The sequence below is a fragment of the Salvia miltiorrhiza genome, chromosome 7 (assembly GCF_028751815.1).
Source record: "Salvia miltiorrhiza cultivar Shanhuang (shh) chromosome 7, IMPLAD_Smil_shh, whole genome shotgun sequence".
Classification (NCBI taxonomy): Eukaryota; Viridiplantae; Streptophyta; class Magnoliopsida; order Lamiales; family Lamiaceae; genus Salvia; species Salvia miltiorrhiza.
The window spans coordinates 3037342-3106942 of record NC_080393.1 but is presented as its reverse complement, the minus strand read 5'-3'; the positions used below and the strand labels follow the sequence as shown (position 1 = coordinate 3106942).

The 69601-nt window shown below is 34.8% G+C and overlaps 10 protein-coding genes and 1 long non-coding RNA gene across 17 annotated transcripts in view; 9 read left to right on the top strand and 2 right to left on the bottom strand.

Annotated features, from left to right (window-relative positions):
* Window positions 1-3120, bottom strand: part of LOC130991637 (vesicle-associated protein 2-2) — a 4212-nt gene extending 1092 nt beyond the window's left edge. Inside the window, exons 1-6 of one of the 2 annotated variants that reach the window (XM_057915954.1) lie at window positions 2832-3120; window positions 2111-2169; window positions 1524-1594; window positions 1266-1347; window positions 742-857; window positions 251-586 (exon numbers count right to left, since the gene is read on the bottom strand). In XM_057915954.1, the coding sequence (XP_057771937.1) occupies window positions 251-586; window positions 742-857; window positions 1266-1347; window positions 1524-1594; window positions 2111-2159 (654 nt within the window). In that variant the 5' untranslated portion in view covers window positions 2160-2169; window positions 2832-3120. Of the gene's footprint in view, window positions 1-250; window positions 587-741; window positions 858-1265; window positions 1348-1523; window positions 1595-2110; window positions 2599-2831 lie in introns of both variants that reach the window. The other variant, XM_057915953.1, reaches the window with a different exon arrangement.
* Window positions 3121-7598: 4478 nt separating this feature from the next.
* LOC130991635 (uncharacterized) lies at window positions 7599-10055 on the top strand. 2 transcript variants are annotated; one of them, XR_009091174.1, is made up of 6 exons: window positions 7599-7665; window positions 7744-7777; window positions 7916-8132; window positions 8429-8476; window positions 9086-9162; window positions 9518-10055. It is a non-coding gene; the product is annotated as an uncharacterized LOC130991635 (long non-coding RNA). The 2 variants fall into 2 exon arrangements; XR_009091173.1 differs by having other exon boundaries at window positions 7637-7777.
* A 4091-nt stretch (window positions 10056-14146) lies between these two features.
* LOC130991634 (mediator of RNA polymerase II transcription subunit 31-like) lies at window positions 14147-17340 on the top strand. Of its 2 annotated transcripts, XM_057915948.1 has the most exons (5): window positions 14147-14452; window positions 14528-14625; window positions 16438-16528; window positions 16716-16794; window positions 16912-17340. In XM_057915948.1, exons 1-5 carry the CDS (start codon window positions 14409-14411, stop codon window positions 17191-17193), a joined length of 594 nt encoding a protein of 197 aa, XP_057771931.1. In that variant the 5' UTR covers window positions 14147-14408; the 3' UTR covers window positions 17194-17340. The 2 variants fall into 2 exon arrangements, with proteins under 2 accessions (XP_057771931.1, XP_057771932.1); XM_057915949.1 differs by lacking the exons at window positions 14147-14452; window positions 14528-14625; window positions 16438-16528 and adding an exon at window positions 14632-15726 and having other exon boundaries at window positions 16717-16794.
* Window positions 17341-20706: 3366 nt separating this feature from the next.
* Window positions 20707-23315, top strand: LOC130991632 (acyl carrier protein 1, chloroplastic-like). The gene is made up of 4 exons (XM_057915947.1): window positions 20707-21079; window positions 21799-21891; window positions 22025-22147; window positions 22998-23315. The coding sequence occupies exons 1-4, from the start codon at window positions 21014-21016 to the stop codon at window positions 23121-23123; spliced, it is 408 nt and encodes a 135-aa protein (XP_057771930.1). The 5' UTR covers window positions 20707-21013; the 3' UTR covers window positions 23124-23315.
* A 10011-nt stretch (window positions 23316-33326) lies between these two features.
* On the top strand, window positions 33327-36129 carry LOC130991631 (superoxide dismutase [Cu-Zn]). 3 transcript variants are annotated; one of them, XM_057915946.1, is made up of 8 exons: window positions 33327-33525; window positions 34216-34310; window positions 34398-34499; window positions 34615-34710; window positions 34947-34978; window positions 35078-35153; window positions 35505-35558; window positions 35901-36129. In XM_057915946.1, exons 2-8 carry the CDS (start codon window positions 34235-34237, stop codon window positions 35921-35923), a joined length of 459 nt encoding a protein of 152 aa, XP_057771929.1. In that variant the 5' UTR covers window positions 33327-33525; window positions 34216-34234; the 3' UTR covers window positions 35924-36129. The 3 variants fall into 3 exon arrangements, with proteins under 3 accessions (XP_057771929.1, XP_057771927.1, XP_057771928.1); XM_057915944.1 differs by having other exon boundaries at window positions 33375-33566; XM_057915945.1 differs by lacking the exon at window positions 33327-33525 and adding an exon at window positions 33562-33688.
* Window positions 36130-38906: 2777 nt separating this feature from the next.
* LOC130991629 (pentatricopeptide repeat-containing protein At2g36980, mitochondrial) lies at window positions 38907-41741 on the top strand. The gene is made up of 2 exons (XM_057915941.1): window positions 38907-41191; window positions 41387-41741. Exon 1 carries the CDS (start codon window positions 39242-39244, stop codon window positions 41117-41119), a length of 1878 nt encoding a protein of 625 aa, XP_057771924.1. The 5' UTR covers window positions 38907-39241; the 3' UTR covers window positions 41120-41191; window positions 41387-41741.
* On the bottom strand, window positions 41252-45419 carry LOC130991630 (uncharacterized). 2 transcript variants are annotated; one of them, XM_057915942.1, is made up of 8 exons: window positions 45104-45419; window positions 43736-44068; window positions 43201-43321; window positions 42732-43026; window positions 42519-42591; window positions 42210-42300; window positions 42043-42122; window positions 41252-41740 (listed from the first exon to the last, which is right to left on the bottom strand). In XM_057915942.1, the coding sequence occupies exons 1-8, from the start codon at window positions 45188-45190 to the stop codon at window positions 41606-41608; spliced, it is 1215 nt and encodes a 404-aa protein (XP_057771925.1). In that variant the 5' UTR covers window positions 45191-45419; the 3' UTR covers window positions 41252-41605. The 2 variants fall into 2 exon arrangements, with proteins under 2 accessions (XP_057771925.1, XP_057771926.1); XM_057915943.1 differs by having other exon boundaries at window positions 44232-45395.
* A 2231-nt stretch (window positions 45420-47650) lies between these two features.
* Window positions 47651-48157, top strand: LOC130993049 (glycine-rich protein DOT1-like). The gene has a single exon (XM_057917769.1). It carries the CDS (start codon window positions 47651-47653, stop codon window positions 48155-48157), a length of 507 nt encoding a protein of 168 aa, XP_057773752.1.
* Window positions 48158-50539: 2382 nt separating this feature from the next.
* On the top strand, window positions 50540-50989 carry LOC130993048 (cold and drought-regulated protein CORA-like). Its single transcript, XM_057917768.1, has one exon. The coding sequence runs from the start codon at window positions 50540-50542 to the stop codon at window positions 50987-50989; it is 450 nt and encodes a 149-aa protein (XP_057773751.1).
* A 2674-nt stretch (window positions 50990-53663) lies between these two features.
* Window positions 53664-53948, top strand: LOC130993047 (glycine-rich protein HC1-like). The gene has a single exon (XM_057917767.1). It carries the CDS (start codon window positions 53664-53666, stop codon window positions 53946-53948), a length of 285 nt encoding a protein of 94 aa, XP_057773750.1.
* Window positions 53949-61793: 7845 nt separating this feature from the next.
* Window positions 61794-63859, top strand: LOC130991628 (peroxidase 24-like). Its single transcript, XM_057915939.1, has 4 exons — window positions 61794-62273; window positions 62336-62527; window positions 62696-62861; window positions 63263-63859. The coding sequence occupies exons 1-4, from the start codon at window positions 62061-62063 to the stop codon at window positions 63664-63666; spliced, it is 975 nt and encodes a 324-aa protein (XP_057771922.1). The 5' UTR covers window positions 61794-62060; the 3' UTR covers window positions 63667-63859.
* Window positions 63860-69601: the final 5742 nt, after the last annotated feature.

Below are 69601 nucleotides of genomic sequence, written 5' to 3'. Positions count from 1 at the left end.
CAATCCGAGGGCAAAATAAATGGTGTAAACCAATTTAAGAAATGATGCTAATAGGGACATAAGACTAATGAAAGATGTGCACTAAAAAATATTAATACTAAAAGTATAAAAGCAGAATAAGTTGGGAGGATGAACAAAGTAATTAGCATACGTTTCTAATCAAATTTTTAAGGGTTGAAGAACGGAGCAAGTTTCCCGAACCCTGTGATCTATCACCCAATCATTATGAAGTGGCATTAAGATTTCTCACCAGGTCAGAAGGAAGGGAGTCCTCAAATCCATTCTGCAAAGTATCTTTCAGAATTGGAGGTTCATTATGCAGTTCTTGATTGTTAACTCCATTAACAGGCAGCAAAACAGGTGACTGGTGTTCTTGAGGAATTGGAGTCTCATAATGTGTTTCTTGCTTGATAACTCCATTAACGGGCATCAAATCAGGTGAATAGTGTTTTGACATCAAAATCTCATTAGATGGCTCTTGCTTTGAAATTACAGTAGCTGGTGGCTTTACAGGAGAACTCGGTGCACTTGTAAGAAAAACCCTGAGCTTGGTCTCTTCAATGTACTTTTGACTATCTTTAGCAAACTGCCAGAAGGAATAGAAGAATAAGAAGAAGAAGAGATATTAAAGAAAAAAACAGTGAAAAGCTTTTCATTTTTTATGTGGAGCCACTAAATATGCAAGGACAAGATAAATTATCAGCTACAAAACTAATAAATTCACTTTAGACGAGATCCTACCATGCTAGATGTAATCTCTTCTTCACTTGTGCCATATGGTACCACAGTGCTCTGAATCAGAAATTTATCTTTGCACTGCATGTCTGAGGGGACAGATTTCTGGGCTTGCATGGTAACTGTATGAAAGAAGTTACTCAAAAGCTTGTCAACAAGATATGAACCTTCAGTCAAATATTTTTTATTTTGCTAAAAAAGGTTTGATTAAAAGAAAAGAAAATCAAGGCACATATCTCTACTGAAGACAAAAATAAAAACAAAAGAAACCAAAACGGCACATATCGCAAATATGCATATCAGAGATTGACTCATAGTGCAATAAGTGTGATAAATTGGAGTACAAGATTGGATAGAGACTATCCTTGTTAGAATCATTTGGTAGAAGCTATTATAACAGTCAGAGCAAAATAGTTGTTGTATGGCATGAAAGAACATCTCAATATCACACATCATCCACCCTGGTTCAGAAAAACACATAGAACAAAAATAGATATAAGAACATAAAACAAGGAAACAAACTAAAATACCTGTGAAATCATAATTCGCCTTTGGCTTGATTATACCAATATTAGGCCTAACGCAGTACTTCTTTGGCGATGTAGTTTTCACCTGCATAATAAGTGTACAACTTTCAGCAAGGAAGACTAATACCCACATTTGTTAACTTGTAGAAATAGGAAAAAATTAAATCAGCAGGCTAATTACACAATCTAACAATAAGATATTTTTCAAAATATCAACATTCATGAGATAGTAAACAAGTACAATAGTAGAAACTACTTGACCTTGAAAGCTACATACTGATCAGTGGCATTCAGAAGGTGAACAGCACATGAGCTCTGTTTCTTCACCTCACCTAGAGAAACCAATGGGAGTGTCAGACTATGAATTTTGTGGATGAAGCAGATAAGCAACAATTTTATTAGTTAAGACAACATGATGACCTGGTTATCATGACAACTACTAAGTTGTAAGGATGATGTTGAGAAGCAAAATCTTAAAAGTAACTGTTGTCACAAGCAATTACCTTCTTTGGAGACTCACCATCATTTTCGGTCAAAAACGTGTCTCATCATATTTATAAAAATAAATTTCTTTTTCAATAGTTCCTGAGTGTCTTCAGTTCAAGTGAAACACAATACAGTATGCATGCCATAATTTCAGCAGTTGAATTTATTCAGGTAAAACATCACTTAAACCACCTAAACTGATGATACACTGGCAAAAGTGAGAACAAAAGATATGTTGGAAACAGATATTGTCTATGCCGCAACATGGGTACAATAAGGCTTGCGGTATTTCAATCAATGCCAATAGTAGGAGGGGATTAGCCATTTTAAATGTCAACACATTAAAATTATCCTAAACTTACATATGAACTTAAGTTCCCGAGGCTGAATCTCCACAAGTTGAGTATTCATATTCTCCAACCTGAAATTTAGAAGTCACCATATCAAGGAAGCACGCCTCTCAAAGTCCTAACTACGTCCCCATGACTATAAAATAAAAATGGTAAAATAGAAATAAAATAAAGACAAACCATTCATTTCTACACAGCGCCAGAGAAATTTAAGGTGCTTATCGAACTAATTAATTTTAGTTAACACAGAACTAATACAACAACTACGTGATTCCCATCCTTCTCATCCATAATCGAAATAAGAAAAAAATACATTTAGGTAGAATACACGCAGTTTAAGAAATTACAGTAGAAACTATCAGCAACACAAAAAAATTGTGATGTTCAGCTTCCACTTAATACATATAATAAACAAATTTCACGACTTCATCTGCCGTCGGCACGATCTACTCATTCAAAACACAGTGCATCCCGCCCTTGGTTTTACCTTGCCCTAGAAACTAGAAGAGATTCCATAATTACAAAATCTCACTAGATTCAAGGAATTTAGAGCCAAAAACATATCGCCATCGCAAATTAAAAATATATAGAGACTTCGCACAACATACTCAATCGCCAAACGAAATCACATTTCCGGTAACCGTTGCTCACGCCGAGAACAAACAGCCACAAACAGACACACACACACACACACGCACACACAGAGGCACAAATAGGAAAGGATCAAACTTACCGAAAATGAGATGCTTGTGAGCAGATTGGGACCTCCGCAGCAGCAATAAATCAAATTCAAAACGTAAACAGTTATGGCATTCACAAAGAACAGCTGAAGTAGGTGATCGGAAAAAACGACGGTATATGGAGTTTCAATTTTTTGAGAGAGAGAGAGAGAGAGAGAGAGATCAAAGGTTCTTTTTTATTTTCTTTTTACCGAGAGAGAAATGGAGTAGACTTTAAGTGATAAAGTTGAGGTTCCTAGCATATTATTCAGTGTGGTGGCGACCATTAAACCAAGGTACAAGCAGTGGACATTGTGGTAAATTAAATCACACTTGAGCGTTAAATATTACTCCCATCGTCCCCTCACTTTAGTCATCGTTTGAGCACGATTATTTAAAAGAGTAAAATTATAACGTAAAAATATATGAATTCATATTTATTATAGTATAAATTAATTATTCAAAAAATATATATATATAATCGAATGAAAGAATTAGGAAAAAAAATAGGTAAAGTCAAGTAAGACGTAAAGAAGTAATACTTAAATTACTAACAATTATAAATATAAAATAATGATATTCTTTACGTGTAACATTGATGATAAGTTAAATTGAATAATTATACAATTATTAATTTACAGTCATGTATATAAATGGATCATAATAAAATTAACAAATCAATCAATTATGATCAAGCGCAGAGCGAATATAATTCCGATTTCGTGTAAATTCTTAAAACTTAACCCCTTATTCGTGTTTAAAGAAAATAAAAATAAAAATAATTTTATCAAATTATATGCTAAAGTTATTAGAAGAGAACCCCTATAAATTATTTCTCGTATATAAATGGATTCTCAATAGAATTCAACCATATATTCAACGAGAATATTGTCTTTTGTGGTAAATGAGAATAATGAATAAGTCAATATAAATTTATGAATAAGTTCATTTAAAAAAAATTATGAATAAGTTGTTTGTAATGCATAAACAAGCATAGTTCAGTTAATGTGATGAAAATTTTGCCTCTTTCAAGATTCGAACACATATTTTAACAAATACGTCTATTCGTGTATTACCTTATTCATAAATTTTATTAACTTATTTGTTATAAATTATCATTCTCATTAAATCATCTCCCTCTCTAGATGTATGAGTGTATATCATTCAACAAAAAGCTCAAATCAAATTAAATTTGAGTCACAATAATATGAGAAAACTAAATAAATAATGATTGTGAGTGGAGAAATTGACACATCTTGATGGGCCACATATAATATACTTAATAGATAAATGAATTGATAAATAAAGGGCAACATATTGTTGGTATAGTAAATTGAAAATGATTATTTTTGTGAATGTACAAAAATGACAAAAATTTATTATTTTTATGGACGAATGAAGTAGTAAAAATTTAATTAACCTATAAACTACAAACCTTACATTTAACCTATAAAACAACTACACTTAGGGTGCGTTCTCTTTGGTTGTAAATTTATCATGAGAAAAGGAGGATAAACAAAACTTCACCCTTTAAATCATTCCTTTCTTTTCCCACATTTCTTATTTGACCCTTACTCATTCTTCATTTACACTACAAAGGAGGGATAATCCCTCATTTGTAGTGTAAATGAAGAATGAGTATGGGTTATCTTATTTAATATTATATATTGCCTTCTTCATTAATTTCACAATCTCATGAAAAATGGTAATCTCACTGTAACTTATTATATCTGTATATATATATATTATAACGTCAAGTTTTGTATAGTCTAAAAAAAACATCAAGTTTTTTAATGATATTCTTCAAATTTACTTGAGTGGGTTATCATTATCAAGGTCTACCACTACGAATCTACGAATTCAAACAAACATAATTAATGTCCCAATAAATTCTTCACTATTTTTCAACTTTCTTGCATCTTGAACGTTGTATTACTGTCGCTCAAACAAACATATACTAATAAATTAATATAATGTCCCAATAACTTCTTCATTATCCATGTTGGAAATGAAGATTTGCCCAAGGTACTATTGACATTAGTTATAAAAAAAAAGTTGTCATATTAATAATTTTACAATGATAATTAACTTGAATTTTGATACTAAAATTTATGTGAGCATTTTTGCAGAGGGAAATCAAAACATATAGGTACATGTTGAAATTATATGAATTGCGTTTACATTGACGTTTGAGGACTGAGGAGTTAACTCGATTTATTATTATTATTATTATTATTATTATTATTATTATTATTATTATTATACAATTCAACTTTGTAAATCACAAGTACTAATGTATATAAGTGTGAATATCAACACTTGTTAGATAAATTTACTAGTTTAATAATCACGTTGAGTGGTATTGTGAAAATATAACATACGAGGATTAAGAAAATATCTAAATTGTTATATGTTTAAAACATTAATAACATATGCAAAAAATTGGAAGCCATTATATATATTTGGGAAACGAAGATATAGACACCGTGAGTCTATACAAAATTGAATTCATAAATAATATATTGATCATAGATTTTACCGATTATTTCGACTAGACAAATAAATAGTCCATAGATTTTACCGATTATTTCAATTACTATATGAATATTGTTGTTAAATCTGAAATGCTTCTGCGGTAACCACTGACTCAGGGCATTTATGTCCGAAATGTACAACTCGTAATGCAGCGACTTAGCAATATCTAGTAATTTGTGGAGAGGAAGGAAAAGTCAGTCCAAGATTCCGCTGCGGAGCGGTTGTACCAAATCGTCGGTTGCGTTGCGGTTAGTTGAAGCACAAGCACCTGCTTTGAATCCAAGGCCGTGTTTGGGTAACTTTTTTCCAATTCCTTTTATTTTCCCTGCTTTATTTCATTTTCATGTTCAAGTGCATGTATTGTACTTTTTTCATTTAATTAATTTCCCCATTTGCAATTATATACACATATATATATTTTCTTTTATTAATTTGTCGGTGTGACAGTTTTGTGTATTTATGATAATGATAATGAAAGAATGTCAACAGATTGTCGTAATAATATTTGTGTGGGGTGACACTGTGGTCCGTGACAGTACATTTTGTTGACATATTACTTCCTATATTGTCAAATATTAAGGGGAAAATTTGGTGATGCTATTTGGATTAGTTTGATTTGGATCGAATGTATTTATTTTTTAATATAAAAAAAAATTTCTTACCTTTTATACATATTTCATTTCATAGTTTTAATATAATTATAAATTGAGAACGAAAAATTCATTAAATATTTACATGTTCAATAAGAATTTTGACTGATTTTATCTATATTTATATTTATTTATTAATTGAATAATAATACATCATTAAATTGCTTTAAAAATCATCATTAAGTGGATATTTTTATTTTTTTAAATGGTAATTTATTTTAATTAAAATATATAATTTTTCATTCATATTTTAGAAATGTGTTAAATTATTTAAATAATTTTTTTAAACTTAATTTAATATAAAAATTGATAAACTTTTAGTAGGGGTAGTTAAGGTAAAACACATTTTCATTTTTAATATTGTGATTGTTTTGTCCTCATTGGTCCGGATCACTTTGATCCTAGATTCCTAGTAGATTTATCCTTTTCTAATTTATATGTGAAAAATGCTTATTTTCATATAAAATCATGTATTATTCAAATTGATTAAATTATTTATAATATCTTAATCACAATTGTATTAAATATATCAAAATAAAGTTCTTATCGTGATATTTAATTTGATATGCATATTAAATATGTTATAATTGGTCGAATTTTATAATTTTAGAAAGAAATGAACAAAAAACTAAGAAAATAAAGAAAAATACAATTTACAAGCAAATCTTCAGTTTTATTATAAATACAAAATTGTCAGTCAAAATTGATTTCAAATCTTGACTTTTTAATATAGTATAGATGTTTTTGATATTATTTAAAATTTATTGATCTTTGAATATATTATATTATGTTGTTATACTGTTTCAAATTTTCAATACTAAAATCATACAAGAAAAAGAAAAAGAAAAAAAAAGGAAGACAACAAAACCCCCCGGAATTAGGTACATGATGTAAATGGATTTGTGGAGATTTATTTTATAGTCTAATTCCACAAATCAAAAGCAAACCAAAAAGAAAATGAAGACTATAAAAACGATCACAAAGTAGGGACATGATATAAATGGTAAAATGGACTTGTTGATTGGTCATATTTTTTGCTCCAAATATATGATGATGGAGCAATCGATGTGGGCCCTTTTTGATAAGCGTGCAAATTTGCTCACACCAAATCTATCAATTCTATAAAGCAATACATATTTCAGCCCCCATATTGTTTCTCTCTCCTACATGGCACACCCACAATGCTTTATTTTACATTCTCTGGATTTTTACTCACAATTTGAGAGATGTAACGGCTGAAGCCTAAAACCTAAAACCAATTCCCTAAACCTAAAATCAATTCCTCTTCCCCATTCTCTCACAACACAGTCCGCCGCCTTCCTTGGGGACGGTGAAATCGCCGCTCCTCCCTCTCTTTCACGCAATCCGCCCTCTCCTCCCTTCCTGCAGTTCCCGGCGAGCAACGTCTAAGACCGCCACCGCCGTCTCAACCCCCGATTCTCCCTCGCCCTTCCCCCAATCTACAGAACCCTACGGCCGCAGTGGCTCAAGACCACGGCCATGTCGTCCGCCACCGCGCCGCGCCGGCACCCTCCGCATCTCCCCCCTCCCGTCTCCACACAAGCTCTCCTTTCCCCCGACCATAGCCATGGCACAGCCGCCAATGGCTGCCCGAGCCTGTCACCACCGCCGTCAATGGGTGTCTCGCACATTTGGACTAAAGGTTTTTCGTTGGTCCTCCCGTCTTGACCCGCAACATATATTTGTCAATCTCCGTTTCATATTTTTTTGCTCATTGCAGGCGCAAATTTCTCAGTTTCCTCGAATTTCTCAAGGTGATCTCCCTCCCCCCTCTCCTCTTGTGGCATAATGAATCTCAACGATACATTTACAATTCATTCATTCTCAGAATCGTATTATGTTGAATTCCTCCTTTTCTTTTTCCGTTTTCTCAATTTTCTGTTGTGTTGTAGATAGGGGATTCAATGATTGCTTGATTCTGGAGGGAAATTAGGGTTGATAAGATAGTGAGGAAAGGGAAAAAAAAGATGGGTTATTTCAAGCAGGCGCTAAGAAGCATCGATGCGTCGCACTCCAGCCCTCACTGCCTCGCCCCGACCTGTCCCCTTCAATAAGTCGGCGCCGCCGCCCCTCAGTCCGCCGCTATCCCCAGCAGATACGTCAGCCACGGTAAGTATTCTATTAGGAAAGATTGTGTTTTTGTAAATATAGAATGATTAGTGGTCGATTTTAGAAGACATAAATTTTGGAAAGAATGAAAATATATACATTCGTATAATTTATTTACATATAATCAACCATTTTTTAGGTAAAAATTTAATAGTAATAGAAACTTTATAACCTAGACTTTCAGCTATAAATTAATTAGTTCAAATGCTAAATATTGTGTTTCTTCTTCTTCTTACTATTGAAGATTTTTTGTACTATGTTAATATTTACTTTAATTCTTCTTCTTTTTTTTGCAGGAAATCGTTTCCAGTTTTCAGTGAATCCATCTGCCCTGGCTTGCAATGGTAATCTCTCTCCCTCTCTAAGTTGCCATAATTTTCCATGATTCCATCCTTAATGTTAAAATTGGTCAAATGTGAAAAGTTTCCAGCTTTATTGAGCATGTTTATTGTGTGGATTTTGGCAATTGATGTATGCTATTGGAATGAATCATGTATAAATCTGCCATTAAAATATGCTCTGATTTCTGATTTTGGCGATTGATGTATGCTATTTGAATGAATCATGTTTAAATCTGCTATTAAAATATGTTATGAGTTATGATTTTGGCGATTGATGTATGCTATTGGTATGAATCATGTTTAAATCTGCCATTAAAATATGTTCTGAGATCTGATATTGCTTGAATCCAATTCTAAGATATATTGATTGCTCAGGAAAATATAGTGATGATGAGTGAAGAAAATTACTGAAAAGTTGTCTTTAATAGAAATAACATTGGATTTTGATATGTTTGCAAATGACAGGTGAAATTTATTGGGTTGTAGATTTGATGTCCTAACTTTTGAAAAGTATCTTAATGTAATTATATCTTTGAAAAACGGTGGCGTATGAGATTAAGTTATTAGGGTTAAACTTACTTTAATTTCACATTCATGTGGTTGTTTATGTAGACTCTGAGCGACGTGGTACGGTATTTTGAAAATAGTTGTTGCTCGCTGCCTATGGCTCATGACCAACTATTGTTGAGGTGAGCTTGCATTAGCTTTGGAGTTATTCGTTTTTCTGCAGTGTCGATGGGTTGTGCTTAATTTTCTTATTCCAAAACATACTGTCGTTTTACATCAAAATAAATTGATAACTCAGCTGGGTTGGTTCTTTGGAGTTCGTATATGATTTCAGTTCTTGGTGAAATGAAGTATGGGATGAAAATGCAAGTCTCTCATTCTGTACAAACTTTTTCCATATTCTTATTAATTTATTATGGGTGCATGCCCTATTAAATTGGATTTCAATATTTTCTTCATGTATAATTCTGTTACATGTATTTCAGTTTAGAGTTTCCATCGCATAAGCTGTTATAAGACGTGCTTTTCCTTAAACAGATATGAGTTACAGGAAGATCATTCCTTATTAGGGGAAGATGAATTCGAGTATGACCCTGATCTGGTCAAGGTTCAAATTAAGTCATGTCTCGAGTTTTGGCTGGGCAATAGAGAAGCCAGTTACCCTCCTATGGAGGAGCTCTGGAAATGCAAGTTCTGCAAGTTTGCCTCTGTATGTCCAATTAACTTAGACCTAGATGATTCTCCAAGCAAAACGAAAAGTGAAGACATTCCTTCGCCTGATCCGACTCCTAAGTAAGCCATTCTTCATACTCGGCTTCTCCTCAAAGAAAAGGAGCAGTTGGATTTATTGAATCTACTTGATTCTTGCTGGGGTTGTTGCTGTTAATCTCTCCCATTTGGAGGATTTACTACGTGGTTTAATTTGTTGGTCAGTTTAATATTGTTGTATAGTTCATTATTGTTGTTGATTGTTATAACATTAGGATTAAATGTCAAATAGGAAATTGCGAAATTGTATTGCATTTACTGCTGCATCGTAAAGTTCAACCCATAACTTATTTATGTATTATTTGAATTTTGAAGTGTCCGATAATTGAAATTCGACGATGATTCTCTATCCTACATATTGGAGAGCCCACGATGATTCTCTATCCTACATGGCGCTCTAAAAAATCTCCATTTCGTGCTCTTTGAAAATCTCCATTTCGTGCTCTTTGAAATCTTCTGCTTCACGCCTATTATCTCCTAATCTCTTAGTAATCTACCGTTTAGTTATCTATTTAATTATTTAAGGCAATCTTAATCATTAATTAAGATTTTCATATCAGCGTTAATCACTCAAACGTTGGAGTATATTTTCTGTGATTTTCTGTTTTTTATCTACGAGGGGAAGGTTTTCAGTCTTTTGTTTTAACTTGGAGTATATTTTTATGGCTATTTTTACATTTCACTCATATTATATCTTCTTTTTCGTTAATTATAAAGCTGTGTAGTCTTAGAGTTTTCGATTAAAAATACATCATATGTGGGTGATTGGTTGATTATAAGGAAAATAGATTATTGTAGTGCAATTAATTAAAGGAATGTGACTAAATGCTATTTTTTTTGGATCGGGCAAAGTCAAGTTAGATGTTAGTAATAGAAATATATGGATGGAAATTACATTGAAACGTAAGTATTCATATTTATTGGTAAGTATTCATATTTATTGGAAAATACTATCCATGATTCATGAATATGCTTCTTTTAAACTGGTCGAATTTAACTAAATGCTAAATAAGTTTTGTAATTTAAAAATCGCCGTTCAAATTCAAATAGAAATATATGAATGGAAATTACATTGAAACGTAATTAATCATCATGGTTAATTTCTCAATATTCATATTTATTGGAAAGTACTATCCATGATTCATGATTATGCTTTTTTTAAACTGGTCGAATTTAAATTTTAACTTATAGAGTACCACTATAATTTAAAATCTGGGATCATAACATACACATAGAAAAAAAATCCTAACGGACTCTATTTTTTTAAGCCGAAATAAATTTAGTATTTTGCACAGATGAAAATGACGTTACTGCTAAAATAACATAAATACAATAAATTCCTATTCAGTAATTAAGAAATAACACTGTTGATCTTTACAAAATCAAATAACACTGCTGATAAATAAAAATACTCATATATATATTTCAAGACTTCCTGTTTCTTAAATTTTAACTGCATTTTTTTAAATAACAAATTCCTATTCAGTAATTAAGAAATAACACGTCTGATAAATAAATAAAAATTGCAAGACTGTTATCTATTAGACGAGATGATTCTCAGAACTTAGTTAACTCCAAACGAGATGATTTTAATATGGTCTTTCAAATTTCAAACAAGATGATGCTCATTAGCCAGTTTTATTTTTTCAAACTCCAAACGAAATGATGCTTGAAACTCAGTTATGGTATTTTCAGCTTAATATGAGATGATGCACAAAAGCATGTTATAGTTTTTCAAGCTCCATACAAAATGATGATTAGAAGTTAGTTATAATCTCACAATCTTCAGATCGTGTAATCTCACAAGTCAGCCTTGGTCTTTCAAGCTCCTAATGAAAATACTAATTAAAGCATTAGATAGTGACATTCAAACGATTGACGCATTAAATCATGTATAATATTTTAGGGTCCAGACGAGATAATGCTAAAAAGTTTCGCGTTCAAAAGTCAAATATTGTTTTTTAAGTTCTTGATGATCATATGTTCTTACAAACTTGAGATGAGATGATGCTTAGATTACAAATGAGATCTTATATTAATTCTTATCCGTCAATACAGAAAAATTGTACTCCCTCCGTCCCAACCCAATAGGCTCAGTTGCTTTAGGCACGAAGATTAAGAAACTTGCTTTTTGATAGATAAGTAGTGTGGTCCATTAAAGATTAAGCTTTTAAGTATTCCCTTATTTTTCCTTAATCATTTTTTCTTCCTTATCTCATTTATACCTTCTTCATTAAATTTAAGTGAATTAAAATAAAATGGGAATTGAAATATGCGGTTGAATCAAACACTTCAATCTGAAAATTTTAAAAAGGCGGCTAATTCATTAAATTTTCACCCAAAATTGGCGACTGTTTACACCAAAAAAAAGGCGCCATATTTTTAGTGAACCGATCTACAATCCTCTGGAATCAGTAGGGCAGAGGCTCCGCCTTTTCCTCCAACTCAGGCGCCACCACTTCATCTTCTACAGCCACCACCGCATCAGGTGGCTCGGACTCCGGGACGAAGGTCTCCGATAGATCCACAGGAACCGCCTTCCTCTTAGCATGTCGAACCGCGCGCCTTCCTCCTAGCCTGTCGATCCGCCTTCCTTCTACCCTCTCGAGGAAGACATGGGAAGTAGCCACCAAGATTTATACGAGAGTCACAACCATCAAAAAATTGCGAGTCGGAGACGTGACCACCGCTCAGAGACTCGGAATCGACGAATTCAACCAAGGATTGGTTGAATTCTGGACAAATCGAAGGGGGTTTTGGAGTACACATCACGGCGGGAGATCGAAGAGGTGGGTTGCGGTTGATCGGTGGAGGAGCAGCGGCGGAGGTTGAAGAAGGGGCGGCGCCTTTTCGATTCTAGGGTTTGAGTAGAAAGAGAAATGATAGAAAGAGCTTGTGAATAAGTTCAGTGAATGGGCTGAGTGTGTAATGAGCATTTTTAATTAGGAGTATATCTCCCTTAATTAATCCTCATACTTACACTTACACAAGCCCTAATTATTTCTATAATAAGATTGGGCCTATTGGAGTGGGACGTCCCAGAAATGAAACTGAGCCTATTGGACTGGGACAGAGGGAGTACAAAATTTATATAAAAAGTATTTTTATTATTCTAGCAAAAAGTTATCATTTAATTGATGAATATAGTTGAGATTAGTGCAATGTAAATTCTATTACGTCAATTTAAATTAATTAAAAATTAATTATATTATACAAAAATAATATAAATACTACTATAAATAATTTAAAGTCCCGTCGAATTTCGACGGGTTATACACTAGTCATCTTATATATAGACAAAGTGGTCAAAATTAGAATAAAATCATACTATTAATCTCGAAACAACGTATAGCAACGTATAATCCAGATGATTAAGAGCACTTTAAAAGTATATGATCATATTATATATTTATATAGTGATATAAAAGTGATATACTCGTATGAGACGGAAGGAAATAAAAAATGTGATACATTCTTACGGGACGAAGGGAGTATTTATATATGTATACTATCTCCGTTCATGATATCGTTTTCACTTTGTGGACGTCAAGAATTTTAAAAAAATGATGAATAGTAGTTGATGTAGTGGGTGTTATTGTAAATAGAATTTTGATTCTCACTATTAATTATGAGTAGAGTTTGTAAGCTTTACTTTTATAAATAAAATTGTAAATCATATTATAGACGACTAAAATGAGACAGAGCTAGAGACCATAAGTTAATGCTCTACCAAATGAAATATACTATATGATTAGTCAAAAAGTGTTACTATTTGAGTTACCTTTTTCACAATCATTCATGGAGTAGCATAAAGGAACAATTTTGTTTGCACTTTTTCCTTTTAATTGTTATTGTTGGCAAAAAGAAAATTATTAACGAAGTACTCCCTCCATCTCATAATAAGTGTCATAGTTTGTTTCGACATGAAAGTTTAAGTGAATATGATCAAAAGGTAAAAAATAAAAAGTGATAAAGTTCACTTTTATTTTGTGAGAGTAATAAAATTAAAGTAAAGATGATTAAAGATAAAAAGGTAAGAAAAATTTGAGAAAAAAAAAAGTAAAAGCTGATGGAGCTTATTTTCTTATTTTAAAATTAGGACATTTGTTATCGGACAATTTAAAAAAAGAAATTAAAACACTTGTTATGTTACGGAGGGAGTATTAAACCTCATATGATCTGCAGAGTTGTATAATTATAATGATGCAATTATTGAAATGAGTTTTTTATATTATTAAAATAAAAAATTATATTAAAAATTAACAATTAAAAATTAATGAAATAATTCAGAATTAGTATATTCGACATGTCAGTCCATTTAAAATTAAACAGGTCAACAAAAAGCCCAAAAAAAACCCAACAAAATTAGCGCAATGTTACCCAGCCGTGTGGGCCGCCTCACACTTGTTCTTCTCTTCTCTGCAACTTCCTCCATAGCCAGCTGTTCTTCAACATTCTTCTTCTTCTCCTTTTTTTTTTTTTTTTTTTTTTTTTTTTTTTTTTATAATTCCGCTGGTGCTTCACACGCGAAGAACCTTTCTCCACTCCGTGCCCGGCACCAACGGCCGTGTCCAGCACGAGTCCGTGCGGCACGCCAGCGCGCGGCCCTCCTTCTTCGTCGGCTCGGTCCGGCATTAACAGATCCACTAGAAGTTCATCCATGGCGTACGATCCTATGGAATTAGTAACAAATCCTCCGTCGCCGTAAGCCTCCAAAGTTATTTTTGCTCCGAATTTCCACTGACTGCTAATATTTGATGAAAATTTGCTCGATTACAGGCCCAAAACTGTGTACAAGGATCCAGATGATGACCGCCAGCGCTTTTTGCTTGAGCTCGAATTTGTCCAGTGCCTTTCTAATCCGACCTATATACATTGTAAGTAATTCCTTCGCTCTTGCCCTATATAGTAGGAACTAATTAATTAGGTTACTTGTGAAGTAGTTGAATCTCTTTATGTGTTGAAAGGCTGCAGAAATGCTCTGTTCCCTATGAAATTCGAGGGCTGTAACAAAATTATAAAAGAGTGATGTATGATTTTGGGTAGTGTGAGCTGTAATGGCGGTAATTTGATTTGCTGGATTCAGGTTGAAGAAAATCAGTAATTTCTTAAGTTTGAAGATCTGATGGTAGGTGGTGGACTTTCTGTATAAAAATTCTAAGTTGTAAAATACTAACAGGGGGGGATTGATTGTGGTAAGATTGAAAGGTCGTTGATTGAAAGCTAGAATTGTGATAATTTGATGGCTTTAGGTTGATGATTTGGTTGGACTTCGAACTTTGGTTGTAGAATTTAGTACTCTGTCTGCTAAAAACATGCGTAATTTTCCATTTGGGTACGTCCCTTTCTATTTTTGGACACTACATTTCTTAAAAACGCGTGCTACCAAAAGGGCCACATGGTATTTCTAATATGTTTGTCTAAGTTTATGTGCACTAGTGTACATTATAACTTCTTGTTGAGTGGAGAGATTAGATAACTGGGAGAAAAAGATTGACAATAGGGTTTGTTGGAGGAATTTGACCTGTTGAGGACCTTTGTTATTCGATTCTTCTTGGTACACAAAAGATTTCCTTGCCCTTAGTATTGGAATATATTTTCCAGCAATATCTCAAGTATATGATCTTATCCCTAATCTCTATATTGTGTAGTGATCTACACATTTCTCTCAAATTTAGGACTGCTTTAATGTTAATGGTGTAGATTTTATGAGGTAACAGGTGGTATTCAGAGTTTGAGAACCCTATTATTGCAATTTGAAGTGTGAAAAGGACTTTTATTACAACCAATCTAAGGATTGTTTTTTAAGTAAATGCGATATGCTTCTCTGATTACTTATGCTACATATCTTGGTTCTCTCTCTCCATTACAACTTTGCTACACTAACATCGAATTCCAGTGGGCAATGGTTACAGAAGCTGGTGGATGAAAAGCTATGCTTAACGTACAGGGATGGTCAGTCGACATATTCACTGAGGGAAGGCTCAAATGGGCATACGTTTTTGAGGCTTGGTCAGGTTGTGCATCGTAGGATAATGGATGGTTATATTGTCTTCATTAATAGACCACCAACCACGCACAAACATTCTCTACAAGCTTTATCAGTTTACATTCACGATGATCATACAGTCAAGATTAATCCTCTTATTTGCGGTCCCCTTAGTGCTGATTTTGATGGGGATTGTATCCATTTGTTTTATCCACAATCTCTTGAAGCTAAAGCAGAGGTGGTGGAGCTCTTCTCAGTAGAGAAACAGCTACTTAGCTCCCACACTGGGAATTAACTTCAATTTGCAGCTGGCAACTGACTCATTGCTATCGCTAAAATTACTGTTTAGAAAGCACTTTTTGGTATGAGCAGCAGCACAGCAGTTGGCCATGTTTGGTACGAGCAGCAGCACAGCAGCACATGCCTTCCCTCAAAATCTTTGACTATCTTCTCGTAGTATAATTTTGTGTGTGTGTGTGTGTGGGCGTTCACAGTTTTTGAAACCCAGTGATCGCTAGGAGCTGTCCCAACGCTCAATTAACTCCAACGAGCGCTGGGATGGTAGATTTCAAATTTGTAAAAATCACATCAAAATCTGTACAGATTCTGTTTAGAATTCCAAAATACATGAAGAATCTGTGTGAAATCTGTAGATTTTTAAAATCTCTACAGAATTCCTGAACGAATACACCCCCCTTAGCTCAAAACAGGTACTTTGAAGATGGGGCGTTTATCGGATACCTGAAATATCTTCAATATTTGCAAAGGCTTGAGTACTTAAAGTTTATTATGTGAGTATATGTTTTCCAAGTTCAAGTCACCACTTACTTATCTTGGTCCCACTTTTGTATGCATAAAGGTATTCTTGTTTTTGTTATAAGCATTAAGAAAACATAACATGCTTCTTACTTGTCAGCTTCGTTCTTTAATCCGTATGCACTTATTAATTTTAGATACTTCTGTTTGCTCCTTTTTCAGGTATCCTCATTGCCTCTTTTTTCTCGAGCTTTTGCAGAATGTAAACTTCAGAAACGCAATGGCACATCCTGCAAACAAGGTTTTACTTTATGAACTTACGAATTTTCCTTTCATTTCAACTCTTGTGAAATCTCAAATATATAGAGGCGGCCTCTTCGGTTCTAATCACCGTCATGTGATCTGTGATTGCTCGTAGGAGTTGGCGCATAGGCAACAGTTTTACTTCTGGAAGAATTACAGAAACAACCGGTTGAAGCACATTCTCCCGAAGCCACTTCCAGAGTCTTCCGTTGGTGCAAACCCAGCTTCTGCAGCCCCTCCGGCACTGCCACCGACTACCATCCCAGCTGCTGCTTCCGGCATCCCTCCTGCTCCGCCTCAGGCTCCGTCGCCAATGCAGTATGGGATGTGCGCTGGGTCTACTTTTGTCAAAAACGACCAAAAAAGTAGCGGGGTCGAAAGAAGGAAAAGGAGGTAACCTCTTCTATTTGGGGCATATCAATAGTTAGGTCATGAACTTGAATATTGTGTATGTTGATATGTCTTTTGACAAGAATCTTTTATTGAACTCAAAAGGTGTATTTATCAGCAGTGGTTGTATTATTATATTTTTTTTCATTGATCACCATTTGTTTTCTGTTTATGATAAATACTCAATCCGTTTCACTTCACTTTAATATGCGACATTTACTTATTTGGATGTTTCATTTCAATACATCGTTTCCAAATTAAAGTCAACACCACTTGGATGTCTATTTGAAAATAATTGCAGTTGCTTTAATTAAAAAACCCATTGTCCAAATAAAGGATCAATATATACTTATTCAACAAATTCATTGTACACGTGTGTAGGGGTATGAATCTAGAGGAAACTTCCAACCAAAATACAAAATATAAATACAAAATTCGATCAATCTCTTACAAACTCTTCGTTCTATTTCAATTCACCCTAGTCGACAACATGAGACACACTTACGTGTATTCTCCCTCGCCATGGGCTCATAATAACTATCACTTTTATTCATTACTATTAGTTTTATTCAAAACAACCGTCATTTTCATTAATACTTCCTTCATCCCGCGAATTGAGTAGTATTTCTTTTTGGGTTATCCCGCGAAGTTTGATTTTGAATAGTGTGAGCTATAATGACGGTAATTTGATTTGCTACATATTGACGTGTGCAATAAAAATTAAAATTGTAGATTTCATCCTCTACATAATACGTCTCACACTCGGCTTTTGCTTCAAGCCCCCTATCAGGCTTGTCGACTTGGCAATGGGGCGGGGCTCGAGCCCGCAAACGAACCCCATGCTCTAATTGTAGGGTCACACTAATCTAATCTATTTTAAGGTAGGTATTAATCAATCTTTCAATGACATAGCCTAATCTAAGACAAGTACTCTAATTATTTTTATAATCACACTAATCTAACTTATTCTTAGGTAAGTAATTTTTATAAGGCAGATTTTATTTTTTTTGAGGGATGAAATATTAAATATTACTAATAGGTTATTTGTACTAAATGAATGGTACAAACCTTTTTGCCTAATCTAAGTACTCTAATTATTTTTATAATCACACTAATCTAACTTATTAGGTAAGTAATTTTTATAAGGCAGATTTTTTTTTTTTTGAGGGATGAAATATTAAATATTACTAATAGGTTATTTGTACTAAATGAATGGTACAAACCTTTTTTTTTGTAATATGTGGTATGATTTGAAGTTGAAAGTTGAAAATTGGAAGATTTCCCCAATTCCTCTTAATCTCAATACAATGTCAGCTATTGTGAGATAAAATCGAATAAATTATTATTTTGGAGGGGTTTATATTCAAAATTAATTTTTTTTAATAAATACTTATCTAAATACGATTTTGCATTTTTATTAAAATTTTAAAATGGTAGCAAAAGGTTTACTCAATAAATGGCAACAAAAGGAATGCGCAAAATAAACAACCTCTAGAGAAGCCAATGAGGTCGAGCTCAAGTGGCAAAGCTGAGGCACCCAAACACTATTATTTGTGAGAGGTCTTGGATTCAATCCCGCTTGAATGTCCCGCTTGCGTACAAGTTACTTATTTGATTATATATATTATATATCTGTTGTAATTTTTTTTTTTAAAAGGAAGAAGAAATAGTCAAATTGGCCAAAAATAATGGTAGTATACTATCATTTTCGTCAATCAACATCTTCCATAAATTTTAAGATATATATGGGGTATTGATAGACATATGTTTATCATGCGTTATCTTCATGTGATGCCAGTTGTTAAGTAGTCGTATCAGCACCGTTATTTTTCTATTACACATAATAAATTCAAGACGAATAGGATCGATTTTATTAAGTGAATCAAAAGAGTAGGTTGACTCGACCACAAAAAGAATAAATAAATAATTTTTCAAAGACTTAGATTTCGACATTTAATTATTTTTATGTAATATTTTGAAGAAAAAAAAATCATAACATACAAATTTTGTAGCTTGGTGTAGGAAAAATGATAGTTTAAGATTTCTAATTTCTTTTTTGCTACAATGCCATGTTTTCTTTTTCCAATTTATACGTTTTTACAAAATTATTTAATATATTGATGATGAAAATTGGTCAAATTGTGTGTTTTCAACTTTTCATTGAATTTAGTTGGATATTCGCTATAGAAAAAACATTTTGTTTCGTACTTGAAACTTCATCCAAAGATCATAAATATTTACAAATATTTTAAATATTGAACCATTCCTGAAATTAGACCTAAATATAGGTAGGAAACGTCTGGGAAAAAATATGTGTTGTTTATTTATAACACAAAATCTCCTATGCAATCCTTCGTATAAGCGTGAGTGGTTCTCACTATGGGAACGTCATGCATGAAAACGAAAACTCCTCTATATTTATAATACTATCAATTAATTATCGTTAATTACGATGAATTTTATATTCTTGAGATATTTTAAATAAATAGATATTATAGGCCAGGTCATATAGATATTATATTAAAATATTTAGTTAATTATAAAATCTATTCGGAACTTTACCCCTTTTTATTGATTCTATCCACATTAAAAATTTATTGAATATCTCAATCTTTTCAATTTGTCTCAATTTTATCGTCAGAGCTATTCTTCGATGATTGAATTATGACATGATGCGTTAAAGGGTGACATGTTATTTTGCGACATGCGAAACAATATGCCATCCTCTGACGCCCACGCCCCACATCACGATTCAATGGCCGGAGACGAGCTCTAATGATACAATTGATATAAATAAAAAATAAAATAAAATAAAATATACATTTAAAAATTTAAAGATTGAAATACAAATGATAAAATGCATACAGATTGTGATAAATTTCATAATTAACCCTAATAGATATTAGAAAGTTTTAAATTCTTACTCATACTTATAAAGTTTGGGAGGCGCCGACTCCTCATAAGGCAAGGGTGACTGCATGGAGAAGCTTGAGAAACAGGTTGGCGACGTGCGATAATCTGTTGAAAAGGAATGTTCTGATTGAAATTAAAGAGAGATGGTGCAATGCTTGCGTGGCTTGTGAAGAGACAGCTGAGCATATTTTTCTACATTGCCCGAAAGTTGAGCTTGTGTGGGATCAAATTCAGCAGTGGTTAAATATCAAAATGGCAAGACCTCGTCGCTTGCTTGATCATTTCATGTCCTTTATTTACGGTGGCAGAGTAAAGAAGAACAGGAAATTCCTTCAAGCGCTTTGGGTGGGGACTATTTGGATTGTGTGGAAAGGGAGGAATGACAGCAGGTTTGAAAGGAAAGGTTTGGGATACTAAAAAACTTGTGTTGGAAATTAAGGGTAGATTGTGGAGCTGGAATAAGATTTTCCAAATTGTGGAGTCGAGTGTATCCTTTTCAACGTGGTACTCTCGTGAGAACACGCTACCTTTCATGTACTAATTTTGGTACCACTGGTACCGGGGCTACCTTTATTTATTTATTTTATTGATAAAAAAAAATTAGGTGAAACAAAAATATTATTTTCCCATAGTCTACAGATGCTAAATCCAACCTATAACCCAACAACCAAAACAAAGCCCACTATCCCCGCAACCAAACAACTCCCATTTCGATACCTTCAAAGAAGATTCAAATACAAAACCAGCTGCTATAAAATAACAGCTCAACACTCTTCTCGTACTTCACATTTGTATATTATTAATCACTATATATATACATTTATAATCTCACACTTCACACACTTCGTGCTCTCCGCCACCCCCCCTTTTTTCTTCTCTAATTTTCAGATCCGCTCTCTTTGATCCCATAAAAAATGGCCTCTGTTACTGCTTCCAGTGTTAAGTTCTCATCTGTTTCTTGCTTAATCAAGCAAAATCAGGTTACTTTCTCATCGATTCTGTTGGCTTATATGAATTTTTGTTATGCTTATTTGTTTGGGTTGATTTTGTTGTTGCTATTTTTGTGTGTTTTTGTTGGTGTGTTTTCTGTGCATCTTGTTAGCTCTGATTATTTGTTATTTGTGATATTTAGTAGGAATTTATGTGATTTTGCTGAGACAAAATCTGATCTTGAGTTATTGTGAAGAATATAATGGGATCGTTGAGCTTTCTAGTGAAATATTGAAAATTTAAAATGGGTGGTTTGTTATTGAGCTACTAGAGCGATCACCTTTTCTTTTGCCTTTACTATCTATTGATTTACCGATCGGAAATAAATATTTTTAGAGAAGGGTTTTAGGCTTCTTGAGCTTGGTTTTCAGTCTTCAGATCTACTTTTTAGCTTGAAGATGTGCAAAATTGATTATTTGTATCAGCCCCTAATTATCTTCTAATTGTCCTATTTTTTTGTAGGGTTTTGACTTAGATGTCTGAGGTTTTAGCATGTGTGTTTTGGATTTGCTGCTTCGTTAAACATTCTAGAATGTTCTGTTACTTGTAATTTTTTTGAGCACATTGTGAATGAGCTTTTACAAAGAATTATGAACGAAATATCTTGCGTAAAAGAATTTGGAATTCAATAACATCATTCAATTAGTTTGTTTATCCATATATGAGCTTTGAATCTTGATCTCTACTGATGCTATTGCGTTTTCTGCAGGTTTCAAATCTGAAGAAGGCTTCACTGTCATTCACCGGGAATGGCTTCCAATCTCGGCGATTGCCTGTTCTTCGCTTCCGTGTTGCCTGTGCAGTAAGTATTTTTATTGTCGATCTATTGTTTCTACAAATATCTGTTTTCGAGTCAAGCCTCCAGTTGTTGAGACTTGGTCTCTTCATTGGACTTGATGATATTATGAATAATACCCCATGGTTCTATGGAGCAGGCCAAACCAGAGACAGTAAAGAAAGTGGTCGACATAGTGAGGAAACAACTGGCTCTTCCTGATGATCGTGATGTCAATGGAGAGTCAAAATTTTCTCTACTCGGTGCTGACTCTCTCGACACGGTAAAGTCTTTTATGTCAACTATGGGTGTTATAAAGCGTTTATTGCTGCGTGTCTAATCTCTTGGGATTATTTCACCTTTTTATCAACCTTTTTGTACATGGATAATGGAAACAAACCCCATTTTCTGAAAAAAAAAGAACTTAATTTTACCTATTGTTAAGCATTTCACCTGCATTCCTTTGATCCCATAGGTGGTGGGGCATTTGACAAGTTTTAGTAATTGTTTATAGAAATTGTGTGCTGAGGTGCTGGTTGTTAGATGTAGATATCCTTTACTTTAATTACTTCTTCAGTTGAGTGTCATTCTTGAAAATGGTATATGAACAGCATTTGTGGTTAAATTCATGGTGGTTGTGCAAAATACAAGAGTTGTTGCATCAATTTTTTATCATTTAACAATAATGATGGGCATTTTCTTACTTACAATGAAAGATGTTTGTCGGAATAGAGATGTTAGTCACGCCCTTATAAATTTGTTATTCAAATTACATATTCTTCTTTTGGCTTGAGCAATAGTAGTGATATGAATATACTTTTTACATTTTTTCTTTGTTTGTAACGCTTTGTGATACACTCAGTTTTCGACTATATGTCAATTATCCTTTACTATATATACTGCAAAATTAAACTACATGAAAGAGTAATGCAATTATGTTACCAAAAAATACAAAGTGTTCTTTATCAAATTTCTTGCATCTTGAACTATTTGTCACATAACATTTCATTTCTGCTTAATTCACCAGGACAAATACTGGTTATCTATTTTTACTCTTTACCCTCATAAAACATGAAATATTTTATGGTCATTGTTTCATTGCAATACTGAATGCGACTGTTCTTGATGGTCAGGTTGAGATTGTCATGGGACTTGAAGAGGAGTTTGGAATCTGTGTGGAGGAAGAGAGCGCCCAGAGCATCAGCACCGTTCAAGAAGCAGCTGATCTCATCGAGGCGCTCTTGGAGAAGAAGTGCTGAACCAATAGGTTTTCCTAGGAAAGTTCTGTAGCAAGAAATTATATATTTCAATCAATGTTTGTTGCTGTCTCATGAGAAACCCTCACCTCGAGTTCATGGTGTTGGTTTTTTTGTTTATGTTTGAAGGCTAGCTCGTTTTCTTTGTCTTTCTTGTTTGGATTCTATTAATTATATTTGAACTTCTCTTTTCTATTTCTATTGTTTTCACATTGTCATTAGTCAAGGAATTGGTAACTGAGTGTAAGTCATGTATGAGTCCAGAATTTCTCTTTGAAGCTATAAATTGAGCCTCAAATAAGAAGTTTTTGAGCATTTCATTTTTCTATTGCTATGGATTTAGTTTGATGGTGGTTTAGCTTTATTGATGTGTTGATTTGATTTGGAGGAACGTGTTACATTTATTGAATTAAAATTCTGATTTCATTTATGTTAAAGTTGAGGTTTTACCTTGGATAAATGGAATTTTTTAAGTTTTGTGATAGAAATCTTACTTGAGACTTTTGGTCTTGTGCAGTAATTACTTTATTATTAGACTAATGCAAGATGATAGTTTTAACATATATGAAGCTAAGTAGCACTCGATGTCTAGATGTTAACAAATAAAATATGGAGACTAAAATATGTAAAGGATCAAATCGTAAAACAAGCATTATTATACTCCCTCTGTTCACAATATACTCCCTCCGTTCATAATATGCTCCATCCGTTCACAATAAATTTATCACAATTTTTATTTTGGTCCGTTCACAAAAAAATTGACACTTCCATTTATGATAGTAGGGTCCATACATCTTCACTCACATTTAAAGTGAGATCCTCACTTCACTAACAACTTTCCTCATATTTTATTAAAACTCACATCATTCAAAATGTGGCAAATATATTGTGGACATAGGAAATAATAATATTGACTATCCTCCTCCCTTATTATATATGTATACAATTGAAATTAATAGAAGAATTTGAAAAGGTAACTAATTATATAATCTCTCTATCACTTTGAGTCGTGGACCATTTTTTTGCCAAATAAAATACTTCCTCCGTCTCTTTACAAATGTTTCACTTTTCATAATGAGGTATTCTATTTTTTTTTTGATAATATATTATTTCTTTATACCTAATATTTAAATAATTTCCACAAATCCAATTTATCTGCTTTCAATACATTTCTCAATATTCGTGCCCAAAAGTAATGAGACATTTGTAATGAGACGGAGGGAGTAGTCATTACTTCCATTTACATTTACTAAACATAAAATACTCCCTCCCCCGTCTCAATTATATAGGTTTGTTAAAATATTTCAAATATATAATCCAATTTCCATAAAACATACCTCCTCTGTCCCATTATAAATGTCTCACTTTTTATAATGAGATGTCCCATTACAAATGTCTCATTCTTTTTCGGCAATATATTATCTCTCTATACCTAATATTTAAACAATTTCCACCAACTCATTTTATTTACTTTCTACACATTTATTAATCTCCGTGCCCAAAAGTAATGAGACATTTGTAATGTAACGGAAGGAGTAATAATACATTTTTAACTCATTTACTAATATATTTTTATTTAATTCTCACCCCATCTACAATTATAAATGCCCCATTTGTGCTGCTTAAATTCACACTATAATAGAATTCCAACAGGTCAAGTTTTTAATAATTCCAGCATCAATAATTGAGTTACGAGTGTATTTCAAAATTTCAATAATCTTGATAAAGACTTCTCAAAAAAAAAAAAAAAAATCTTGATAAAGAAATGGGTGGCTTGGTCGGTACAGGGCGGGACATTTTGACGTGTAATTTTTACTCTTTTGAATTTGGTTTCTAGATTATTTACTCTTTAAAAAAAAATGGTTTCTAGACTTTTCGTTTCATAAATATAAGTTCTGATATAAATGATTTATATATTTTTTCCCGTGTTATGTAATTAAAGATTATGCATTTTAGGTTGATTCAGTTGATTTTGGATTTACACTTTTGAATGCTACTAAACTTGAGTACGGTTCATTTGCTTAACCAATTCACCAAATAAATTCAAACAAATTAAATTTGCTAATAATTTTTTATCATGGACGAAGTTTTGAACGAGGTTGATCCCAAATGCTTTGGAATAATTCAATGAAACAAAAAATTTGAACAAAACCAAACTTCAAATAAATAGACAATTAATTCTCACATAAAATAGGTACGGCATCATAACACGTAATTAAAAATTAACAAAAAACTAAAATAGTAAAGAGTATGAGAACTTGAGAAGATTTTTTGGAACATTTATATTGTCCGGATATACAAAATCAGTGGAAAACTATTTTAAAAATTATTAGAATAGTTAATTTTCATATCACGAAAAAAAGTAAATCGATTTGAAGATGTTTCATATTTTAAAATAATTTTAACTCATCATTCTCGTATTCTGTATGTATTAATATTTTTTTTTGAAAAAATTAATATTTTAATATATAATTGAAGGCTTCTTTGAGTTCTAATTTAATTTATTTTCTAAAAAAAACTTTGCAATTTACAAATTCTTTTGTGCTATAATACTCTCTCTGTCACACTAATAATATCTCAATTACTACATTGAGACGTCCCATTAATAATTTCACATCATTTTAAGTTAAAAATTAATCATTTAAAAATATTACATTAACAATGGGCTCTCCCACTAACTCATTTTATATATTAATTATATTTTTAAATTTTCGTGTCTAAAAATAACGGGACATTATTACTTTAATTGCATCTTTTTAAAAAAAAAATTAATAATATTAAATAATCATCTTTTGAATCATCTAGAATCCTAAGAAATGTTTGAGCGGCGCGGTCAAAGATCATGATGATGGGTAGGTCCAACAGTCAAAAGTGGGAGAGATTAGCCTAATTACTTATATCTACCTATAATATTTCACTTTCGATCACACATAAATTTATATGTACAATCATAAATGCGGCAAAAATTCGAATAAAAATAAACACAAGATTAAAGCATAATATAAAAAGATAAGATGCACTGAGCAACAGCACTGATCATATCTGCTACAAACATGTGCACTTTGATCTATGTCTATGCTTAAACTAAAATTTCATCTGCCACTATGTATAAACAATATATTATCGATCAACCATTAAATAAAAACAATTTTATTATATAGTACTATTATTCAAAAGTCGCGACAAATTCACTTACCTGGAAAGCGTAACACCCTTTTCTCTACTTTTTATTAAAGAAACTTTGAAAAAACCAACTTTCCGCAGAGAAAAACTTTACTTAACACTACAGCGAAGATTCCCACAGAAAACAATTCAACTGTGTAGTTTTATAAAGCACGCTCTTCAATTATTGCAAATTTTTTAGTCAAATTTTATTTCCTTAATTCATATATATCTATGTAAATTAAATTATATCGCTCAAATTACAAATAATAATGTAAATAATATATGTTCATTTCCAACAACAATATAACGACATAACAAACATCGTTTTATTGATATATACTTCAAGAATCAAAAACGAAAAAAAAATTGAAAAAAAAAAAAGTTGGCAAAAAGGCAAAAACAAGCAAAAGAATATTCATCAAAAAAACAAACTCCTCATATCATTAACACCACTAACCAAAAGCAACCGAAAAAGAATCCACTTCCACACACATTGATCGGAATCTTAACTGCGGAGGATTCCGGGAGCGAGCCCGACGGCGCGACGGCGGTATCCGGGCCGACCGGGTCGAGCATGTCCGGGTTCGGGCTGCGGGTGGAGGGGATCGTCGGCATGGACGATCCCGGGGTGCCGGCGGCGCCGCCGGGGGACGGCAGGAGGGGGGTGATGTCCGGCGACAGCGGCGTGTACGGAGGGAGCGGAGGGTCCGGCAGAACCGCCGGCGCGGCGGAGATTGTGGGAATCTCTAGAGATGATGTTTGGTGTGTTGCGATTGTTATTGATAGTGTGAGGGATAGGATTAGTGTAGTGATGAAGAGGTTGGGATAAGCCATTGGTAATGATTAGTGGGAGGAGGGGAGGGATTAGGAGGGATTAGTGTTGGGAGTGATTGATGATATAATGAAATGGGAATGATTGAGAGGGATCAATATGGGGTGAAGTGCCAAAAAGTTTTGGTTGTGATAATTGGGTAGTGATGAATGTGTAATGGGAATGCATGTGGGCATGTGAGGGATATGAGACAAAGGTTTGTTTGCCAGTGGGTGGGTATGTTTGTTTATGTATTTATATAACTGTGAATAGGGGAATCTACCCACTTTTATAATATGTCTTACAAAACTACCCACCCAAACCCAAAGTCAAAAAGTCAAAGCCTGACATGCTTGGTTTTTTGTAATGCGTCCAACTCACGTCACTTTCACAATGGATTTAGTTAAATATGACTCTAAATCTGAGGACACGTTAAAATAATAGCAATTGTTGGATAAAAAATTTATAAAATCATATATTATGAATCAAGAAAACATAATAGAGCTTAAAAATTCACTATTATGTATATTATGCAATAAAAAAATATTATGAAACAAATGGCGTAATTAGCCGCCACAAATTCATAGCCGTGAACAGTAGCCGCGCATATTTGGTACCGACGGCTACTGTTCACGGCTATGAATTTGTGGCGGCTAATTACGCCATTTGCAACGGCTACTGTTCACGGCTATGAATTTGTGGCGGCTAATTACGCCATTTGTTTCATAATATTTTTTTGTTGCAAATGGCGTAATTAGCCGCCACAAATTCATAGCTGTGAACAGTAGCCGCCGGTACCAAATATGCGCGGCTACTGTTCACGGCTATGAATTTGTGGCGGCTAATTACGCCATTTGTTTCATAATATTTTTTTGTTGCATAATATACATAATAGTGAATTTTTAAGCTCTATTATGTTTTCTTGATTCATAATATATGATTTTATAAATTTTTTATCCAACAATTGCTATTATTTTAACGTGTCCTCAGATTTAGAGTCATATTTAACTAAATCCATTGTGAAAGTGACGTGAGTTGGACGTATTACAAAAAACCAAGCATGTCAGGCTTTGACTTTTTGACTTTGGGTTTGGGTGGGTAGTTTTGTAAGACATATTATAAAAGTGGGTACTTTAAATTCTGTCCCTTTATATAATATATGTATAGTGATGGGCTGCACTTAGTGTGTGAAATATATGCTTGAATTAATGGTTTTTTAAACCTAGATACCACAAACTTTACAAGTGGTTCAATTATTGTTTATGTGGTGGGTTCATTACATAGCTGTATAATTTTCGATTTTTTCACATCTTAAGTAAAGTAAAAAGAATTCACTTATTAGTAAGATGTTTTTTCTATCATTAATAGGAGGATGAGAGTTCAAGTCACCTAAAAAGATATGGATATTTGCATAATTTTGTATTTGCTTGAACACAAAAACTTCTGTGGAGACCACCTGTTCCTTTAAAACATCTTACGTAAAGTGAAAAAACATTCATTAATATAAGGAAATCAATGTAACTATCTTAGATTCGAATTCCAACCTCAGTAGGTCGTATTTTGAATTTTTTTACAATTTATCAGATATTTACATATCAAAGAGGGAAATGTACTAGTCAGGTATTTAATTAAATTAATTCAAACTAATGACAAATATATATAACATAATTATTCAATTTGGGCTAATTTTTTTATATTCTTTTTTACTCTCGACAGCAATGTTAATTAGAAATTCAAACAGAGCTACTAAGAACAAATTAATTAATTAATAATTAATTTGAAGGCGATTAAATAATAATTATGAAAGAGCACAAGTAGCATTTTCCCCCACTATCACATTCATAGGAATAACATTTTCGCATTCTCAAGAGACATTCAAACGATGCGAATTTCTATCCTCCCTATTATCACATTCATAACTCAAAAGAATAGGATTTTCGCATCTCCAAGGGGACATCCGAACGTGCAAACTCTTATATGTGAATAACGGGATTTAGGGTTCAAACCCCACCGCTCTCCCATCCCAATATATATATATATATATAGGGGGCCGCTCCAATGAGACCCCCTAATTTTAGTGAGATCTAGGGCACGATCTGGTGCGTTTATTTTATCAATCCTATGACTGATATTGTATCTGGAGGGTGATTTTTTTCGCAGGGTTCGAATCCTGTAGGGAGCATAATATTTTAAATTTTGTTATTCATCAGTATATACTGCATTGTTCATCAGTATATACGGCCCTGTTCATCAGTATATATGTCTTGTTCATTACAAATTTTTTAAATTTTATTTTTCATCAGTATATACATCTTGTTCATTAGATATACGTTTTGTTCATTAGTATTATATGTCTTATTCATTGTACTCATGTTACACGAAAAATAGGGGGTCTCACTGGAGCGCGCCCCTATATATATATATTTTCGCCAACTTAGTTTTATGCTAACAAATCAGCACTATCAACTCCCCCCCAAAAAAAAGGAAAAAAAGAAACAGCCCAATATTCTCTTAAATATTACTCCCTTCGTGTCCAAAAGTAATGTGATATTTGTAATGAGACGGGAAAGTAAATTTCTTGCTTCTGCAGGATTAAAGTTGGAAACCTTTCTCAAATAGAAAGTATGAGCAGAATATTTTGTTTCCAAGTCCTATTATCTAATACTCCCTCTGTCCACGAAAAAGTGCCCTACTTACCCCTTTTTTTTTGTCCACGAAAAACTGCCCTGTTTACCTTTTTGGACATTCATACCCTTTACTTTTCAATTTATTTACAACTTATGTCATTAATAAATCCACACTTTTATTTAATCTATGCAATTAACCCACACAATTAATCCCATTTATTTATTTATTTTCTTAATTTTCAGTTTATTTATTTATTTTCTTAATTTTCAGTTTATTTATTTAATTATATTCTGAATTTCAAGTTTATTTATTTATTTATTTTTGAATTTTTAGTTTATTTATTTCCAGTTTATTTATTTATTTATTTATTTATTTCCAGTTTATTTATTTATTTTCTGAATTTTCAGTTTATTTATTTATTTCCAGTTTATTTATTTTCCATTTTATTTATATATTTATTTTCTAAATTTTCAGTTTATTTATTTTCTGAATTTCAAGTTTATTTATTTATTTTTGAATTTTCGGTTTATTTATTTTCCAGTTTATTTACTTATTTATTTATTTATTTCCAGTTTATTTATTTATTTTCTCAATTTTCAGTTTATTTATTTATTTATTTTCGAATTTTTTGTTTATTTATTTCCATTTTATTTATTTATTTATTTCCATTTTATTTATTTATTTATTTATTTCCAGTTTATTTATTTATTTTCTGAATTTTCAGTTTATTTATTTATTTATTTATTTCCAGTTTATTTATTTTCCATTTTATTTATATATTTATTTTCTGAATTTTCAGTTTATTTATTTATTTATTTTCTGAATTTCAAGTTTATTTATTTATTTATTTTTGAATTTTTAGTTTATTTATTTTCCAGTTTATTTACTTATTTATTTATTTATTTCCAGTTTATTTATTTATTTTCTCAATTTTCAGTTTATTTATTTATTTATTTTCGAATTTTTAGTTTATTTATTTCCATTTTATTTATTTATTTATTTATTTATTTCCAGTTTATTTATTTATTTTCTGAATTTTCAGTTTATTTATTTATTTATTTATTTCCAGTTTATTTATTTTCCATTTTATTTATATATTTATTTTCTGAATTTTCAGTTTATTTATTTATTTATTTTCTGAATTTCAAGTTTATTTATTTATTTATTTTTGAATTTTCAGTTTATTTATTTTCCAGTTTATTTACTTATTTATTTATTTATTTCCAGTTTATTTATTTATTTTCTCAATTTTCAGTTTATTTATTTATTTATTTTCGAATTTTTAGTTTATTTATTTCTATTTTATTTATTTATTTCCAGTTTATTTATTTATTTTCTAAATTTTCAGTTTATTTATTTATTTCCAGTTTATTTATTTTCCATTTTTTTATATATTTATTTTCTGAATTTTCAGTTTATTTATTTTCCATTTTATTTATATATTTATTTTCTGAATTTTCACCTAATAAAATAATGCCAAATAGTTAGTGCAAGATTAGTAAAAGTAACCACAATACATTAACACTACCCTTTTAGTCTTTTACACCACCTTTACACCACCTTTTTCAGCTTTCTTAAAACCCGTGCCAGCACCCAAATGGGGCACTTTTTCGTGGACGGAGGGAGTAGGAAAGATATGGTATCAAGTTCTTCCAAAAACAAAATTAGTTCTACCAAAGATATCTTATTTAGTTCAGCTTTTGTGAATCGTGACTATACATTTGGCAATTAATTATACAGGAGGTTTTGGGCTTATTTTAGAGATTTTTTGCCAAACAAAGCCCAGTAGAATCGGGCCCAATAATACTGTGATCCATTCCACGCCTTCAATCAAAATTAAATTCAACAAAAGTATTCGCCGGTCACCAATGGCAAGCTCGCTGCAATTTTTTCTTTGAGTCAGATGACTCAGATCCCCCAAGACCACGCGCACCTAATTTCTACTCTCTTAATTATAATCTTTAAGAAATTTAGCAAAACACATTTATAAATCCTTGTATTTTCTTGTACAATTTTTTCCTTATTATTCACCTGAATCCCAAATTCTCATGCTACCATGAGTCTATGACCTTTATAAATAAGATATCTTACTATTTTTGGTTGGATATGATTGATTTTATTTCAAAAATGAATGAAATGTTGAAGTATTAAAACAGTATATGATTTATTACGTATGCCTGAAAATAATAGTGATTTCATTTGAAATGAAACACAAATATTAACAATGTCTAACCTACCACGTGCTCTTAATTTGTACTTAAAAAAAATTATTATTATTAAGCCAACTCCATCTTTGTGCTATCTTTAGCTCCAAAAGTTGTTGCAATTTAAAACAGCTCCAAGCCTCCAATCTCGCCATATTTGTGTGACATTGCATGTAGTAAAAATAACAAATATTCAGTATATATTAATATAGTATAGACCATTTTAGCAACTTGAGTTAACCCTTTTGACAATACGAAAATAAATGTAAATAATTGTTAGGGAAGCTCATTGTGCAGCTCTAGCTACTATGAGTAGCACGTTTGCTAACTTGGTGTGCTTCCCTTTTTTTTCCGATTAACTATTGCAAGCAGGGGCGGAGCCAGGATTTTTTTTGGGGGGGGGCTGAACTGTTACGGGGGTTCGGGGGCGGTAGCCCCCGGAATTTTTTTTTGGGGGCATTCAATACATTTTAGACATTTTTTACTAAAATACAAATATAATCATAATAATAACAACATTTTTATAGATAATATAGTTCAAAACATTTACTAAATTTTTTTTTTGGAGCATTCAATACATTTTAGACATTTTTTACTAAAATACAAATATAATAATAATAATAACAACATTTTCATTTATAATATAGTTCAAAACATTTACTAAATTTTTTTTGGGGGCATTCAATACATTTTAGACATTTTTTACTAAAATACAAATATAATAATAATAATAATAATAATAATAATAATAACAACATTTTCATAGATAATATAGTTCAAAACATTTACTAAAAATTTTTTTGGGGGCATTCAATACATTTAGACATTTTTTACTAAAATACAAATATAATAATAATAATAATAACAACATTTTCATTGATAATATAGTTCAACATTTACTAAAAAATTTTTGGGGGCATTCAATACATTTTAGACATTTTTTTACTAAAATACAAATATAATAATAATAACAACATTTTTAGACATATTATAATTTTTTTTTTTTTTCAAAATTTGGGGGGGGCTCTAGCCCCCCTGATTGCAAGTAGCACACTTGTGGACTTGTTGTGCGCTCTTCTCCTTTTTTTTTTTTTTTCTTCGGCGGTTAATATTTACTTATATAGATTTTTAGTATTATGTTATTTTTTGGTTATGGAAGGCGCATGTATTATATTCATCGAAGTAAAAACGCTAGTCGGCAATACAATTATAGTGCAAAATAGAAATAAATGTGATAATAATTACTTTCTTAAAAAAAATGTGATAATTACTATTCCTATAGATAGATAGGGTAAAAAATCAAGCTGAGCCTTCACACTCAACAAAGAGCGTGGCGCTGGCGCTGGCGCGTGTATTAAGGTGGGGATACAAATAGGATCGGCGCTATATTCAATGACCACACATTGGTCATTTATTGACTTACATATAAAATAAAGGACAGTATTAAAAATGAAAATAAATTGAAAATTATGGCCTTGACCTACCCTCTCTTTCATGTACACTGAATTTTAACTAGAATCTTCCATTTCAGTATTTCACTCTCGCTCTCTCTCTCCCTCTCCCTCAGCTCTATTACTTCAATCAGGGGTGCTCTGAGGTAAAAATATTCGATACAAAAATTAGAGAAAGAATCTGCAGGTGTTTCAGTAGCTTTAAATCCTGTTTTATCGATTCATTGTTCGGATTGTTTGAATCAAAATGCGAATTTGACTTGATCTGTTGATTCATTTCTGCTTATTTTTCAAGCTATTTTTGATCTGGTTTGAATCCGACTATGCTATTTCATTAGTTCTCCTTTTGTTAATCGTTTGTTGTAGATTGATTTAGTTTCAAGTTCGTTCGTCTATTTTGTGTGATTCAATCTGTCTTTAGAAGAGTTGAATAGAATTTGGATGCTGGAATAATTTGGATCCTTCATGTTATGTTCGAGTATATATCTCTACGGATTTGGTTTGACAGTATTGTGCTTAATTGCGGTCGATTCTTTTCTATTTAATTGAATTTGGCAATAGTAAACAAATTTTCATGCTGTAAGAAATGAAAGTTCTTATGAAAGATGGTGTGTAATTTTAAGTGATGGATTTTTCGTCTTTCATAGCATGAGTTGATCGTTTCTGAGGCATTTTGTAGCATATTGATGCTAGATTACCAATTTAATCCCGATCTTTTGTACTATTTGCAATATTAAGTGATATGTTTCTGTTAACCATTTCATTGGATCCTTGCTTTTGTGATGGTATTTTCTTTTGCACAAGATTATTGAGGTGTTTCCTTTTCAATTTTGTAGATCACATAAGTAGATAACAATGGTGAAGGCTGTCGTAGTTCTTAACAGCAGCGAGGGTGTGAGTGGCACCGTCAGCTTCACTCAGGAGGGAGATGGTATTTATCATTATCAATAAATCAGTTTTTGTATCACTATATGTTCGGGTAATGGATGCTTAGTGTTTTGCTATTGTTTTTCATCAGGTCCAACAACCGTGACTGGAAACGTTTCTGGTCTTAAGCCTGGACTCCATGGCTTTCACGTGCATGCCCTTGGTGACACCACCAATGGTTGCATGTCAACTGGTAACTTCCTTGCAATACTTGTTGGTGGCTCTGTTATATCTGTATTGGCTGCATTGACTTTCTTGTTTTTTTATTTTTTGTTTGATTGAAATTGTTCGTGGTATCTCAATCTCAGGACCTCACTTCAATCCTGCTGGCAAAGAGCATGGTGCTCCTGAAGATGATAATCGCCATGCTGGTGACCTTGGGAACATCACAGTTGGAGAAGATGGTAAGAGTTCAAGTTCCTAGTCTTCACATTTATTGGCAGTTATTTATCATGGATTATAGCATATTTTCTTGATGAGGAAAACTTGAAGGCCATGTTCTATTTTACCTTTCTTGATATGCTTGTGCATTATGCTCTCTTTGATGCTTGTGATTTTTCGTGAAGCACGACATTTTTGTTATCTTAACAGCATTCTGACTCTAACATATATCTATTGGTCTTCTGATTTCTTGTTTCAGGCAAAGCATCTTTCACCATTGTTGACAAGCAGGTGTGTTTCTTGGTCACAATACCTTATAAAAATCTAATGTTATTTTCTTGCTCAAGTGACAAGTGTATAAGTATCCTTTTATTTTTTTCTTTTTGTCAGATCCCACTGAGTGGACCACATTCCATCATTGGAAGAGCTGTTGTTGTTCATGGTGATCCTGATGATCTTGGAAAAGGTGCGTGTCCCTTCCATTTTCCATGCTTACTAATTTACTCGTATAAACTCAGCATGTCCTAAAAAAGAAAACATGAAAGATACCCTTAACCCCTCCTTCATCCTCTCAAACTCCTGGAGAGGATTGACTCAACTACGAAAACCATTTGTTAATATTGTTCTGTTTTGGTTATCATTGTAAGCTCTAACTAGTTACCTACTTCAAATTTGCAAGCATTATCATAAAGTTAATTTGAATATATTATTCCTTCATTAGCACCACAGTATAAACCTGTTTTTTCTGTGGTTACTTTTTTGCTCCCTAATCTCCTTTATTTTTCAATATTTCACTAACTTCTCTCCGTTACCTCAGGTGGACATGAATTGAGCAAGAGCACTGGCAATGCTGGCGGTAGAATTGCTTGTGGTAAGAAATAAATTTCTCATCTTTTTGTACTATTGAACCATGAGACGCGACGACATTCAATTGTGATATGTATATCTGGGTAAAAGACTAAACACATCCATATGCCAAAGAATACAATAATCAACCATATGTGCAGCAAAGTATACATATTCAGAGAATCGTTGAATTGTCATCATTCTGATAATTATTGTATTTCATTCATATCATGACCCCAACAAACAGATACAGGTTCAATTTTTACATCACCTTTGCTGCAATCTGTGTACGAAAACAATGACAAACAAATGGATGCTGAAAAAGCAGAAGACATCAGCTAACTTTGTCGTTGCATTTGTTGTGCAGGTATCATTGGCCTTCAGGGTTGAACTGAGCAAACTTGGTGGTGCACTCTACTTACTCATGGCTTGCGCGCTTTCCTGCAGTTACTTGTGAGAAATACACTCTATGTCAACTTTTGAATAAATGTTTCTTGTTAGGTTGGATTGAATTTCATCTATGATGTTTTGTACTTCAATTTGATCAAGAAATGCTGTGGTATTGAGTGGCCTATAAAAATTTGATCTTCGTTGCATTTTGTGGATTAGCTCATGTCAATGTGTTTCTTCAAAATATTTACATGCGTCTCCTAGTAGTAGAATTACTGAAGTCTGTTCGACACCTTCGTTGAATATAGCACAAATATTTAGCAAATGCTAGTCAAATGTTTTGTGATGATGCTCGACCACCTCCACTCAAACCCGTCCTAAGAGTATCCGCATTGGTGCCTACTTGATAGCCTACTTGATAGCTTACTTGATAAGAGGGGATAATATTGAGTAAGGAGGCCTTATTGAGATTACTTGATAGCCTACTTGATTTTTTTAGTTTTGATTTTTCTATTTTGTCATTTAAGTTTGCATAAATTTAAATACACAATTTACTAATAATTAAAATTGTATTAAAATAAAAATCCTAAAAATTGACCGGAAAAAAAAAAAGAAAACAAAATTGAATTCTGCCAAAAGCCACCGATTTCAAATTTTGAATTTAATTTTTTTTAATAAGGGCGCGTGTAGAACATGCGCCATTATTTAAGGGGCATCAGGTATACTCGAACAAACGAGTAGCCCTCGAGTAGGCAAGCCCTGCATTGGACTACTCGAGTAAGGGGCGTCGAGTAACCCAATGCAGATGCTCTAATTATCGAACCGATCAATTTATGTCGCAATTTCTACTTTACTTCGATAATATATACTGTACTAATGTAGTATACTATAAAATTAACATTAAATTAAGGATACTATGATTATATCAAATTTGTTATATTCTATTTATCTTTATAAATAGTAAATGATAGTATAATAAATTGGAAGGACTTTGTTCCTAGTATATTCGACGCTTTAATTAATTAGAGCATCCGCAATGGGGTTACATGATAGCTTACATGATAGCCTACTTTATGAGGGAGGGACCACATGGTGTAAAGATGCTGCATTGGGGTTGCATGATAGCATTAGTTTTGATTTTTTCATTTTTCATTTAAGTTTAATTTCATAAATTTAAATTACACAATTTACTTTAAATTTAAATTGCATTAATTTTGAAATCCTAAAAATTACATAAAATTTAATAAAATAAAAACAAATCCTACAAATAACTATTCCGGCCCTAGAGGTCCGAAACGTGCCCAAACATGCTCCATCAAATCATATTGGAGCGCGGCGTGCAACTGCCTATCTCGTAGAAGGGCATCTCTTTGGACATATTCCTCGAATGAAACTGGGGTTGCTCGACCACTCTCCGTCGAGTCACTGCTAGACGCTCCATGTCCCGCATCGTCATCTCTCCAGTTGGTTGCTCCTTCACCTTCGTGCTCCACAATCATGTTGTGGAGAATTATGCAACACAACATGATGTCTTGGAGGTGCTCCAAGTACCAATTCCGCGCGGGGCTGTGAATGATTCTCCACCGTGCTTGAAGGACTCCAAAGGCACGTTCGACATCATTTCGTGCCGATTCCTGCATCTTCTTGAACCTCGCCTCCTTCTGATTTGTCGCCATCGGTGGACTCTTGACGAAGCAACGCCACTCCGGATATATGCCATCGCACAAGTAGTAGCCCATCTGGTAGTAGCGATGGTTCGCCTGAAAGAGCACAGGCGGGGCAGTTCCATCCAACACGTCGGCGAAGAGAGGCGACTGGTTGAGAACGTTGATGCCGTACGTCGGATTGTCGTTGAAGTAGTCTTGCATAAGACGTAGATGGGCTTCCTCTCTATCACGGTGGACGTAAGACCGGAGACGTTTCACACGTCCCGCCTCCGGTGCTGGCTGGGCATAGATGTGAGCAAGCAGTTGTTTCTGCAACTCTATCTCCTCCATGATCGCATGAGCTACACCGTCGAATGAATCAGACGAAGAACCGTGGTCGGATTCCGCCATTGTCGAAAGAAAGAATATGAAAGCGCTTGAAGGAGGAAGAAGAAGGAATGAAAGTGAAAGAAGAAGGAGAATTGTGGAGTGAAAGTGAGGAAGAAGGAGGAAGATGGATTTATAAAGAGAAGAAAAAATTAAAAAAAATTCAAACGGTCAAATTTTGGCACGGAAACCGAGGAGTCAAAGCTGCCAATTTCATTCAAAATTCGAATTTTTGATTTTTTTTTATATAGGCGCGTGTAACCTCCGCCCGCAACGCTTACACGATAGCAGACTTACACGAGTAAACTGCTATCGTGTAGGTGTTGCCAATGCTCTTATGCCCCATGAATACATACAAAACAACAAACACGCTACTAGTACCACAACACAATACCGGGACAATGAGATTTTGCTTGGTGTTGTAACTGCAAATAATAAAAAGTAGGTATTATTGCAGTTTTCTTACAAAATCACTAAATTATGGCAATTAAACTTTTAAATTATATGTGAAGTTTGGGGAAATCGTAGAAATTTATTCTATTTTAACCATCGAATACTCACATATGCTAATAATACCACGTTATCTAGTTTAGAATTCTATGGAGGACTGGGACTAAATCATGTGACAAGTTTTGAGTACAAAACAAATTGAGATTGGAATCAAGTTTTAAGTGACATGAATACACGATAGAAAAATAATACTTCGTTATGTGTTGACATGATAAAAGGTCACACAAATTTATTTATTACCGAGTTTTATTAACAAACACTTCTTAATTAGTTAATTTGTGTATAAATAATCAATTCGTCATGTGTTGACGATGAAGCCCAATCTGTTAATAAGACGTTTCTCTTTCAACTAATAAGTCAGGGCTTCAAATCACTATGAACTAGAATGTGGGTGTATTTTTCCTCTCTTTAATTGTAACAAATCTCAAAAAAAATAAATCAATTCGTTATGCGCGAATTGCGATACAGAGGGATTAGAATTTGAGTGTTGGAAATGTCGAATAATTCTTCTTTTCTTGTTTTTTTGTGGGCAGAGAATAATTCTTCTTTTTCAAAATAAAAATAAAAATTAAGAATAGTTCTTCAGAAATTATTACAAAACAAATCACTAGTTCATGTCCGATTAATGCCTTTCAGTAAATATTAATTTCTGAATAAAATAACATCTGTTTCAGACTTTCAGTAATGAATTTCGATAATTCAAGAACTACAGCCCCAAGATTTCGCGGAATATTCTGATGGATTTCATCAAACCGAGCTCTGAAATACAGCTCCAATGCGTTCACACCTGGTGCAGATCACTTCCAAGATTACAGCCTTCGCAAAATCAGGCAGCATATCGCTTGCTCGCAAACTGTTCGACGAATTGCCCCACAGAGACACCATCGCATGGAACGCAATGGTGAGCGGATATTTGCATCTGTCCCTCTATCAAGAAGCTCGATCGTTGTTTAATCTCATGAGATCGAACAACGTCAAGCCCGATCACTTCACGTGCACTGCGGCATTGAGCACGTGCGCTGCGTTGAAAGATGACAAATCCGGCCAAATGCTTCACGCTCTTGCTGTTGTTTCAGGCTGCAATCTGTTCATGCCTGTGAACAATGCGCTCATCGATATGTACGGGAAATGCCTGAGAGCTCAAGAGGCGAATGCAGTGTTTTCAGAAATGGGGTGTAGGAACGAGGTCTCATGGTGCTCGTTGCTCTTTGCTTACACGAATGCCGGCCTTCTTGATGTATCGTGTCGTGTTTTTTATGACATGCCGGTGAAAGTGGTTGTAGCGTGGAATACTATCATTGCTGGTTATGCAAAGTGGGGAGAAGTCGAGTGGTGTCTGTGGGTTTTCAAGAAGATGTTGGAGGAATCTTGCAGCCCTGATCAGTGGACGTTGAGTGCAGTTATGAATGCTTGTGGTGAGACGAGCGAGCCGTGTTATGTCCGTATGCTGCATTGTTTTGTCATCAAAAGTGGCTGGAGTTCTGCGGTGGAGGTTAACAATTCGGCTCTTAGTTTCTATGCCAACTTTGGTGAAAAGCATGAGGTTCTTGAAGCTGTCCGGGCTGTTGGGATGTGTAGTGATGTCTCGTGGAATGCAATCATCGATGCTTATATGAAGATAGGTGATCTTCAAGAAGCCCTTCTTGCGTTTCAGCGTATGCCTGAGAAGAATCTTATTTCGTGGACATCAATGATCTCTGGATACATGAGAAACGGGCGTGGAGAGTGCGCTTTGGCCCTTTTTGTTGATCTGATGAGAAGTGGAATTAGGCCGGATGATGTTGCGCTGGGTGCTACTTTACATGCTTGCTCGAACTTGGCAACGCTAGGCCATGGTAGGATGGTTCATGGCTGTGTGATTCAATATGGTTTCCATGCTCACGCCTACGTTGGCAATGGCTTGGTGAACATGTATGGCAAATGTGGGGACATTTGCAGCTCATATGTAGCTTTTACTGATATAGCTAAAAAGGATTTGATCTCGTGGAACACAATGTTGTTTGCATTTGGATTACACGGGCACTCGATCCAAGCTCTACGCGTTTTTGAAGAAATGGTGGCTTCTGGGATGAAGCCAGACAATGTGACTTTCATAGGTCTACTGATGACTTGTAACCACTTGGGCCTGATCAATGAGGGGCTCTTCTTTTTCGAGTCAATGGCTTCGTGCTATGATGTTTCTCCTGAAATTGAGCACGTGGCCTGCGTGGTGGATATGCTAGGAAGGGCCGGGGAGCTGGAGAGAGCAAAAGAAATAGCAGATAAATATGCAGAGTCGAGTGTTGGCTCGTTGGAGGCTCTTTTTGGGTCATACTTGTCTCAGGGTTATGTTAAGATGGGTGCGGGGATAGCAGAACGGCTGCATCTGCTGAAGCCCGGTGACGAGATGAGCTACGTGATGCTGTCGAACATGTATTCAGCTGGCGGGCAGTGGAGACAGGTGGAGGCTCTGAGGAAGGCAATGGCTGACCGTGGCATCAAGAAAATGCCCGGCTGCAGCTGGGTTGAAGTGAGGAATCGGGTTGTGGCTTTCGTTGCTGGGAGCAGCAACTCTTGCTTGTGCAAGGAAGATGTGCATATGATGCTATCTATTCTTGGATGTGATATGAGATTTCCCATGTCTTTTCCTTCTTGCTGGGATGGGATTACATAGCATTTCTTGCCACAAAAAGATTGTTGAAATTCAGTTTTCTTCATCCTTGCAGAAAATCCAGCAGATTTGAAAGTAAGTTTATGCCAGTTTATGGATTGCCTCTGATTGTTTTTCATTTTACACACACATCACTTTCTAATTTCCTATTTATAATTGATGAAGTGTTTTGGAAGTACATAGTAGAGTACATGATGCTTATAAAAGGAACAAAAATGTATATCATATCTTAACAATAGCAGATAATATATCTTGAATCTGTTTACACAGCACCACCAAAATGCAAATTTTCACAACCTTGCAGACTCCTTGATAGAGCCTCGACAGGGAGGCGTGGGCCGACGTGCTTCTCAATATGCACGTGAGCTTCTGCAGTGGTCCTCAGATGGGTTCGTTCTTTTACTGCTGAGGCGACGTTCCTGCCACATCATGCAGCACTACAAGGACATAGACAGTGTGTTTCTCCGACTTCATTTCTCTTGGATGTTGTCACACTGGCTCGGAGGGCTGGGTGTCTCGAGACCGCCAGCAGCAAAACCGTGTGTATATAGTGTTGAGGAGCACAGCCGTTCCAAGCCCTAAGAACGACGCAATCAGGATGGCGTAAATTGCTGAAAAGTGAAGCTGCCAGATCAAGATCAATGTGGTTAGATTGAAAGATGATTAGAAGATGAGAAACTTTACATGAATTGCTGAAACATGCCATCATGTACTAATTTTTTCTTGGAAATAAATACTTTTTATATAGGGTTTAATTGGTTTTGCAGCAGACTTTCAGATCTTATTCTCGAATGGACTTTACATTGTTTCAAATATTCTCATAAGTTTAAAGATTCATATAGTATGAAACAATTGCTTGAATAATACTGTAACAAGAATCATAAATTATAGAAGTAGAAAAAGTAAAACTTTTGAATGCTTCTCACCAAAGAATAGAAAATGTGGAGAACCAAGGCCACAAGAGCGAATTCAAGCGCTGCGTAAGTCCATGCATACTCTTTCAGTGCTGCATCAGAAATAAACTATGTTAGGATCAATATTCTCCCACACATAATAGATCATTTTGAACTTTGTGGCGTCGTCACATACATACCAACAACAATAGCAAAAATCGACGAAGTGAGACCCAAAGTGAAAGCAAATGGTGCAGAAATCATAAGTGCTTCGGTTTTCATATCCTCGGTCTGCAGATAAATAAACATTCATTAATAAAATCACATATTGAGGGGACGTTTACACGCATATTGTGGGTGATAGATTAGATCGACAGTCATAGGATTGAGTATTTGAAGGATTACATGACTAAATGAGCTAAAAATCGTTCAGTCCATCAAATCAAAAGTATGAAGTAATCAGGAACTGTAAACATTTGAAACTACCATCTTATCGTCTAATATCTCACCAGTAGCTGCTCGAAGAAGAAGAAGTAGCATATCGTGGTAATCAACACGAGCACCACAAAATCTTGCCAGGCACTGAGTAAATACACCAGAAAATTTATTGTAAGGTTCACTTATAATTCAACCATGTGGAGAAAAAAATAAACAAATTCAAGAAATATGTAGAATGAAACATCAATATCTAGTGAAACTCATTGTTTAGTTTAAACTAACACCTTATGGATTGCTGTGTGCTCAATTCTCCGGTGTCTCTTTGAGCAGGTGGCGCTACTCGAAGCAAAGTGACGGGTAGATTTGCGACTTCGTTACCACAGACGTCGCAGTTTCTGTTGCCTCTTATGCGAAACCATTTGATTGCACATTCTCGGTGAACAAGTTTGAGTGCTCCTTTACAAAGGCACTCCATCTTCAGTGTATTTCTTTCTTCACAGGTGTCGAAACAGATCCTGCACACAGCTTCCTCTTCGGGAATCTCTTGATCGTCGTGGACAGAAGCAGGACTTAATTGATCTATCTTGCAACAAGCAAAAGTAAACATCATAAATTACTTGGATCAACACCACTTATTCGAGGCTTAATTATAACATGAGTATTGCATATGCCTAACTAAAAATAATCTTTGAAAAACTATAGAGTTAATACGAGAGCATAAAAGAGTAAAACAAGACGAAGGACACAACATACCGCTATTACTATTTGAAGCTTGGTTTTCGCAGGAGTTTAACGATAAAGATCTCACGATGAAGTAACTCCTCCTCCCTGGCACAGAGAGTGACCTCGAAACAGCAACTCTAGCCGCAGCTTCCTGTGATAAGTCGAAGATGATGACATTTAGAAAAGAAAAAATGCAAAGTTAGTGCTTGACTCATTGTTTTTGAGTAGTATGAGGTGACAGTTTCCTAATACTCGTCTCTTAAATAATGTAAATGAGGAGTGGAGATGAAGCCAAATCTGAGTGCAAGTGAAGACCAAGCAACAAGGTAAGATAATGGATATTCATTCATTTTAATGCAACAAAGGGAGTTGAAGAGAAACACAGAGTCAAAGGCCTTGAAAATCGAGGCCTTCAATACACATGGCTCCACCAATTTTTTAACACCCAACGCTAGCAGCCTTCAATGAGCTTTTCACATTAGTCCAAGGAGGAAAATACTTGATAATTACGACACGAGGTATCCACAAAATTTAGAAAGTATAAAGAGTTGAGATGCAAAAGTACATGTGTTCTTTGCCTTTCACTGAGTGTCCTAGGGGACAAGTACGAGGCAGGCGTTACTGGAACGGAGGCGCACTTTGGCCAAGGCGAGATATCTGAAAAGGTGGGGCTTCCTGGGGGAGGTGCCTTAGAATCTGAACTGAGAAGAGAGCTTCTTTCACCCTCCGAAACAGCTTTCATCTTTTTAAAGCTGATCGACTGAAGGAAGCCCTTGCCACTGCGACTTTTTGAGAAATTCCCCGGCCTTGGGGGTATTTGAAGAGTTAGATCTGTAGGCAGTGTACTTGGCTCTGGATTAGCAGCCGTATTTGTGGACATTCTACCAACAGATTCAGCCTACGTGCAGAGGCAATTGCATTGTCAGGACAAGGTTCGCAAGGAAGATAAAATCTAATTGAAAAGGCAGCTAAACAAGCAGACCAAATCGAGGAAGACTCGTTCATATTAAGGGATTACTAACAAACTTATGGAAGGACTAGATTAAGTCATCAAAATTTACATCAAAAATTGTCATTGAAGAGTTGAGAAAATTGGGAATTCAGAAATGATTCCCAAAAACTGGAGATCTAACACGTCTTCCACATGCCATTCGTTTTGATAAGGAAGCCTTCGACTCCAGTTGAATCATACTCTATTAACATTTTTGTCTTCCACATGGCCATGGCCCATGGCAAAATGGCCATTACCAAATTACTCAAATAAGAGCATTCTTGTCTAGCTAAGAATGGGATATGAAAAATCTGAATAATTGAGCAGAAGATTTTCTAAATTACTCAAACATTTAACAAATTGTTGCTAGATTCACAAGACATAGTCCATGTACTAAAAAGTGGCTAGAAACACAAGATTGCATTATATGATATAAAAGATAGGCTGCATTTTCAATGGCCTAAACTCAGAAGAGGAAAAGCTACTATCAACAATTAACAAGATATTAAACTATTTCTGTTTTTGTTGTCTTTTGAGATGAATATGCATATAAATTGAATACAACATAGTTAAATAGTGAAGGGTTTAGGGGATCTATACTGATATAGTATCAAATATCCCAATTATCTACCACCATTATAATTATAATACAAGCATAATTTGACCACTAAAATAAGATAAGAAGCCTATTCAGCATCACACAATTAGTTCTCCTTTTCTTCTTTCTATTCTAGCTTTAGAGAGCAAAGCAGTCACTAACTCACACACATAGAGAAAGGTTCTAAATTCTCTCTACTTTTACTGAACACCATAGTTTTTAACAAGCATATTACAGCCAAGGGAAAACTACAGACTCCAGCACCAGAAAAAGAAAATAAATAAATAAACAAAGACACCCAAAATTCAACAGCCCATCAACCAGATCAAATCAAACACTTCAACCTCTGATTCTAATCTTGAACGGCTCTGCGTTACATGATAATCAGCTGCTTCTTTATTCACCTCACCACCAGCTCCTGAATTTTCCATACTTGAACGGAAAAATGTAGACTTTCACCGAAAAAGATCCAATTTTTCTCCCAAGAATCAACCTTTTATTTTTTCCTGGAAAATTTTGTAGGATCAAGAATTTCTTTAGAGGAGAATGAATACAAGGTGTATGTGGTGACGTGAGTTGGGTGGGCCCACGTCACAGTCCATGGGTTTTCGTCTTCGAACAGGTTTTGGAATTTACGGGATTTATTCAATAATATTATTTGGATAAAATATATTCGAATACATTAAAGATGATTAAATATTTAAAAAATTACTTTAATAAAAAAAATTGACATAAAATAAAAAAATTAATTAATTATATTATTTACTTTATATTGTACTTTTTTTTATAATTTTAACTATAATTTTCAATTATTATTATTTTTTAAGTACAAAAATTACAAAATATAATAAAAATTACAAAAATTACAATGTGGAAAAACAATAAAATTAACTAAATATTTTTTAAATTTGAATAAATTTTATAATAAATTATTTTTTAAAAAATATTTAGTATTTTGTTCAAATAGCATTGTTCTTTTTTATTTATTTTTCTTTGCCCTTTTTAAAATGATTTTGGAAAAGAAAAAAAAAGTTACAAAATCATCTGTCGGTCTGTCCTATTATGGAATTTATGGCTCTGCGTTACATGATTTTTTAAAAAGAAAAAGTTGCAAAATCATCTGTCTCTCTCTTCTGTTTTTTTTTTTTTTTCTCAAACCATAAATTATATTTTCTGGGTGTTTTATGGCATTTAGAGATGATTTTTCTGGAAAATAATTCACGGCATTGTATGGTTGGTCGCATGCACGTAGTGGTTGCCTCGTGATCCTTTATCTCATTTTTGGTATTTTAATTTTTATCTCACTATTACTTTTTAATAATTTTTAATTATTATTACTCCTATTTAAATTTTTTATATTTAGTATGAGTTTAAGACAACTAACTAAGGTTCAGTAATTTAATCAAAGCTTATAATTATTTTTTATATAATCTTCTAAGATTTTAATTTTTATTAATAAATTATTAGATTTGTTATATAATATTTTTTTTGATTTTTTCAATAAGTTTGGATTGCTCTGGCTTCAAGCAAACGCGTCACGAAAAATAGGCCGACAGATTTCCTTGTTGATTAGTACATGTCACTAAATTTTTTTTAAAAAAAATCTTTTTTTATTTTTTTCTATAAAAAACAACCTTAATTAGTGAATGGTTAATCTAGTGGAGCTCTCAAAATATCTTCCGTCTTCTTCAAGTCACCTGCGCTTGGAAAATAGAATAACTTTTTTTGGTTGAAGGGAAATAGACGAATTTTAATACTAATACATAATATGAGTTAAATGAGGGGTATTTTCATCATTCTAATTGAACGCATCATATATATTGTAAATGAGTCAACATCAAAAAAAAAATTATAATAAGAATAGGAGGGAGTATATATGATTTATAGAGGTTTGAAATATAATGTAAGGATCGGGGTTGTGTGCTAGCAATGATGCTGCCTAAATTTATCTTGGGTGTATTGATTGGGCTCGTTTAGCCCGTCTTGGGCTGGGCTAAGCATTTTTCGGCCCAAATTAATATCGGCCGAGTCTACAACTAGTCTATACATTTGGTTTGGGTGCGCTGGTCATTGCCGAACCTGTTTTAATTTATAATAAATATATGTTGTTATATTAAGTAATTATTTGTTATAATAATAAATTTATATTATGAAGTAAATATTTATATTAAGTGGATTAAATAAAAAATATTAAAAAATAGAGAAAATTCCATGTATGTATATTGATTAATGTTAGAACCAATTTATAATTTATGTACTCGTTCGATAAATCAAATGGCTATACTCATTTATATATATGTGGGAAATATTCATGATTTACAGAAAGAAAACTTTCCTTTTAGCTATAGATGCGGGCAAGAGAAAATTCTTGATAGCGGTTTGATCGGGGATGAGGCGTGACGCATGGAAAGAGATGTTGCTTAGCTTTGATATGGCGGGGTGGCCGATGGAGAGGAGATCGCCGACGATGGCGAGGTCGAGGAAGTCCGGCAGCGCGGCTCTGTAGAAAACGTAGGTATCACAGGGGAGAGAGGATAATACGGGGAGGTGAGATTTGTGAAGAGATTTTGTATTTATCATAGGACACGAAAAATCCTCCAAAATCAATGATATATTAGAATTCATGAAAGTTTCAATATCACCAAATTTAGATGAATATTTAAAAGTCATAATTGAATATCGACATAATTTTGAGATTTTTTTAAAATCTAAATTGAATACCAATAAATATTTGAAATACAAAAAAATCTTATAGATTCTGGATTGAATACAAAAATAATCAATATAAATACAACTTATTAGGGAAGTAACATGCATATATATAAGTTAATTGGATATGTTCCTCGCATTAAGAAAAATCTCATATTAATATATAGCATATGTAAGATATCATGGCATTTAAACTCTATTTAATTGAAGCAGGTTTGAAAATCAAGGCCTTCGTCGTCAAGCTAAAGCGTCATTGGGGAAGGAGACGAAATGATCGAGGCGGTGGCCGTCGCGGAGGCGGAGGTGGCCGTCGCGGTGGCAGAGAAGATGGAGGTGGAGGTGGAGATGGTGGTGTAGATGCAGGTGGAGATGGTGGTGGAGATATTGATGACAACAGTAGAGGACATCACCAAGGTGGTCATGGTGGCCACAACCGCGAAGGACATCACGACGGTGGCGGGCATCATGGCGGCGGAGGGCATCATTACGGCGGGTATCACGGCGGCGGAGGGCATCATTACGGCGGGCATCACGGCGGCGGAGGGCATAATGATGGCGGAGGGCATCATTATGGTGGCGATCACGGCGGCGGAGGGCATCATTACGGCGGGCATTATGGCGGTGATCACGGCGGCGGCGGAGGGCATTATGGCGGAGATCACGGCAGTGGCGATGGCGATGGATTTTGATGGGAGTTTAGATAATCAAGTGGAGGAAATCGATAGTCGTGGATATTAATATCTATTATAAAAGTGTCTTATTTATATAAATTAATTTATATAATGTACCGGTGGTGTATAGTTTTGTAGATATATATAATCCTTGGTGTATAGTTAAATCCAAGATATAATATTATCCCTCCTTGAAGTGAAAATAAGGAAGGAAACTGGCGTTTGTGTAAAATGTGGGATAAGAAAACAAACATTTAGAGGTATAAATTTTTGTTATCCCTTCATTTAGAGGGATAAAAAGCAAACACACCCTTAATGTAAACATGTAATACCTCATACTATAATAACATAAAATTATTAATAATTTGTTATGTATGATTTATACTTGTCTTTTTTATAGTTATATTTTAAGCCTTGTGTCTATGATTTATACTTAACGTTTTTATGTTTATTTATTAAGCTATTCGTACTATTTGACTTGGTTTGTTTTCTTTTCCAATCATTACTTTATAGAAACTTGATTTATTTTCTTTTTGAATAATTACTTTACGTTTATTAAAATCCTTATATAAATTCCAATGACCTTATATATATAGTCAAGACAAATTAAGGGAGTAATATTATAATGGGTTAATAATATTTATGTCCCGAGCTTATGTTTTCTTTTAAACAAATCCCGAATTTTCAGCATTTTATATAAATTTATCAATTTGGTGATGCATGATTCACAATTTGCTTGCAATCAGTTTGAGAATAGTCATCTTTCTATCATTGAATTTTGTAGGAGCAAAAAAATTAATGAAAAATGTTGAAAGTTTAAAATTAAAAAAAATAAAATAAAAAATACTAAAAATTCAAAATATAAAGCACTATTATGCCTATTAATTCTTTTATAAACGAGTCAACATAAAAAATGAACTATACGAAGAATGAGAGGAGTATATGAAATATAACTATAAGATGTGGGTTGGGTGTGTGGATTGGGCTGGTTTAGGCCCGTCTCAAGTTGGGCTAAGCATTTCGCAGCCCAAATTGATATCAGTCTGGGGGAGTCGCCCGACCCGCTAATTTTATAATTCCATCTTTTATAAAAAAAAAATATGTGTTTGAGTTCGAGATTTCTATATTAAGAGATAATTATTATTAAGAATAAAAAATAAAAGACTAAGTCAGTACTGAAAAGATTAGAGGGAAGATTGGAGAAAAATATGAAATAAAATTTTATTATATTTTGCGTACAAAAAATAAATAAATAAAAATTGTTGTGAGTCAATGAGTACAAGATAATGTTTTGCAAATAATGAATCATCATAGATTTTTCCTGACTATATATATCCGCGTGAACAAATAATCCAAGAATATTTACCATTGACTTTTCCAAAACAAGTCCGAGTCAAACTCCGCGTCTATTTTAATTTCCATCTCCTTAGTATTATGAATCATGCAACTAGTAAGTCTAGAATGAAAGCTTTACAAAATGGTTATGTATCAAATTCATTTTGTACGATTACGATGGGTTTGGAGGTGTAAAGAAGGTTTACGCTTTATTTATTATTTTATAGTATTCCGTTTGTTTTGATATAATAAAAAAAATTGAGTAAGGGATGACGCTATAATTTTATACAAACTTATAAAGAGTAGATAAATATATTATCAATATAAAAAAATATAAAAAATGTGATCCGTTTTAATTAATAAATTTATATCTCATTATATTATCCCTATATTTAGAGGAATAAAAAGTAAACACACCTTATGTTTTAGAGTATATAATGTAATATAAATATTACACATATATAATTGATTTTTTCAATTATTTTCTTATATAGAGTTTTTAAATTTATCCAAAATTTATGCAAATTATTATACAAAAATCCCCGTCAATTAATCAACAAATTGCTTAAAAATATACTATTATTGTTTTTTTATTGGAAAATACTATAGTCGCCAAGAAAAAAGCAACTTTATTCCAATAACAACGTGCAATACCTTGTTTTTTTTTCAATTTTTTCGACCAATTATGTGCAAAGTTCATATAAATATATGTATTTTAGCATGATCAATAACACTATTTGGATTAAAGTCTAAATTCAATATTATTACAACTTAATACTAATTCAGATTTGGTAAATATATTTATTTAATCTTATATATATGCATGTAGAGAGACACGAAAAAACTCCAAACCCGAAAGAATGAAAAGTCGAAGAAAGGGATAATAAGTAGCTGCGGAGAACTTACGAAATGAAGACATTTCAGCTTGTATTGTTAGTGGTCAACACAAGTAATCAATACAAATACAAACTTATTAAGGAAGTAACATGTATATATATATATAAGTTAATTGGATGTTCCTTGCATTCAAAAAATTGTCATATCAATAGCATATGTTGAGATATCATGGCATTTGATCATTTAACTGACGCGGGTTTGAAAATTAAGGCCGTCGCCGTCCGGCTAAAGCGTGCTTGGACAAAGAGACGAAAAGATCGAGGCGATGGTGGTGACGGTGGCGGTGGAGAAGATGGAGGTGGAGGTGCAGATATTGATGGCAACAGCGGAGGGGGATTAGAAGCCGGTGGTCATGGTGACCACAACGGCGGAGGACATCACGACGGTGGCGGGTATCACGGCGGCGGAGGGTATCATCACGGCGGCGATCACGGCGGTGGAGGACATCATCACGGCGGCGGAGGGCACCATCACGGCGGCGATCACGGCGGCGGAGGGCATCATCACGGCGGCGATCACGGCGGTGGAGGACATCATCACGGCGGCGATCACGGCGGTGGCGGAGGGCATTACGGCGGCGACGGTGGTGGTGGTGGTGGTGGTGGATTTGCATTTTGATGGGAGTTTGGATAATCAAGTGGAGGAAATCGACATACGTGGATACTAATATCTATTATTATAAAAGTGCCTTATTTATAAAATTTTATTTGTCTAATATATCGCTGGTGTATAAATTTTTTAGATATAATCCCTGGTGTATAGTTAAATCAAGGGGAATAATGTAAATATGCACTATATACCTTATATTGTAATAACATAAAATTATTAATGATTTGTTATGTATGATATATACTTAACATTTTTTTTTTCTGAATAATTACGTCATAGTCATACCAATTTGTTTTTTTTTTTAAGTAATTACTTTGTGCTATATTAAATATGAGGTGGCAAACATTTATACTACAATCTTACTATTCTAAATAACCGATGAAAAGAAAATAAATTAAATATTATATTTATAAAAATAGAACAAACAGAAAGGGTTGGATATCAAAATCTCTCTCTTGCTCTCTTAGCCGTGAGATTGCCACTCCAGAAACAATAATAAGAAATCAGTCCATGTGGCGTAGCCTTTAAATTTCTTTATTTAATATTGTTAATTTATTACAAAAAAATATAAGAAATCAGTTAAATTTTAAAGTCGTTTGAATTCCAGAAGCTATAAAGACGCCGCTTGGATTTTATAATAGAAGCAATAAGAAATTAACAACTCCCTTTATTTTAAGAGGTACAGTTAATTCATTCTCATTCTCATTCAACAAATGCATGATCATGATCGTGAGAAATCTAAAATGGTAGAGAGGCTGTTCAACAAATTGCTCTTTCTTGTTATTTAAAGGCCTCGCATCAAAAAAAAAAAAAAAAAGCCTCAAAGGCCCATCTCTCGAGTAAATGGGCCAAATAATAATAAATCTTGGGCCGTCATGAGTCTAATAGTGTAATGTTTAAATTTATAAGTCCATTTTTCACATGCATGTTTCTTAATTTTTGTAAAAAGAGAAGTGAGATTATTTTTACGAGATGGATGGATTAAATTTCTTATTAATATAAACAATTATAGTAAATTATTGTCTATATGTACGAAAATTGAGAGAACAAATAAATACATGTAAATAATTTTAAGATTTAAACTATATACTATACTAATGTTAGATATAATATATAGTACTAGACAAGTTTCCTTCGAAAATCTAAGTTGTCAAAAAAACATGAATAAATTATACTAATAAACTGGCGAATTACGCAGAATTATAAAAGTTCTTAAAAACAAGAAAGCTATAAAAAAAAAAGGTTAGGAAAATGGTGCAATTGACTCTGTCAAACTGATTGATTTTTACTGGTTTCCATTTCACCGGCTTTAATATATCAAGTTGGGATATATTATTTTCTCTGTCTGTTTCTGGTCCAAATTAATCAGACAAACAAATTTCTAGGTCTGCTTCAAAATTTTAACTAAGAAAAATATTGTTTACTTACAGTGCACACTTCGAAGCAGCAATGTTCAACTTAATTTCTTCAAAATCAACTTGATCCAAGCTAGGGAAGCAGGTACGATTGTCAATGAAAATCTAATTTAACAAACATTATTTAATAAAATCATAATTATATTAAAAAAACGCGTAAACTGCGGCCATATATATATATATATATATATATATATATATATATATATATATATATATATATATATATATATAGGGGGCCGCTCCAATGAGACCCCCTAATTTTAGTGAGATCTAGGGCACGATCTGGTGCGTTTATTTTATCAATCCTATGGCTGATATTGTATCTGGAGGGTGATTTTTTTTCGCAGGGTTCGAATCCTGAAGGGAGCAGAATATTTTAAATTTTGTTATTCATCAGTATATACTGCATTGTTCATCAGTATATACGGCTCTGTTCATCAGTATATATGTCTTATTCATTACGAATTTTTTAAATTTTATTTTTCATCAGTATGTACATCTTGTTCATTAGATATACGTTTTGTTCATTAGTATTATATGTCTTATTCATTGTACTCATGTTACACGAAAAATAGGGGGTGTCACTGGAGCGCGCCCCTATATATATATATATATATGTGAGGCAATAGTCCAGCGTTGTTAATTAATAGGACTACTACTTAATTAAATTGAAGAAAAGGATTAAAGAAATCACCGAATTTTAGTAATTAAGATATGAGCTGACTTTGACAATATTGGTGTTCCAGACATAAGTATTTGTAAATAAATAATTAATTGAGTCACTAAGCTACTTCCGTCAAATATTTTTTTTGTACGTTTGAGCTACTTCAAATCTCTAGCTATTTAATGACTTTTTAATTATGAGCTCGTTATTTCTTACATCCATTGATCTAGGGCTCGGTACGTTTTCATGAAAGAAGTGATAATATCTTGGGATGAAGAAGATGAGGGAGTAGTTGGAGGTATAGTATTTTGAGAAGAGGGAAAAATTGAAAAAACTCCAAACATGAAAGAACGAAAAGATGAAGAAATTGGATAAGTAGCTGCGAAGAAATTACGAAATGAAGATATTTCAACATGTGTTGTTAGTGAACGCAAATAATCAACATACCTACCAATTCTTATTAGGGAAGTAACATTTATATATATAAGTTAATTGGATGCTCCTCTCGCATTAAAAAAAATCTCTTTAACAAAGGCGCGTAGGAAAATCAAGGCCAAGCTAAAGCGTGCTTGGGCAAGGATACTAAAAGATGATCACGGCGATGGCGATGGCGATGGCGGTGGCGGGGGTGGCGGTGGCGGTGATGGCTCGTAGGAAAATAAAAAAAAAGCTAAAGCGTGCTCGGGCAAGGATACAAAAAGATGATGGCGATGGCGGTGGCGGTGGTGGCGGTGACGGAGATAATATACCTGGAGATGGCAACGACGATGGTGGATACGGTGATCATGGTGGCGATAACGGCGGAGGTGGAGGGCATCATCACGGCGGAGGGCATCATCACGGCGGTGGAGGGCATCATCACGGAGGAGGGCATCTGTTGGAATAATAAATAATTAAACTTGATTTATGTAGAATATTCTAGAATTAATAAGAAACTAAAAGAAAGTAATAGAGAATTCTAGAAATAGATAAAGAAATCTAAAGTATGAGATTTGGTTAATTAAGTCAAAGGCGGTGTATTGAAATCACCGACAACCAACAATATATATATGTACTTGATGAGTTGCATAGAAGAAGTGAAAGAAAGCATAATAGTGTTTAATTTGTTTTACTTTCCTATCACTTACACACACACGTCCTCTCACACACTACACACCCCACTTTACACATTTTCAAAAAGCAAATCCTCCATCATTGTAAATCCTCCCACATATATATAATATCTATATTTCCAACAAAGTGGTATCAGAGCCACAAGATTCTACTTGTGGTATGGCGAATTTACAATCGTTTCAAGTCCCCATGCTCAACAAGAGCAACTTCGATAATTGGAGCATCAAGATGAAGGCGTTATTGGGAGCCCACGACGTTTGGGAGATCGTGGAGAACGGCTACGAAGAGCCGCAGGACGAGGCCGCACTATCCCAACAACAAAAGGATAGGTTGCGAGACGCGAGAAAGAGAGACAAGAAGGCTCTCTGTCTCATTTATCAAGCGCTAGGGGACGACGATTTCGAGAAAATCTCAAACGCGAGCACCGCCAAAGAAGCGTGGGAGAAGCTCCAGAACGCGTGCAAAGGAGCGGAGCAAGTAAAAAAGGTACGACTTCAAACTTTAAGAGGAGAGTTTGAGTCTTTACATATGAAAGAGTCTGAATCGATTTCGGATTATTTTTCAAGAGTCTTGGCGGTGTCTAATCAAATGAAAAGAAATGGTGAAAAATTGGAGGATGTAAGAATTATGGAGAAAATATTGCGGTCACTAACCCCAAAGTTTGAGCACATTGTGGTGACGATCGAAGAAACTAAAAATTTGGAGGAGATGACGATCGATCTCTTGTTGGGGTCGCTGCAAGCATATGAGGAGAAGCAAAAGAAGAAGCAAGAAATTTCAGAGCAACTTTTAAAGTTGCAAGTAAGCCCGAAAGAAAAAGAAGAAGGTTCGAGCAATGGCCATGGACAATTCGGGAGAGGACGTGGTCAAGGTCAAGATCGAGGAAGAGGTCGTGGACGTGGACGAGGACGAGGAGGCTTCGTCAACAGTAGTGAAAGAAAGGAGTTTACAAATGGTCGGGGGAGGAGCAACCCGCAGTCGAGGTACGATAAATCTTCGATAAAGTGTTATAATTGCCATAAATTTGGGCACTATGCTTCCGAGTGCAGAAGTGAAAAAGTAAGGATTGAAGAGAAGGCCAATTACGCCGAAAGTACAAATCAAGATATTGGTAGTGTGCTTCTAGCATATAAAGGAGAAGCTGGAAGACAAGATGACACGTGGTACCTCGACACTGGTGCTAGCAATCATATATGCGGGAAGAGAAACATGTTCGTGGAGCTCGATGAGTCGGTAAGTGGCAACGTCTCCTTTGGTGATGAATCCAAAGTCCCAGTTAAAGGAAAAGGAAAAATTTTAATTCGCTTGAAGAATGGAAATCATGAATTTATTTCCAACGTTTACTACGTGCCCAATATGAAAAATAATATCTTGAGTTTGGGACAACTCTTAGAGAAAGGTTATGATATTCACATGAGAGATTATAACCTTTCAATAAGAGATGGCAAAAATAATCTTATTGCCAAGGTGCCAATATCTAAAAATAGAATGTTCTTATTGAATATTCGAAATGACGTGGCAAAATGTCTGAAAGCGTGTTACCAAGATAAGTCTTGGTTGTGGCATCTTCGGTTTGGGCACTTGAATTTTGGTGGTTTGGAGTTATTGTCCAAAAAAGAGATGGTGAGAGGTCTACCATCCATCAAGCATCCCGATCAACTCTGCGAAGGTTGTCTACTCGGGAAGCAGTTCAGAAAGCCATTTCCAAAGGAGTCAAGCTCAAAAGCCACTGGAGTTGATTCATGCTGACGTGTGTGGGCCAATAAATCCAAGCTCACTCGGTAAAAATAATTATTTTCTGCTCTTCATTGATGATTTTTCTAGAAAAACGTGGGTATATTTCTTGAAGCAGAAGTCAGAAGTATTTGATGCATTCAAGAAATTCAAAGCTGCCGTCGAGAAGGAGAACGGACGACAAATCAAGGCCCTGAGGTCCGATCGAGGCGGAGAATTCACGTCAAGGGAATTTCTAGAATTTTGCGAAGCAAATGGAATTCGACGGCCCCTGACAGTTCCGAGATCCCCCCAACAAAATGGAGTGGCGGAAAGAAAAAACAGAACAATCATGGAGATGGCGAGGAGCATGCTAAAGACGAAGAATCTGCCTAAAGAGTTTTGGGCCGAAGCAGTGGCGTGCGCGGTGTACCTATCCAACCGATCGCCGACAAGGAGCGTGTGGGGAATGACTCCACAAGAAGCCTGGAGCGGGAGAAAGCCAGGAATTTCCCACCTAAAGGTATTTGGAAGCAAAGCCTACGTGCATGTACCAGATGAGAGAAGGAAAAAGCTCGACGATAAAAGCGAAGCATTCATCTTTATCGGGTACGACTCTAACTCTAAAGGCTATAAGTTATATAATCCAAATACCAAGAAAACAGTGATAAGTCGAGACGTCGAGTTCGACGAAGAAGGAGTATGGGATTTCAACTCCAACGGTGACTCCACCTACATCCCACAGTTAGAAGAACAAAGTGCAGAAGAGCAAATTGGAGAAGTCCAACAAGAGCCAGTGACTCCACCAGCTTCACCAGTGCCAGTCACTGAAGACTCGCCACCATCTTTCTTAAATGAAAGAGCTACACCACGAGCAAGGAGTTTGGGCGAGATATATGAGGATACTGAAAGGTTAGAAGATCTTACCTTATTTTGCCTATTTGCTGATTGTGAGCCTGTTAGCTTTGAAGAAGCAGCAGATAGTGAAAATTGGCGAGTCGCGATGGATGAAGAGATCAAAGCCATAAAGAAGAATGATACGTGGGAGCTCGTGACACTACCAAAAGGGCACAAGGCTATTGGAGTCAAGTGGGTGTATAAAGTTAAGAAGAATTCCAAGGGTGAAGTTGAAAGATATAAAGCGAGGCTCGTCGCAAAAGGATATAGCCAAAGAGCTGGAATTGATTATGATGAGGTATTTGCTCCCGTTGCTCGCTTAGAAACTATCAGACTAATACTCTCTCTTGCAGCCCAAAATAGATGGAAGATTTATCAAATGGATGTCAAGTCAGCCTTCTTGAATGGGTATATAGACAAAGAAGTCTATATCAAGCAGCCAATGGGCTACGAGGTGAAAGGGCAAGAAGATAAAGTCTTGAAGTTAAAGAAGGCCCTATACGGATTAAAGCAAGCACCAAGGGCATGGAATAGCAGGATCGATAAGTACTTGGAGGAGAATGGCTTCACCAAATGCCCTCACGAGCATGCCCTCTACGTTAAAGTCAATGGAGAGGATATATTAATTGTGTGCTTGTATGTAGATGATTTGATCTTCACAGGAAATAATCCAAAGATGATTGAGGAGTTCAAGAAGGCCATGTCAAAGGAGTTCGAGATGACAGACATTGGGCTGATGGCGTACAACCTTGGCGTGGAAGTCAAGCAACTCGAAGATGGGATCTTCATCACACAAGAAGGATATGCCAAGGAAATTCTCAAGAAGTTCAAGATGGAGGACTGCAAAGCAATCAACACGCCAGTGGAATGCGGGATAAAATTATCCAAGAACGATGGAGGAGAAAATGTGGACCCGACATTGTTCAAGAGCTTGGTTGGAAGTTTACGGTACTTAACTTGCACAAGGCCAGATATTCTTTATGCGACAGGACTCGTGAGTCGCTATATGGAGAATCCAACCAATACGCATTTTAAGGCGGCAAAGAGAATTCTTCGCTACCTTAAAGGTACGCTCAACTATGGCCTGTTCTATTCAAGTACTGATGATTATAAGCTTGTTGGGTATAGTGATAGCGATTGGGCCGGAGACAATGACGATCGCAAGAGTACAAGCGGTTTCGTATTCTTCATGGGAGACACCGCTTTCACCTGGATGTCGAAGAAGCAACCCATAGTCACGCTATCAACATGTGAAGCTGAATATGTGGCTGCCACATCCAGTGTTTGTCATGCAGTTTGGCTACGAAGTTTACTGGAAGAGCTTGGATGGCCACAAAAGGAGCCAACAACTATTTGTGTGGATAACAAGTCGGCAATCGCGCTCTCAAAGAATCCGGTGTTTCATAATCGAAGCAAGCATATTGACACCCGCTTCCACTACATCAGAGAATGCATCGCAAAGAAGGAGGTCCAAGTGGAGTATGTGAAATCACAAGATCAAGTTGCCGACATCTTCACAAAGCCGCTCAAATACGAAGACTTTATCAAGTTCAGAAGTTTGCTGGGAATGACAAATCAAGTTTAAGGGGGAGTGTTGGAATAATAAATAATTAAACTTGATTTATGTAGAATATTCTAGAATTAATAAGAAACTAAAAGAAAGTAATAGAGAATTCTAGAAATAGATAAAAAAATCTAAAGTATGAGATTTGGTTAATTAAGTCAAAGGCGGTGTATTGAAATCACCGACAACCAACAATATATATATGTACTTGATGAGTTGCATAGAAGAAGTGAAAGAAAGCATAATAGTGTTTAATTTGTTTTACTTTCCTATCACTTACACACACACGTCCTCTCACACACTACACACCCCACTTTACACATTTTCAAAAAGCAAATCCTCCATCATTGTAAATCCTCCCACATATATATAATATCTATATTTCCAACAGCATCATCATGGTGGCGGAGGGCATCATGGCGGCGGAGGGCATCATCATGGTGGCGGAGGGCATCACGGCGGCGGAGGGCATCATGGCGGCGGAGGGTATCACGGCGGTGGAGGGCATCACGGCGGCTATCACGGTGGTGGCGGTGGATTTTGACAGGGGTTTAGATAATCAAGTGGAGGAAATAGACAAATACGGATATTTGTATCTATTATAAAAGTGTCTTATTTTTATGTATGATTTATACTTAAGTACTTTTTGATATTTATTTTATTAAACCTCTTGGGCTTATTTTATTTTTAAATAATTATTTTTTCCTTTATTAAAAATGAGCTCATACATATTTATATTATAATCTTATTCTCTTAAATAAAGAAAATAATAGATCAAATATTATATTAAGATATTCGTAAAAATAGAACAAACCAAAGGATTGAATATGATCTCTTTCTTGCTCTCCTAGCGCAAGATATGAGATTGACAATGCAGAAGCAATAACAAGAAATCAATTAAATTTTAAAATCGTTTGAATTCCATAAGCAATAAAGACTCCCTCTGATTCCAAAACTCCCTTTATTTTAAGAGGTACAGTTGTAGTTCATTCTCATTCAAAAATGAATAAGGGCACCTCCGGCAGGATGCAAGCGCAAGGCTCGAGCAGTCCCACGTTGCACCCTGCCGCATTGGTGGGCTGCTTGGCTCGAATGGAGCATCCAATTTTAGCACTCGGCTTGAAGGGGGAGGATACGGCACGCGCTTTCAATGAAAAAAAAAATCTAAATTAAATTTTAAATTCTCTAAAATATTTTTGATATATATATATTTTTTAAATTAGGCCGTTGGCATGAAGCCCCGTTGGCATGCAACGGCTTCTTCACACTTTTTTTTAATTATTTTTTATTTCATTTATCTATGTATAGATATTCCCACTTCCTACACTCTTTTTACATCAAATTTCTCTCCATTCTGTCATCTTCTTTCATCTTATTCACGTTCTTCTTCCCAAAATTTTCACCAGGTTTTTCATTGAAAAATGGACCGCGAGTTGAACGAGTATATGAAAAAGCAAACTCGGTCCTAATTAACTAGTATAAAAAAATAGGGTTAATTATCGCAAATAACACATATTTACTATATTTTGCAAGTCTCACACTATTATTAAAACGTCGCGTTACGAATCACTTGCAAATTTTCTAAAATTTTGCAACATTTGTTCCCAATTTTTTCGTCCAAGTTCGTGCGACGTATATTGGTTTTTTTTTTTTTGACTTGGGGAAGTTGGGGAAGGGGAGCAGTGAGGTTTGAACCTGGGACCTCACTGTTCACACATAGGAGGTCGCACCGCTTGGTGTCCCCGTAGGGACACGACGTATATTGCTAGAACGTGGAAAGTCGGAAATATTCTAATTGCAATAAAAAAAAATTAAAGAGATTAGCCGGAGGGTTATGAAATAAAATTTCATTAAATTTTGTGTACAAAAAAAAGAAAAATCGACGTGAGTACAAGATAATGATTTGCAAATAATGAATCTTCATGGACTTTTCCTGACTCTATATATCCGCGTGAACATAAAATCCAAGAATATTGACTTTTCCAAAACAAGTCCGAGTCTATACTATGAATCAACTAGTAAGTCTAGTATGAAAGCTTTACAAAATCAATTATGAAATTCATTTTGTACAATTAGGTATAGTGGGAGACACGAAAAAACTCCAAAAATGAAAGAATGAAAAGATAAAGAAAGGGATAAGTAGCTGCGAAGAAGTTACGAAATGAAGACATTACAGCGTGTATTGTTAGTGGTCAACGCAAATAATCAATATAAATACCAACTTATTAGGGAAGTAACATGTATTTATATAAGTTAATTGGATGTTCATCTCGCATTAAAAAAAAATCACATATTAATAGCATTGTAAGATATCATGGCAGTTGAACTCTACTTAACTGAGGCGCGTTGGGAAATCAAGGCCGCCGTCGTCAAGATAAAGCGTGCTTGGGCAAGAATACTAAAAGGCAATGGCGGTGGCGGATGGAGAGAATATAGCTGGAGATGGCAACTGTGGCGATAACGGCGGAGGTGGAGGGCATCACGACATCGGAGGTCATCATGATGGTGGTGGAGGGCATCACGGCGGCGGGGATCACGGTGGTGGCGGTGGATTTTGACGGGGTTTAGATAATCAAGTGGAGTAAATGGACAGACATGGATATTTATATTTGTTATAAAAGTTGCCTTGTTTTATAAGTAAAATTTAATTTGCCCAATAATCCCAATAAATATTAGTCTGTTGTTAGAATTGAGAATGCATGTGAACACACATATAAATCAACAACTTTTACGAATAATTCAATGTACGTGAATAGGCATTTTCTTTTGGGTTCGAATCATGGAGAGTGAGATTTCTATTTCCCGTGAGAAATGAGTATAACGAATAAATCAATAAATTATGCGAATAAATAAGTATAACTCACGAATAGCCGAATCTAGTTAATATGGAAATTTCGCCCTTTCTAGGATTCAAATCCGGACAAAAATGTCAATCATGCCTTACATTGATTTTTTCGTAAAAATTATAGACTTATTCGCGCATATTCACACACGTTCTTAATTCTCAACACTAGCATTCTCAATAGAACTTTTCTCTCAATATATTTATATAGAATTCTTGATTTTGCACAAGATTGGATACAACCTAAATGATCGAGGCCTTGAAGAAAAGAATACTAAATTGTTTTCTTATAGACATCATCATCTGAGCCTCGATTCTTTTTAAAATATTTATTTATTTCTAGTAAAGAATACTCAATTGTTTTCATATACACATCATCACGTAATACCGTGAGTAACATGGTGTATTAACTTAGAAACGGTTGATAGAAATCGATTCGTAACTTTCATTTCACCAACTAATTAATTAAGGCATCGACTATAACATGCATTAATTTTTTTGGGTAGTTAATTAATGGTATGGAGATAAAGCGGTTATTGGACAAGCTTTACTCATAAATTAAATAATATATATAAGGAAAGATACCTAGAAATCGGTTGGCTGGCTTAGGTGTATGCAAAACCATATTTTATGATCGTTCGTTGAGAACTTGGTGTAAACGCAATATAATCATTTGATCGCTACTCTTTTATTGATCACAAAGAAATATGGTTTGGTTTTTAAGGTTCAATTGTTTGTATCTAGGATTAGAAAATCCATTTCTTAATTACAACTTTGGAATTGGTTCTTGCCTACAATTTTTTTTATATAAACGGCCTAGCTCTTGATTAAAAAAATGTGTACCCACGTACAAAAATACTACTACAAAAATGGAAAATTTCAAAATTTCATACACAGCGTTCTTGTTTTGTTTTTTGACATTGGAGTTATGCAATTGTGGGGATTTAAGGAAGAACTTTTATCGTACGAGCTGTCCTCAGGCAGAGAAAATCGTGCGAAACATAACTTGGGAAAATGCAGCAAGCAATGCTGCATTGCCTTCTAAAATCCTTAGGATGCATTTCCATGACTGCTTTGTTAGGGTGAGACTTTCTAGAGATTTTCCTTGATTGATTTATATATATAAGGGTTTTTTTTTCAATAGGGCTGTGATGCCTCGATTTTGATAGACTCGACTACGAATAACACAGCAGAAAAAGATGCAATCCCGAATAGATCGTTGGCGGGATTTGAAGTTATTGACGAAATCAAGACTCAGCTGGAGCAAATTTGCCCCGGGAAAGTATCGTGCGCTGATATTGTAACTCTAGCTGCTCGAGATTCGGTTTCTTTTCAAGTAAGTTTGCATACACTTGAGACATTTTGAATATTTTTTTTTACAATTGGGACTGAATTTTCTTGTATGGTTAACAAAGTAATAAGTTTTATTCTCAAACTCTTTAAATTTAGAGCTCCAAATACTATATATTTACACTATCTCATTAATTACTACTTGTGATCACAGTTCAATAAATCGATGTGGGAAGTGCTAACGGGGAGACGAGACGGCACCGTTTCGCTTGCTTCCGAGGCTTTGGCCGACATCCCTTCACCGTTTTTAAACTTCACTACTCTCAAGCAATCTTTCGCCACCAAAAACCTCACGGTAAAAGATCTTGTCGTTCTCTCAGGTAAATTTTCTCATCCTTACCAAAAATTATTTCTATTACTATATATTGATACTCTTATTAATTTTATTTTACATATTATATTTTTTTTCTTATTTTAAACTTTAGTATACCCTTATTTATTTTAATTTTTAAGAATATTTTAGTAGTAATTTATTATATACAATTAGATTTTATTTTAGTAATATTTTAGATTTTATTTTATTTATGCTATGATTAATAAAACTTGTGACTTTTTCATGCACTGCACATGCTATTTAATTATTATAATAAAAATAGGGTTAATCATCGCAAATAACACATATTTACTTGATTTTGCAAGTCACACACGATTATTAAAACGTCACGTTACAAATCATCACTTCCAAAATTTTGAAAATAACTCAATAAACTCGTATAAATAGGCGCGCACACGATTGGCGTGGCGCACTGCAACCTATTCAGCAACAGGCTGTACAATTTCACCGGAAAAGGCGACGCGGATCCGTCGTTGAACGCCACTTACGCCGCCACACTGCGGTCGCAATGCCGGAGTTTGTCGGATAACACGACGACGGTGGAAATGGATCCCGGCAGCTCGTTGGCGTTCGACAACGGTTATTTTTCGACGCTGTTACAAAACCAGGGGCTTTTCCAGTCCGACGCCGCGCTTCTGACTAGCAATCTCGCAAACGGGATTGTGAATGAGATGTTGATTTCTGGAAAGTTCTTAACGGAGTTTAGCCAATCTATGAAGAGGATGGGCGCTGTGGGCGTGCTTACTGGGAATGAGGGAGAAATTAGGAAGAAATGCAGTGTGGTTAATTAATTAGTTCTTGCATTATATTATTTTGAAGCCTTCTTGAAATATGTATGAAATAGGCAATATTTGATATGGTTGTGTTGTCTGAATATTGCAGATTCCAGAAAATTTCAGCAGAAATACATTTTCTTTGTTTGTAATTTTATTTGTAACATTAATGGAGTTGTGGAAGTTGATGATGAAACGTTGGATGCGGCTAGCATGATTGTGGAACTTAAATTCGAAGTACTATATATAACGTTGTATACTTTTTTATTAGAGGAAAAATATATTACACTTATTCTTTCAATTCATCAATTACTGTTGGGTATCTTCGCCTTGCCGGGATTACTCCTCTTGTTTCCCGAACCTCCAGTCCTTCTCACTCGACACTCTAGTGCCAAGATCCACTTCACGTTCCTTCTTCTTCGTCGTCTTCACTCCTCTTGTACCTGTACCTGTAGAACACCAATAAACCAACAAGTAAACTGATACAAAGTGAAGAAAAGCAAAATGAGACAGAAGAGCAGGAAAGTGCAGAAATGATTGAAGTGGGAAAATGTGTCCTCGGGACACTTTGGCTCAGATTTTCCCACGGTAGGCAGAGCTTCTTCCGGCAGCGTTAATGATCACAGCACAAAGGAATGGTGAGAGCAGATCGGCGCTCAAATCTCAGATGGTCAGTCACCAACAGCAGGAATCCTAAGGGCAGGAATTCCGATGACAACACAATCAACCAGAGTATCACCAATCAGGAATCCGGTGGGCAGGAATCCGGTGATAACTCTCACAGCAACAAGGAAGGCCTCGTTCACACACAGGAGAGAAATCTTAGAAGGAGTAGCAGAGCCTTCTTGAGAAATTGCCTGAAGACCTTCTCCTTGCTGTGAAGAATTAGGGCCAGATTTAAAAGGATGGGAGGCATCGGGAAGGGGGTGGAGAATTGAAGACGGAAGGAGAACCGAGGAGTCGGGAGGTGGAGGGAACTGGAAGGGCGCAGATGGGAGAGAGAGATCAGCGGCGCACGGGAGTGAAGAAATGGGGGGGCTGATTTGGACTTAGGGTATAAAGGGGATGGGCTTGGGCTTGGGCTTGGGGGTTAATGAAATTGGGCCAACACTCCACATTCCACCTTTGGCACAATGATCATTAAGTCACCAGGGAAGAGCCAGCCTTTGATTCGAGCTTTATCATCACAGCCATTTTTACTATCATCCTATCACAAAGACAAGACAATAGAGGGTGAGAAAAATATTATGCATATTTAACTCAATCTCAACAACAGAGACCAACCCAAGGGAGATCACCATTTCTCAAACCCAAAGGGTTATCATTGAAGACACAACAGACACACACACATGCACTCAAGCAACATCACACAATACACACACAGAAGGGACAAACAGACCAGAGCAGACAACAAAGAAAAAACAAAGCATAACAAGGCAGTCACACACACACAGGACAAGGAGACATAAACGGAAAAACTCACACTGGACAGCAGTAGGTACACAGACCAGAACACAGCATGCAGCTCAAGGACAACAAACATCATGCAGAAAAAGAAGTAACACAGACAAAGAAGAGACAAGCAGCCACAGAGGCTGAACTTGTCACACAAAGACACAAAAGAAAAGTTAACCAGGACCAATATTCAAAGTTTCCAAGCAAGATTCCAGCTTTGCAACTGGAAGGCACTTGGTGCCCATATCTGCTGGATTGAATTCAGAGGGAATCTTATCAAGTAAAACATCTCCTTTTTCAACTACATCCCTAATGAAGTGATATTTAACAGCAATATGCTTAGTTCTATCATGGAACACAGGGTTTTTGCATAGTTGAATGGCAGATTGACTATTAGAGAAAACAATGGGTTTATCATCAATGTATCTAATTTCAGACAGCAATCCATCAAGCCAAAGAGCTTCTTTCACAGCCTCAGTTGCAGCAATATACTCAGATTCAGTAGTAGACAAGGCAACAACGTTTTGCAATTGAGATTTCCAACTAATGCAGGCATTACACAAAGTGAATACATAAGAAGTAGATGACTTCCTACTATCTATATCATTTGCATAGTTAGAATCAACATATCCAACACATTTAATGCCATCTTGAGCCTTAGCAAAATTCAGACCATAATGCATAGTAGACTTCAAGTATCTGAGCAACCATTTCAAAGCTTCCCAATGAGAAGCACCAGGATTTGCCATATATCTACTTAAACAAGAAACAGCATACGCAATATCTGGCCTAGTACTAATCATCAAGTACATGACAGAGCCTATAGCATTAGCATATGGAATGTTTCTCATTTCTTCAAGTTCAAGGTCAGTTTTAGGACATTGCTTTTTACTAAGTTCAAAATGAGAACCAAGAGGCACAGTTACAGATCTGCAATTTTCCATATTGAATTTCAAAAGAACTTGTTTCACATAATCACTTTGATGCAACAGCAAGGTGGATTTCTCCCTATCTCTTTCTATGCTCATGCCCAAAATCTTCTTGGCATCACCAAGATTTTTCATGTCAAAGTTTTCACACAACTTTTTCTGCACATTTTCAATGGTTTGCAGACAAGGGCCAAGTAAAAGCATGTCATCCACATATAATAATAGAAACACAGGAGGTTCAGAATTTGAGTAATACAAGCAATGATCATATTGACTTCTAGAAAAGTTCAAGTTCTGCATGCATTGGTCAAATTTGAGATTCCATTGTCTTGGAGACTGTTTAAGACCATATAGGGACTTTTTCAGCAAACACACATGATCAGGAAACTCATCACTCACAAATCCCTCAGGTTGTTTCATATAAATGTCATTCTCAAGGTCACCATGAAGAAAAGCAGTAGTAACATCCATTTGCTTCAATTCCCAATCAAAGTGAGCACACAAGGCAAGCATAATGCGCACAGTGGTGAACTTAACAACAGGAGCAAATATTTCATTATAGTCAATGCCTTCTTTTTGAGTAAATCCTTTAGCTACAAGCCTAGCCTTGTATCTAATGTTATCAGTTTCATGCTTGACCTTAAACAACCATTTGCATTCAACAACAGAACAATCATCAGGTTTCTTGACTAAAATCCAAGTTTCATTATCATGCAGAGACTTCATTTCAGAATTCATAGCAGTCAGCCACTTATCAGAATCAGCAGAATTAACAGCATCAGAATAAGTGCAGGGTTCAGAGTAATCCACATTGTTGAACACATTGAATGCATACATAGACAAGTTATAATCATCAAACCGAGCAGGAGGTCTGATGTTCCTCCTTTCTCTGTCCCTAGCAAGTTGATAGTCATTCAAAGGAGTATTATCAGGAGGTGCTGAGTTGGTGGGATCAATGTTGAGTTCCGGGTTGGGAGTGGGGTTAGTTTCAGTATGCTCAGTCATGGTAGGAGGATCATAAGGCAGAGGATCCACCTCAGGAGGATCCATGGGTGGGGTGAACATAAACTCATACCTGTTGAAGTCATAGACATGCATTTTCTCCACCTCACTTGGAGTAGCAGAGTGTGAGGGTTCAAGTAGACAAGGGAAGTTAAACTCATTAAAGGACACATCTCTGCTCACACAAGTTTTGAATCCAGGAATTGACCTATCCCACAACCTATAGCCTTTTACCCCTTCTGGATAACCAAGGAATATGCATTTCTTAGCCCTAGGTTCTAATTTCCCAACATTTTGGTGAACATAGGCAGCACACCCAAACACTCTCAAATGTTTCAAACAGACAGGTTTATCAAAAAACACAGATTCAGGGAGTTTGCCAAGTAAGGGAACAGAAGGAGATCTGTTGATTAAATACACAGCAGTCATGAGTGCCTCACCCCAAAAATGTTTAGTCAAACCAGATGCAACAAGCATGCTCCTAACTCTCTCAAGGAGAGTTCTATTCATCCTTTCAACCACTCCATTTTGCTGTGGAGTGTAAGGGACAGACTTATGCCTCATGATACCAGACTCAGTGCACCAATTATCCATAGCATGATTACAGAATTCAAGACCATTATCAGTTCTAAGACATTTAATCCGTTTTCCAGTTTGATTTTGAATCTGCGTAGCCCACGTTGACAATTTTTCAAACACATCAGACTTGTTTTTCATTAAAAAGACCCAAGTTTTTCTTGAAAAATCATCAATGACAGATAGAAAATACATGTTTCCACCATGAGTGGGCACTTTAGCAGGACCCCAAACATCAGCATGCAGGTATTCAAGTATTTCAGTGCTAACATGCTTCCTAGGATAAGGAACAGAAACTGGAAAAGCAGACTTATGATGTTTTCCCATCACACATGGTTCACAGAAAGGAATTTCAGAGATCTTATCATTGCCAAACACACCAGATTTTTTCAAAATTTCCATGCCTTTGTTACTCATGTGCCCTAATCTAGCATGCCAGAGTGCAGATTTGTCCTCATGGACCACATTAGCAACAGGTAAAGGAACTGACTTAGCACTTACAGCATACAAATCTCCCTTTCTTGGAGCAGTAAAGTAAAGCATAGAGTCATTTTCAAATTGAAATCTCAAGTAGTTCACAGAACCATTCAGCATTTTATCAGCAATCTTAGACACTGAAAGCAAGCTAAATTTCAAGTTTGGCACAAATCTAACATCATTCAAGGTAAGAAGACTCCCATTTTCAAATTTCAAGCAAACATCACCCTTACCCAAAATATCACAACTTTGACCATCAGCCAAAGAAACATGCCCAGACTTGACCAACTGAAGGTTTTGAAACATATGCTCAAAAGGGGTCACATGAAAGGTACAACCAGAGTCAATCAGCCACTCATTTGAACTTACAGATTTAGACACAGCATTTGAGTAATTTATAAACTGAAAATCATAGTCATGTACCATATAGACACCATCTTCTTCAAACACATTGTTTGCATGCTGTTTAGGCTCATTAGGAACAAAGTTCTTATTCTTTTTAGGCAACCTGCACCTATTTATGAAATGCCCAGGTTTCCCACAATTCCAACACACTTTCCTAGGTTTCTGATCAGGATTTTGATTTCTATTTTGATTTTGATTATGATCAAACCTATTGTCTTCCCTCTGTTCAGTTGATGCAGCAATTTTATGATGATCAGACTTCTGGCCCTTAGAAAAATGATGGTGAGGGTTTCTCTGATTATCCTTATTCACATACATAACCTCACCCTGAAGAGACTTGGGTTTTTGCAGTTTAAGTTCACTTTCTTTGGTCTTAAGACCATTGATAATCATTTCACAAGAGACCTTAGACCCACCATATTTTAAAGCTGATTTTACTTCAGAAAAAGACTCAGGAATAGAACTTAACAAAATCTGAGGGGCATACTTCTCAATATTGTCATCACCAGCAATTTTCAAATCATGCAACAGTTTGTGAAAATCATCAAGGTTTGAATCAACATCCTTTGAAGGATCCATTTGAAAATTCATAAATTGATTTTGTAAGGTCCATGCAGATTCTTCAGATGAAGTGGAGTAAATAGAGTTCAAATCATCCCATAAATCTTTAGCACATAAATGATGAGACACTTTCCTAACCACAGAACTGCTCAGATTTAACAAGATAGTGGCCCTAGCATTATCATTCATATCATGCAGTTTCTCATCAGTCACAGATTTGTCAATTTTAGACAACAGAGCTTTATTAACCTTTTCCTTGACTAAAATGCACTCTATTTTGGTTTTCCAATCTTGAAAATCATCCCGGCCATTGAATGGCACCATATGCAAGTTGTTCATGGTGAATGCAGATGCAGCACTTAAGCAAACACACTTTTCACAGAAAACCACAACAACCACAGAGTAACAGGTCAGTCAGACCACAGAGCAAATAACACCACAACAAAAGGTCACTAGGACCTCAAGGAAGGAAACTTCTGGAGTTCAGGAGCAGGGGAAGAGCCCAGATCTCAGCACAGATTGATCTGTGGAGCAAGGTTTCACACTGA

Bases quoted from the DNA above. Each gene is read 5' to 3' on its own strand.
- LOC130991634 (XM_057915948.1), top strand. From the start codon at position 14,409: ATGGCGTACGATCCTATGGAATTAGTAACAAATCCTCCGTCGCC. The intron at 14,453-14,527 runs GTAAGCCTCCAA...GCTCGATTACAG, and splicing joins GTAACAAATCCTCCGTCGCC to GCCCAAAACTGTGTACAAGG. The intron at 16,795-16,911 runs GTTTTACTTTAT...GATTGCTCGTAG, and splicing joins TGGCACATCCTGCAAACAAG to GAGTTGGCGCATAGGCAACA.
- LOC130991632 (XM_057915947.1), top strand. From the start codon at position 21,014: ATGGCCTCTGTTACTGCTTCCAGTGTTAAGTTCTCATCTGTTTCTTGC. The intron at 21,080-21,798 runs GTTACTTTCTCA...CGTTTTCTGCAG, and splicing joins GCTTAATCAAGCAAAATCAG to GTTTCAAATCTGAAGAAGGC. The intron at 22,148-22,997 runs GTAAAGTCTTTT...CTTGATGGTCAG, and splicing joins GTGCTGACTCTCTCGACACG to GTTGAGATTGTCATGGGACT.
- LOC130991631 (XM_057915946.1), top strand. From the start codon at position 34,235: ATGGTGAAGGCTGTCGTAGTTCTTAACAGCAGCGAGGGTGTGAGTGGC. The intron at 34,311-34,397 runs GTATTTATCATT...GTTTTTCATCAG, and splicing joins CTTCACTCAGGAGGGAGATG to GTCCAACAACCGTGACTGGA. The intron at 35,559-35,900 runs GTAAGAAATAAA...TTTGTTGTGCAG, and splicing joins TGGCGGTAGAATTGCTTGTG to GTATCATTGGCCTTCAGGGT.
- LOC130991629 (XM_057915941.1), top strand. From the start codon at position 39,242: ATGCGTTCACACCTGGTGCAGATCACTTCCAAGATTACAGCCTTCGCA.
- LOC130991630 (XM_057915942.1), bottom strand. From the start codon at position 45,190: ATGGAAAATTCAGGAGCTGGTGGTGAGGTGAATAAAGAAGCAGCTGAT. The intron at 43,027-43,200 runs GTATGTTGTGTC...GTTGCAAGATAG, and splicing joins AGCTTCAAATAGTAATAGCG to ATCAATTAAGTCCTGCTTCT. The intron at 42,592-42,731 runs GTGTTAGTTTAA...GTATTTACTCAG, and splicing joins AGCACACAGCAATCCATAAG to TGCCTGGCAAGATTTTGTGG.
- LOC130993049 (XM_057917769.1), top strand. From the start codon at position 47,651: ATGGCATTTAAACTCTATTTAATTGAAGCAGGTTTGAAAATCAAGGCC.
- LOC130993048 (XM_057917768.1), top strand. From the start codon at position 50,540: ATGGCATTTGATCATTTAACTGACGCGGGTTTGAAAATTAAGGCCGTC.
- LOC130993047 (XM_057917767.1), top strand. From the start codon at position 53,664: ATGGCGATGGCGATGGCGGTGGCGGGGGTGGCGGTGGCGGTGATGGCT.
- LOC130991628 (XM_057915939.1), top strand. From the start codon at position 62,061: ATGGAAAATTTCAAAATTTCATACACAGCGTTCTTGTTTTGTTTTTTG. The intron at 62,274-62,335 runs GTGAGACTTTCT...TTTTTTCAATAG, and splicing joins TCCATGACTGCTTTGTTAGG to GGCTGTGATGCCTCGATTTT. The intron at 62,862-63,262 runs GTAAATTTTCTC...TCGTATAAATAG, and splicing joins AGATCTTGTCGTTCTCTCAG to GCGCGCACACGATTGGCGTG.